This window comes from Micrasema longulum, unplaced genomic scaffold (assembly GCF_059751315.1).
Source record: "Micrasema longulum isolate JH-2025_06_02 unplaced genomic scaffold, ASM5975131v1 h1tg000322l, whole genome shotgun sequence".
Taxonomy (NCBI): Eukaryota; Metazoa; Arthropoda; class Insecta; order Trichoptera; family Brachycentridae; genus Micrasema; species Micrasema longulum.
In genome coordinates this window covers 272390-344478 of record NW_028277526.1, presented here as the reverse complement: position 1 = coordinate 344478, position 72089 = coordinate 272390, and the positions used below count along the sequence as shown (strand labels likewise).

General features: G+C 32.2%; 3 protein-coding genes across 3 annotated transcripts; all 3 read left to right on the top strand.

Annotated features, from left to right (window-relative positions):
* Positions 1 to 23707: 23707 nt before the first annotated feature.
* On the top strand, positions 23708 to 25328 carry LOC148282497 (larval cuticle protein 16/17-like). The gene is made up of 3 exons (XM_088224988.1): positions 23708 to 23811; positions 24195 to 24319; positions 24893 to 25328. The coding sequence occupies exons 1-3, from the start codon at positions 23803 to 23805 to the stop codon at positions 25101 to 25103; spliced, it is 345 nt and encodes a 114-aa protein (XP_088081114.1). The 5' UTR covers positions 23708 to 23802; the 3' UTR covers positions 25104 to 25328.
* Positions 25329 to 40605: 15277 nt separating this feature from the next.
* Positions 40606 to 42467, top strand: LOC148282496 (larval cuticle protein 1-like). The gene is made up of 3 exons (XM_088224987.1): positions 40606 to 40688; positions 41097 to 41221; positions 41968 to 42467. The coding sequence occupies exons 1-3, from the start codon at positions 40680 to 40682 to the stop codon at positions 42170 to 42172; spliced, it is 339 nt and encodes a 112-aa protein (XP_088081113.1). The 5' UTR covers positions 40606 to 40679; the 3' UTR covers positions 42173 to 42467.
* A 16520-nt stretch (positions 42468 to 58987) lies between these two features.
* LOC148282495 (larval cuticle protein 1-like) lies at positions 58988 to 60587 on the top strand. Its single transcript, XM_088224986.1, has 3 exons — positions 58988 to 59062; positions 59917 to 60032; positions 60215 to 60587. The coding sequence occupies exons 1-3, from the start codon at positions 59054 to 59056 to the stop codon at positions 60411 to 60413; spliced, it is 324 nt and encodes a 107-aa protein (XP_088081112.1). The 5' UTR covers positions 58988 to 59053; the 3' UTR covers positions 60414 to 60587.
* The last annotated feature ends 11502 nt before the right edge of the window (positions 60588 to 72089 follow it).

Sequence of the window (72089 nt, the reverse complement as noted above, 5' to 3'; positions counted from 1 at the left end):
CGATTTGTTTTCTTATTAAAATTATTACTTTAGTTTTATCGAAAGATTTTCCACAATAACTTTTTTGTAATTTAGTCACAACACGTTTCACAATTACTCAACGCAAAAGATGTAAGGATGTGGTACCCATATCTGTAGAAAAAAAAATCCCTACTTCAGCTGATACCACCCAGATTTTCAAGAACAACTTCCAGCAAGTTATAATGTTCCTCAGATCGATCCAGGTTTAAAAGTTGACTTACATTGATAATAATTGAAAGTAATAGATCTTATTCTCACATTTCATGTACCTACCCCGAAAATGTAAAATTTATTGCAAAACGACAGTGAAATAAAACGGCTTCCAATTAAAAAAATATCCTTCTGCTGATTATCTTGTATTTGATTTTCTTTTTAAAACAATGAGACATTTTTTATTGTGGCTAAAGAAAACACGACATATAAGAAGGTAATTCGATTATTTGTTTAAAACAAATATTGGAAAGGGAGAGAGGATGAGTACCTTTCAAAGGCAATTAGAGACCTCTTCAGCCAGAAAAAAAAATCTATATGATTTTGGGGAATCAGGGCCCTGGTTACAATGGAAAATTAATATTTATCTTTAATATTATCTACAACGTAAAATTTGGTTTTCTGTATGAAAAGCAGAATATGAATACATTTGTTTCTTTTAAACATATTCAATTATAGGTTACCGATGAAGATAATTTAAATGTTCATGCAAATATATACTTATTTTCGTACACAAATATTGTTTTTTTTTATAGACAGTCAAAGATAACTCTCTTAACTTCCCATTGTAATCGGGGCCCAGGGCCCCTTGCTGCCCTCTTCCTGGACGCACGTCTAAAGTTTATCCACAATTTAGTACAAAAAATCACCCGAGATCAGAAAAAATCATAAAACACCTGATAAAATTAGATTTTTAAAATTTTTTGGATCTCCTCCTTTTTTCCCAAAAGAGTACTTGCCCGTCCTTATATGATCGTGGTGGGCTATTGAAGTTCAAAATTTATGAATATTCATAAATTATTATTAGATTACAAGTCAATGTTATCCATAGTGTTGAAGTGCTTTATCTGTTTAGTTTTTTATTGTTTAATTTTTAGCACGAACACTTTACAAATTTACTATTATGCTCAATGTTTGTTTTTGTAAATTTATTGATAATTTTATAGCTGCAAGACGATTTGTAATCGTAATTTAGTTTCAATAGGTAAATGTTATCAACTATCAAATATCCAAATTTAGTAAATGAGGTCTAGAATTTCAACCGTCCGCGCTCAGTAGCTGCAAGACTTGTTGTTATCTAACTTCTATTTTTATAAATTTGTTTTTTATTAAATTTTTTAAAATCTCTAAATTTTATTGTCAAATAAAAAATGTAAATAGGGGCTAGATTTTTTATTGTCTATGTGCTCTGTAGCTGCAAGACGTGCTGTAATCTAGCTCCTGTATATCATATTTGGAGACGAGGAACAAGAATCCCAACCGTCTATGCGCTCTGTAGCTGCAAGACGTGGTGGGATATTTATTTATTGTACAGCGCCCTTGAGATGATTTTCACAAAAACGGTGCTATATAAATTATCCAAATATACATATATAATATAAAATATATATATAAGTCAAAATGTCTTAAGCCATATTTATTAACATTTTTTTTTATTGTGTGATCCAAAAGACCTTAATTGTGCTAAAAAAAATTTGGCGAATGACAATAAAAAAAAAGAAAAATAGCGAAATGAAGGGAATAAATTTGTTGTCCCTTCAAAAAAATATTACTTGAAACGGTTGGATCTTAATAACACGACAAATGTTTTCTTGGTTTTCAGAGAAATGCAAATCTTAATTTTGGTCTCTTGAGCGATTAACATTATAGACTTTTGAACATCCTGTGTAACATAATACGTCATAATTAATAGGCAAGACGGTATAAATTTACGACATTTACCTGCGTATGTATGTGCGCGTAGTAGGTGTCAATGTGTTGGTATATCTAATGGTGTAAATGTCAGGAGGTTAGTCTGACCTCCGAGTGATGTACCCCGTTAGCGGGTACCTTCGAATCTACTAAACACTTGCACAATTCTGTCCAAGTAGAGGAAATCTATTTTACGTACAAATACATTCATTGATCCTACATACAAGATATGGCAACCCAATAATACCAAGTACACGGTGTCACATTAATCTCGTATGATGCGATACTTCGTATGATTGATAAGCATGAATACAAAATTGCAATAAACTATACGTTCATAGATTGTAACGAAGTTCATGATTTTAAAACGATTCATGCTGTGTTCATTGACATAATGTATAATAGAGGGCACAAATCCTACGTCCGGAATAATAGAGACAAAACTTAAAAAAAAAACAGATTTATACAGGAGAGCAGTATTACGGTTTACCCACATCTGCGTTATCAGTATCAAAACAGTTCATTCGCAAAAATCGCACACATTGTAAAGTTTACTCGCTTGTGTTATCTAGTTTTAAACGTTTTCAGAAATGAAATAACAAAATTATCAAAATTAATTGAATTATTAAATTATTTCAAATTATTCTTAAACTTTTTTAATTATAATAATTTAGTTTCTAGTATTTACATTTGTTTTATATATTACATGACTGGAACCGAACCCGCCATAGCAAATTCACTCTATAATATTTGTTCAACTGTAAAATGTTCAAATCTATAATATTTGTTTTTTTTCCAAATTGATTTATTTATTAACGCACAAAGAGCTTTTATATATGTAGAGTTCATAAACAATTTACACATATAAAAATACAATTTAAAATAAAAAATATATACATATCCAGGGTGACTGGAACTGAACCAGCCATAGCAAATTCGCATAAAGAGGAGATCATTTGCTTATTATTTGACCTCACTTTCCTTAGTTGAAGTTTTATAGTTTGGGAGATATGTCATTTTTTATACTTAATTGAGATTTTTTCAAATTTTATCTTTAAGCATTCAGAACTTTATTTTTAATCATTATTTTAGTATTTTTTAATATTTGTTGGTAGTCATAAACTTTTGTGATTAAAATACGTCAAAAATTCCCTCAAACTAGGGTTGAAAAATACGATGTTACGCTTTAAAAAAAGTGATGGACTAGAGAACTAACTTAGAGTAGAATAAATTATAAAAACACCTTAGTTTTTTTAAATATTTTAGGTTGAATTTGATGGTAAGGTTTTCTTTAACGTTTTTTTAAGCGTAATATCTTATTTTTTAACAGTAGTTTGAGGGAAGTTTTGACGGATTTTAATCACAAATTTTTATGACTAACAACAAATAATAAAAAATACTAAAATATTTTTTTAAAAATAAAGTTCTGAATGCTTGAAAGTCAAATTTCGGAAAAATCTCAATAAAGCATAAAAATTACATATCCCCCAAACTATAAAACTTTAGCTAAAGAAAGTAAGATCCAATAATTAGCAAATGATCTCCTCTATATGCAAATTTGCTATGGCGGGTTCAGTTCCAGTCACCTGTATATGCATATATTTTAAATTGTATTTTTGTATTTATAATTTGTTTATGACCTCTGCATATTTAAAAGCTTTTTGGGAGTTAAAAAATAAATGAATTTGGAAAAAAAAACAAATATTATAGAGCTGAACATTTCCGCATTTTTAACCCTTAACCGGTGACGTACGGTCTCACAGGCCGCGCGGCACTAATGAGACGTCGTTTCACCCCGTTCCTGTGCATCTTTGGCTTCTGCATCAGAGTAGCTTCGAGTTTTGTTGCATCCGTGCTAGGAGAGAAAATATCGTCAGGTGGAGTCAATTCGGTAAGTTACGACAGTGTAAAGTTCTATAGCGACCTCATAGACCGCACGTCACCAGTTACGCTACAGTTTTGACATTTTAACGGCTTTGATTTGTTTATGTTTATACAGTAGTTATATACGCATTGAATCATAAAAAATAAAACATTGACAGTTTGAAAAGATACATGCATTACTCAATATGAGTTACTAAACACTTTCAACCACATTTACAAACAGGGAGAGATAAATTGAAGAATGGCTGGAGAACAAAAATTCTAGTGGTTTTGAGGCCGGAGATTTAGAAGAAAATAACATTCCCGAGTAAAATAATCACGACTCAATTATATCAAGAACAAAGCAAGGGAAATAAAATTTTAAGCTCGAAGATTATCTGTGGTGAATTTTTTATCGAATGTTGGATATAAGTCAACTGTCATGCGTCGTCTTGTAGACTTAATATGAATCGACAGCTATTAATACTCGGAAAAAGATAACCTGTTGCCTTTTAAAGTAGGCAAGTGAGGTGAGGGCACTCGGAGGGTAGATATCGGCAGTTTAGTACCTAGGAACCTACTTTTCGAATAAAGGCAGACTAAAAAATTCTACATCACTGTTTAAAAAAAAAAAACATCTTGCAATCATGGTAAAATAAAAATAAAACGCACACAATTTGTAAATCGTTAACTTTTTGTAAAACAATCCAAAATCTCTGGTAATAATATTTATTTATACTTTTACATTGTTTGTATTCTTTTTTTATACAGAATAATGTTCCCTCCCTGGGGTGTCCCGTGCTGAGGGAAACATTTTACAAAATGTGAAACATGCCTTAAATTAGCTATTTAACAAAGTTAACATAGTAATAACAAAAAAAAACGTAATTTATCCAATTAACCTAATTATTAATAACATAATAAACAATAAAAACTAAAATAATCATAAAAAATATAACCAATTTATATAGACCAATAAAACAAATTTTATAAACAGTACAGACATTTCAACTATTTGGCTTGATCCACTTATCGATCCGTGTGCAACCCACCTCCACTTTCCATTTCTTAATAGCAATTTTATATTGTGAGAACTTACTAATTGTCCTTATGGATAATGGAAGTAGATTGTACACTTTAGCCGAGTAGTGGGCTAATCCTCTTTATGTAAAAATAAAGTTGTTTTATAGATTTTACAATAAGATTTTCAAACATACCGAGGGAGCTAGTTCTGATTGGAACTCTAAAGATGATTTTTATTAAAGCTTTTTGTGCAATTATTATTTGCTTCATCAGTCCTACGCTATTTTGATAAGCATGATAGTGAGATTATAAAAATAGAAAAATTTCAGCCTCCACAAGGTACAGAAGCGACACGGCATGTGCGCACCAATGTATAATAGTATACCCATGACTACATACATGAATGGAAACGGGACGATGTGTAACTAGGTAACTAGTCACTAGCCATGTATAGTAGGTAACCAGATATGTACAGATACCTACCATGCACAGTTATCAAACACCGCTTCATTGTAGGATCTGTGTGTTCGGTGTTTACCGCCGCCCGCGCCCGTGGGTACCCACCGATACCGGTACCGCAGCAACTATTGGAAGGTCACCGATGATTACGCACGCACCGAAAATGGACAGAAGAAGCCTCGAGAAAGCTAATCAATAATACCTATAATCCTCATCATCATCATCATCATCACCCTCATTCATTTATCTACATCCAATGGTGCATAGTTCACTAATTGCAGCGTATCTTTATCATTCATTAAATGAACGCACGCTTCGTGTGCTAGTCCACCGACCATTTCAGTGTGAAAATATCAGTTTTTAAATAATTCATTCATTTATTGGTCCTAAGTGTAGTGTACGCACTTATCGAGAATAGGTGTCTTTACTTCGTCAATGTGTCTTCGTGAAAATGACGATGAGACATTAGATCATCTGTTTTTTTACTATCCCCTCTACGACAGAAGCGAATTCCTTCAAAATATTGGTGAAGAATATAATATGTTCCCTCTTAACGTAAAATTTTTACTCGCCCAGAATGATTTGGGTACTTATTTACATCTGACTAAATTCTTAAGGACAAATAATACAAATATTTTAATTTGTTTACAAATATTTTTAATGTTATTTGCCAAATTTAAATAATAAGTTTAATTGAATGTCCGTCTTTACTTTTGACCCAAAATTTTATGTTATGTTTACGTTTAATTTAGATGGTAATAATATTTTATTGTCACATAACTCTTTCATACTGATTTTAAATACCTCACATTACATTATATTTTTTCATGGGTAAGTTTTTTTTTTGTCGTTCACTGAAGCGTATATTCTTTAAATTTCTTATCTTGTTTCTGAGAGCCAAAATCACTTGCAAACGAGTTGAGGCGTATAAAAAAAGTGCCGTGTAACATAAGTGGATATATACATTAGGTTAAAAGTTAGAATATCATAAGAAAAACTTTAGGAAACAATAATAAGTAAAAATAAGGAAAGGTACCCACATAGTTATAGGGGTAAACAGAAAGATATTTAATGTATTTACATACATAATACAAACACATATACATACATATGTACAAATATATACATATGTATATACATACATACACATATACATAAATACATGTATTATGATAGAGATACATTAAAAAAATAAAGAAACATCTGATTTCTTAAGAGTTGTTACCTAAAAGTGAATAAATAAAATGGAATTATAATAATATGTGGGTTGCCAGATTTTTACCCCTTGGTGTTTGTTTTTTATTATTCCCTATCCGTTCTACTGGTATACAGTATATTATTTCATTGAAAGAATACCCTGTTCAATAAATATTTCATAATAACCATAACGGGAATCAAACCCTGGTAACCTTTTGATAATGACTAATTACTCATATCAAATTCAGTATTATAAACATTGTTTATTTAAATACTTAAACTACGACGTAAGATTTTCACTTTTACTGACTATCTTCAACAAGGAACAAATTATCAATATATCGATGGTTTGGTTTGCCCAAAATTGCCGAAACCGGTGAAGGTGTGGTTTATTCAACGATATGCATAAATGAATTAAAATAAAAAATATAATTGGCAACTCACTATTCGAAAGACAATACTTATGCAAAACAGTTTTTCAGGTTTTCTCTTTCCCTTGCGTTGATGTTGTTTACTTTTATTGGAGATTAAGTACATAATATTATAAACTTACAATATTAGAAATCAAACACTGATTTGAGTCTACTGTACACTTAATTTTATTTTTAAAAAATAATAAAAAAAATACAGAAAAACAAAATAAATTGGTGTTTGATTTCCAATATTATAAGTTGAAATATGGAGTTCTACAAAATAAACACCAAATCAATCAATACATTAACATATTACAACAGAGATGAAGAACATTTAAGAGAAGGTAATTTAGAAGTCTAGGCATCTACAGGGCTTATGACCTGTCAATGGCTGGTTTAAGTGGCCACTTTACACACTGTGTAACATTCACCATTCTGCCTATATTTGAACATCGATATTCATTCAATTCTTTCATCTGTTGTTCAAATATAGGCAGAATGGTGAATGTTACACGGTGTGTAAAGTGGCCACTTAAACCAGCCATTGACAGGTCATAAGCCCTGTATATGCCTAGACTTCTAAATTACCTTCTCTTAAATGTTCTTCATCTCTGTTTATGTTAATATAAACAGCTCCCCAGGGAGTTGAATCCAGTCCTAGTCTACAAAAATTTGGACAAACTCAAAATATTGTCAATCAATACATAATATTATTCTTTTATAGTAATATATTTGCCTGTATATTTATAAGCATATACGCAGGTTACAATTAACCGCAGCGATCAAACGCTCGATAGCCTCACCTCACAGGGAATTAAATATCAATTAGATTTATTTGAATTTATCGTCGTTTAATAAATACCTCAATATTTTAGTATTTAATATATAATCATCATAATTGCATTTTAATCAAGCAAATGTTTAATAATTATAGTCATAACATTCATATCCAACTTTACTGTTCTTGTTTAAGATAATTTGATTATAATATAATATTTAATATATTTGTCCGATTTATCGTAAACGTAATAAATATAAAAATTATCATTAGGACAGTTCGCTTTCATTCACATAAAGTTTCGAGTACAATTGACTATATATTGAGTGATATCTTATTCGTATAAAATATAACGCAGACAAAAAATCCTTGTGAGATTTTGTCGACATGGATTGAATAATTAATATATTTTAGCCTTTGTGAAGATCCTCGCGAATGGGCTCATTTTTGTTTTTATTTTCTTATTCAAATATTGTTTAATGTACCTATTTGTTTTTATATTCCCGACAAGATTTAAAGCCAGGGTTATGTACCACTGACATTATTTTCAATAATTACGGTCACCATTTTTTTTATTGAACTCTTGAGATGACTTATTACTGTAAAAACTTAAGTGAGCATATTTCGTGCAAATTCATGTGTATTATAAAATATCCACCATTTGAAAGGTTTATACCCAATCATACAAAAACTAGAAAACGAAAATAACATCGAGGCATCTTCTCAGGTGGACATGTTAAGTAGAAAAGTTCAAGGTCCCGAAGCTTCACCTTTCAAAATGTTGTAACATTTATTTTTGGTTAGTTGTAAGATTTAATATGTCGCTAAGAATAATTAATAGTTACCTTTTATGCTAATTAATTCCCGAAACAAATTTTATTTAGTTTTATGGAACAATGGAACGAATGCCACGAAAAGACAAAAATGTGAACTAAATGCCAAAGGTCTAATCTCACATTTCATCTATTTTTTTATTTGAACTAAGGTTAACTCTTTAGGTTTTTTGATTTATTTTTCAAACGAAAATAATCCCAAATTAATTCGTTCGTCTCGAGATACGCGAACTTGTAAGTAGAAAATTATTTGGTAAAGGATTACATTGAAAGCCTCCTTCACATACCCGGTTACGTTCCAGAGGTTTTGTGGATTAAAAACCAAATTTTAAGCTTTAATGAACAGTTTATCACATTTTTTTCTTTAAAAAAAAACGATTCTTTGTTTATAAATGATTCGCGTTCGAAGATTAGAATAATTTACATTTGCTACTTTCAATGCCCCTATCACTTTCAATGCACCTCAGTAAATACTGCATGGTCGATTGTCTGTCCCGATCAATCCAATTATTCCAATTTTGTCTGTGATGTGGTATGTAAGTTCGTTAACTTGTGGGTGGACTAGAAGAATCAAGTCCGATTGGAAATCCAGAGCCGTCGCTACTCCTCCACCGGTTCTATAACACTTCATAAAGATCAATATTTCTACGACATTTTGGACACCCTGATTCAGACATATATCAACAATTAAATCATAACGGAAAAATGTTACGCCTCCTTAAAATTTCTATCTAAGACGCTGCTGTAGCCGTTGGCGCCGGCGGCGGCGTGCCGTGACGGCGTGCGTAATTGCATGGCGCGTGGTGCACCCTCGCCACCGACCCCGATCTGAACTCCACGGGTTGGTTTAATAGGGGCCCCTTTAATAGGTTCGTAATCAAATGCGTTTTATTGTTAAGTAAGATATTTTGTTAAATAATGACGATAAGTGGAATAAAATCATTGTAAAAAAATATAAATGAGGTCATTAGAATCAAGTATAAAAATAATATTTTTAGGAAGGCTGTCATCTTCTATAATCTACAAAGTAAAGTGTAGTGTTTAAGTACTTGACAGTAATGTTTAAATCATAGTACTCAATTAAACTAACCCCATTAAGAGGTTTAAAAAAAGTATATATTGACAACAGAGGTGGAGAACATTTTAGAGTAGGGATATGAATGTCTAGGCATTTACAGGGCTTGTGAGCAAAGTGTCCAAATATGTACATATCTGCTACTACTACTCTTACTACCATCACTTATATTGTATTAAATTAATAAAGGTATTTAAAAATAAATATGTAATAATGTTTTCGTTAGTTATTATAAAATTAAAAGTTTTGTTTATAGTTGATCAATAGTACTCAAAAAAATATTTTGATATAATTACTTTTTGTTACTTATTTTTGGCGTTATCGTTATTATAAATATTTGTTTGTATTTTTCTCATATTAATTGTAAAATTTATATCAAGAATTTATTTAAATAAAAATGTTTGTTTTTTTATATATATGCATGTTTTATAAATTAAGCTATACTTTAAAAATAATATTAATTGTACTGTAATTCAAAGTGTCTGGTCAAATTAAGTATTGTGTAAATATTTAAATTTTGTAAAACATTTAAGCTCAACACATGTTTTTACTTAAAGAACTGAAATATATATAACCAAATGTAGCTTAATTCGTATTTGAAAATAAATAAATACATGTTTTTTCGAATATTTAAATTTATTATTTACACTATCAAGGTAGGTATTCAACTTGTCTATTTTTAAATCGATCACTGTTTGTGTTTGGAAATACGAGTAACATTTTATATTATAATCATTAAAGTATACACAAAAGTAAATTTAAACATTTCGTCATAAAAATGTGACCTCTAGGAATTTTTTTCAGCATTCGAGCGGAATTTTTAAAAACCGAATGAAATAAAAGTTTTAAGCATTATGTTTATTTAATAAGGTGAACATTAGGATTTTGACCTGGTTGCCAATTCAAACTTAAATTAAGAGCCTGGTTTACAAACTCGCTCTGTGACGTCAACTCATCACCAAAAATTTTCAAGAAAAGGAAACATTAAAAGATCAATAGTTATAAATTTTTCGTCCACGTTGAGAATATTTTTCATACTTTTATGGTTTAAAACTCGTCTAAAAACGCTTTTTTGCCAAACTTTTTACTACAACAGGATAACTTGAAGGGTGTAGATATTATCCTTGGCTCTTTCCAACCGACTATGCTAGGCTATCAGTCATTATGGAGGAGGAGGGACGTTCATTTGGGTGTTCACTTTTTCCAGGTGATCGGTGGTCGCATACATAACTCAGAAATTCTGATGGATGTAGGTCTGTTCGTACCTGATAACTATCTTCGACAAAGACAGCATCGATTGTTTTACCTACCGCGATGCAGAACCAACCTGTCAATGGTTATGCCGGTTGGTAGAGCAATCTTGCTACTTTATCGCATCGCCTCGGATGTCGACATATTTCACGACAGTGGGCCTTCCCTTAGGAAAGCACTTTCTAACTTTTAATTTTTCTTTTTACATTTTGCTATATTATTTTAATAACATAACTATCTACTGTAATTTGTGATCTATTATTGTATTTAGAATGAATTGGGTCTTTTTTCTGTAATGTTCTAAATATCTGAATAAATAAATGAAATGAAATTATACTCGTAAGTATAATACACAAACACGAAATGAAATCTTTGAGTCAAATTAATATTTCTGTACGTAATTTTTACATCCATTTGCGTAAAATTAAAGAAATCATATTTATGTACAGAAGAATCTATCAAAATAAACTATTTAAGCATTATTTAACAAAGCTTGACAACAAACTGATGAGAATGCAAATTTGACGTAGGTACCTGTACATTTGAAAGGTACAGGGTACAAAGGATGAATGACAAAAAAGTTAATTTTGAGATAGATTATTTTGAAGTTTTCAAACCTCTTGGATTACAAATAAATAAAAAAATACAAATACGCTATCACCAACTCAAACTGATTTTATCCACATCTACACTGATGGCAGCAAACTGAATGGACACGTTGGAGCAGACTTCGTTGTCTACAAATAACACAGAGATAGACCAGCGAAAACTAAAACTTGGAAATAAGTGTTCAGTTTTCCAGGCAGAGCTGGTTAGTATTGAGAGTGCAATTTTATGGATAAAAAGAAAAATAACTAGTCCCGCAGTTGTCACAATCCACAGCGATAGCATGTCTGGACTGCTCGCGCTAAAGTCTGTTTACTCCATGAATGCTATCATAAGCAACATTCAAAATCTTTGCTATGCTCTCAGTACACGAGGCATATATGTTCGATTTTGCTGGGTTGGAGCTCATGTTGGGGAAATCGGAAATGAGAGAGCAGATGAGCTAGCCAAGGCTGCTACGGTCAAAAAAGTAAGGCCGAACTTTCATGAAGTCCCAATAAGTCATGTAAGGTGGTCCCTTTCAAACGACAAATCAAATGAGTGGAGGAAAATATATGAAGAAGAAACTGCCAATAAGTAGATCAAGCAACTTTTGAGAAACACAGACAAGGCCATAATATTTTGGAAGCATGAAACTCCTACATATGAACTAACTCAGGCTCTCTCGGGGCATGGATGCATGAGGGAATATCTGCATCGCTTTAGGCTGCGAGACGATAGTTACTGCCCATGTGATGGCATCACTCAGAACAGAGTAAAACATCAGTAGAATATATTTCAACATACTGTCCAATGTTCGATAGGCCGAGATGGGAGCTTGAATGCAAACTAAACACGGAGCTTGAATGCAAACTAAACACTGAGACAAATAACCTAGCTGAGATTCTGAACTGCAATGATACACGAAGAGAGACTGTTCGATTCATTACAGGGACGATTAAGCAGGCTAAGTTATTGAATTGTGGTATTTAGCTGCTTTCGTTTTTTTGTGTCCAACTTTTATGACTATTTTTTTATTTTATTATTTGTTAATGTAATATTTAAAGTGTTATTTTATTTATTCTAATTTTGCTTTTATTTTAAGTATTATTATCTACAATAAAAATAATTTAAAAAGTTGAAGTCAACTGAATATAACTTCAAGATAAATATATTCGATAAGACCTTGCATATAACAAAAGCAAGGTACAAATAAATTAAAACTTTTTAAAGTAACCTCTTGGAATTTTTAAATAAACGAATAAATAAAACGGGACGTGTAAAATGTAAATATCCTATGCTATTTTATTTTATCTAAAATAGTTTTCATTAATACTAAATTATAGCTTTATTTCCAGTGTTTAACTGACATCGGAAAGTAAAGGCTTTGTTCCAAATTTTATTAAACAGAAATTATTTAGTTATTAGTTTGAAACACACAAAAATTGACAACCATCCTTTATATCCTGTATTCTTTATTTGGAATAATTTCTTGTAAGCCTTGACCTTTCAACCGACGACAGAGGTATTTTAATGTCTAGACTTTCAATTTTAATTAATATATTTCTATTTAATTATGTTTTTGATCATTATTAGGGCAACACGTCAAAAAGAAATGCTAATTAAGGAAATACTTTTAAAATTAAATATTTTTTTTGCGTATTATTTTTAACTACACATACGCGTAGTTTTTCTTGCAAAAATATATTGTTACTGAAAATTAAAAATAATTATCCGATACAAAAATAACTAATTGTATGGAGAACATAGTTATATAAAATATAACAAACAATACCATGCATATTATGAAACCAAAGATAGAAAAAAGATAAGACTACTAATGAAATAAGGTGAAAAATAGTCACAAAATTTATTGGATAATAAGTTTTTTTTATTATTATTATTTTTTTTTTATTAATAAATTTCGTTAAAAGTACATTTTTTTGTAAAATTCTAAACATATCTACTTTTACACATCTAGTAAAAGTTATAATTGTAACTCTCTAAAAAAAAGAGACTAACTCTTGTGCTTGGAGAGTGACTTACACTGTTTTAGTTGTTTATTTATAAGAGTTTATATAATTTTAAATACGAGTATATGAGAAAGAAAAATAAAAACATAAGATATAAAAAGAAAAAACATAAAACAATAATACATTCATACTAATTAAAAGTAAAACAATATTTTACATCATAGGGCGCGTCTTTGTGTATTGATCAGTCGATGATTGGTAGTGTATGTAATGGAAAATGGCACTTTCAAAAAGATCTGGGAGTGCGACTGTCGCCGACCGTTACATGTTTTTTAAAAATATAAATGGGAGTTGCTTTATTATTTATCTTGCTTATGATATACAAGGTATATATTTAATCCTATGCAAATGTTACTGTTATCCCTATGCAAAAAATCACATCTATCGGTCGCTCGGTTGCGATATGAAAGACACACAAACAAACATACAAACACACCTTCGCATTTAAAATCAATAGATGATTTTAAAAATATTCTTTAGATATAAAAATAATTGATTAAACTCAACATGTAATAAAATATATATGCTCCTCGGCACGGGTTTTCCCAGTGAGGATTATTTTGTTAATTCAAACATATAATGTTTTCTAAGGAAATATTAAATAAATTAAATAAAATAGCACCCATTCTCGTGAACGCGCATCAGCAAAGTATTGAAATTGTTTCAATTTATTTCAACAGAGAGGGAAAACATTCTTGAGAAGGGAATATGGTCTAGGCATTTACAGGGCTTATGACCTGTCATTAGCTGGTTTAACTGGTCAGTTTACACACTGTGTAACATTTACCATTTTGGCCATGTTTGAATATCCACATTTCCTCAACTCTTCCATCATCAATGGTCATGAAGTGGAGGCGATTAAGCTGGTTTTATATTACTGATGCCTTCTGAGAGCCTTATCTACGCTTACCTACTTTACAAGGCATCAGGTTCTCGCGGTCGGGTCGTGGGCGGCCACGGCTGACAGTTTGTTGGCAGCTCGCGTCTAAACTTCCGGACGCGTACCTGTCCTGGGATGACACACGGGAGTTGGCTGAAGACCGAGAGGTCTGAAACGATTTTGTGGATACCAAATGGACTAAACAAGTTTTTTTTGTTTAGTTAAGATATTTATTTTGATTTATTTATTGTATTTGTATAGATTATGTTTGTAAATACGTAACAAACAAATTACACGTAGATACACAAATATCCACCTAATTAAGTAGTGGTTAGTACTTTTGTTACGATGCATAAGTTCCTTTATCGATTCCCGAAAAGTTTTTGTGACACATTAATGTTTTCAATAAGATGTTTTTATACAATAAAGCTGCGTTTTTCGTGACTGCGACCACCCCAAACAAGGCAAAAGATGGTCCTTGGGAGGGGGGGTTGCCAGCTATTTTTCTACTCATAAGGAGGTCACGTATATAAGAGGTTTAAAAACACTGCAACCCCTCTTGTTGCGTTGGTACTAATTCAGTACTCTATGTTGCTTATTTATGACGAATATTTGCGTTCTTATTATTTAGTCAAATATTTAAATTTTATTTCCATATTCAAAAACTAACAAAGTTACTTGAAAATCGAAATAAAGATGTGGTAGAGCGGGGTTCGAACCTTAGACTTTTGATATTTTAATCCATGACACAACCATTATATTTATAATAGCTAATTATCCGAATAATAAATAATCCAAGAAGAAATTTAAATAAACCGTTTTCCAATTTCGAAGGTTAACATGTTAAGTACTAATAGATCAACAAACATTTATAACACTGTTTCAAAGTCTTATATTTATATTTTAATTGCTTGATTTAATGTCTCGATTGTTAGGAAATTACCAAGCAAGTGTTTGTGTATGTAGGATTCCGAAAAAAAATAATGTTTTACCATTTATTTATTTATTTATTTATATACGGCATTTCTGCCATTTAAATATATGTGGTATAAAGAGTGCTTAAAAATAAAAATATTTAAAAAAAATCGAGTATGAAATATTAATATACTCGAACTGTACACATTATTAATGACTTGAAATACATATATATTTTAAAGAAATTATATAATAACAAAATACATTAATCAATCAAATTATAACTATTCCAACCCAATCTTCTGAAGATGATTTGCTCTTTTTGATAAAAATATGTTGGTCACTTTATTTTTTTAAGTTAGGCAGAGATAAACTAAATATATCAAAATGTGATGCATATTCATTCCCGGTATTCTGCAATCTAACAATAGGTGAGTTATATTGAGCTACCGTTCGAGAATTTCGACAGTAAAATATTGTAGATGTTCTGCTTAATCTAGGTGGTACATAGAATGAAATCAATTTCAGTAGATCAGGGGTATCAAACATTGGTTTTATTATTTTATATAAAGTCGTAAGGTCGATGTTCTTCGTTCTTGCAATTTAGTTAATTTAAGAGAGTCTAAAATTTTGTTTTAATTTAATTGATTAGTAGAAAAACCCATCTTAAAATTAATATATCTAAGAAATTTATTCTGAATTCTCTCAATAGAATCTGAGAAAGTGATTTGATAAGGTGACCATATTGGAGAATTATAATCTAGTTGGCTTCTAACTAGAGATGTGTAAAGATATTTTAATGTGTTTATATTATTAAAATCTTTTCCGGTTCCAAGTACAAATCCTAATAATTTTACAGCTTTGTTAGATATTTTAATAATGTGCTCTTTAAATAATAATTTTGAATCAAACAAAACACCCAGATCGCTCACGGTAGAAACATCAGTTATTTTAATTTGATTTAACATGTAATTAAATAGAATCGTATATTTTATTTTATAGAATCTCAGTAATACTAGTGGAAATTAATTACCCTTTAAATATTATTTTTTAACTAATGAATCAAATTCAGGTTAGGTTAATTCAATAACTGTAATTGATAAACAGAAGTGTATTAATAACAGGTCGATTGACAATTGCTGGCGCGTTCACAAAATTCTAACAGACGCATTTGAAATGTACAGGCTGTTGATTTGAAAAGGTAACATTAAATTTGAACCAAATCTGCCATCTTCAATTAAATCTCTTTTGGATTAGAGGGTTGTGTTTATAAAAAAGTCAGCTTGTGGTGTAATGGTCAGCGCGTTTGCTTACCATGCAAGAGGTTTCGGGTTCAGTTCTAAATATTTATTTAAAAGGGTGTTTTCACACTAGGATATTCCATAGTCCCTAGACTGGTACCTGAAACGTAAGACTGATCATCTTACCTTAATGTAACAAAAAAATATCAAGAAACGCTACGATTGGTGTAACAATGCAATGCCCAATGCATCATTAAATGCGGAAAGGGAATGATGATGATGATGTTTAATACGAAAACAATGGGTTAGGAAAACGTAAAATATTTGTTTATTTTTATGTTTTGTGTTTATTATAATAAAAGGTAAAAAAGTATAATTAAAATCTTTAGTAAAATACTGTTTATGTTCAAAGAATTAACTTAGTGCTCAAACATTTTAAATAATCTTAGTAAATGTAACATTTAACCTCCTAGTCCCCCCCCTTCCTTACCCCACACACATTCTGCAACCTATCCCGAAATATCAATAATCTAATTTTAGTGCATGTTTGGACATGGTGGTGTTTGCATTCCCTTTAACTCTACGCGTAATTGATGTATTTTTCGTAAAAGTGTTTTTTAGTATTATTAATATTTCAAGCATTAATCATTCAACTATTTCTCCCGCGACATATTTTTTTTTCATAGCCTAATCAATTCACGTTAGGGTTGCTTATTAGAATGCATATCGTGCTGGTTTACCTTTTTGTGCAACAACTATGGAGAAGGTGTACAGTGGGTTTTGCATGTTGGATCAATTGGTGTCCTGACTAAAAGACGGGTACGTTTCAAAACCGGTAGACATAGAAAAATTTGTAAGTAGTTATTTACAAATATTTACTATCATTAGTGCGTAATAAAATTTAATTGTAAAAAAATAAGAAAACAAAAATATCCAGTATTTGTATACATCATTTCATTAATAAACATCATTTCGCATTCCAGGATGATCATTTAAAAACAATGTTTCTGATAACAAAAATTGTGAAGTTATGCGGTAAAAGGGAGTTTTGATAAATAGGTATTTGAATATTGTTTTTCCTGACCAAACGATCAGTCATGTCCAATGCGTATTTAGTCGTTCTTTAACCGCCAGCCTGGTTTTGACGAGAGCTTGGCATTTAATTTGAAACCGTTATGCCTGATTTTGTCTTAGAAGTACGCAAAAAACTGTTTGGATGAACGTAAAAAAAATGGTGTAACTTTTCATTTTTAAATAGGTATCTAGGTACTTGTTCATAATTGAATTCCATAACTTAAAATAGTAAATATTTGAATTTGGAATAATTTTTGTAAATGTCAAACTCTCCTCTTCTTTTATTTTTTTTTTTATCTTAAAATAGGACATTCATTCTTTTGTGTGCTCTTATGATAACAATGTACACATATTTAATTTATAAGTTATTTAACACATATTTCTTAACCTCCTGTTAACCTTTTTTTTCTTTATAAATGTTTATTCAAATTTCAAAATATTTTTTTGCCAACAGGAGTGCACTTAATAAAAGAACCTAATTTTCAAAAATATATTAAATGACAGTTGATATTATTTTAATATTGCAAAAAATCCAGCAGAAAGAAATAAATAGGTGGAAATTATAAGGAATTAAAGGCTAGAATCTGATTGGGATCCATATAAAACGAATATTGTTTGTAAACGTTCAAATACGTACAAAATAAAATATCTTCCCAATTTTTTAGTAAATGCATCTTTGTCGAATTCAGCCCTTTTTATTTGATGAATAATACATTTTCGTTTCTAACTTTTTTTTCTACTGAACAGGTTAAAGATTTTAAGAGCTATAAATATATAAGCTCATCATTTTGCTTATCATTTTTACTCTTTGTTGCAACAAATGTGGATCTGAGTGATCACCTAGCGAGAAAATCCAACCTGTATACAAACATTTGTTTCAAAACATTGTTGCTTTTCAGTATACTTGAAATAAACAATATATTATATTGTTGATTTATTTTTCACTGTCCTAATTTGTCTATTTTCTATAGCTATCTACTACCCATTATGTTTTGTAAGAAGCTTCCGGGCGTATAATGACATAGAAATATGCTCATCCATACATTCATATCCATACTTTTTTTTTAAAGGAATAACCCGCTAAGCCTCTATTTTGAGGCTTGTCAGCAGGTGGGATAGAGGGGATATGGAAGAAGGTAATGAAAAATACACCACAACACCCAGACCAATTGAGAAAAAAATCTTTCTTGGATTTTTTTCTTGCAACTGGCGGGAATCGAACCCGCGACGCCAGTTTCACAGATAGCCTTCTAACCAACTGCGCCACGGCGCCTGACTAATATTATTAATGCGAAAGTGTGTTTGTTTGTGTTACCTTCGCGTCTCAACGGAGCTGGGATTTTTTCACGTTGAGATAGCCAGAAAGGTAAGAATTAAAATAAGATACTCAGTTTTCATCTTGAATAAAAAAGAAGTATCATAACAAAATATATTAAATTTGTTCATTCATTTAAAATTAAACCTGTTTAAATATTAATTAACTTATTAAGGCTTTTTAGACTGTGCCCGTGTTAAGCCATAATAATTCACAATAAAAAATACATAGTAAAATTGATTAGATCAAATTATAATGACATGTGATGCAATATAATAATAATCCATAAAAACAAGGTATAATTAAAAAATAATAAAATTCCGAAGAATAAAATGTAAAATAGATAATCAGATATAAATATTCAAATATAAATTATACAAATTTAGATTCATACATAATCAAATATACAAAATAAAGGTATCATTGAAATTAATAGAAAAATAATAAATACATATCTTCATATATATAATTCCTCTGTACGTGTGATGTCACCGAACTCCTCCTAAGAGGTTTAACCGATTTACGTGCGGTTTTCAGATAAATATAGATCTTTGCGCTGTGCGTGTTCGTAGATATTAAAATCTTCAACCTTATATGTAAAAAAGAACTAAGTATTTATTACTCATATTTCTTACTATATAGTAAGAAATAGGAGTAATAAATAATATGCCAAATAAGAGTGAATAACAAATTAAATACTACAAAAATACATAATGAAAAAACATAAAAATATTTAATATAAATGTCAGTTTTTGCTAATTGCTAATCTCGAACTATGATTGTGAAATTAACAACGACCAACATTATTTGAAAATGAATAGGCGGTAAGGTGGGATGTCAAAAATAATAAATTCGAAATATATAATTGACTTACTTTATCTACGCTTAGTTTGGTTTACTTTTCGTTTTGGTTTTGTAGTAGGAAGACTGGCAATCGATGCAAGCTACTTTCTGTCCCAAAAAAAATATTGTTTCGTCGGGATGATATTTATTGATAAACGACAAAACTAATTGATTATCTAACTAATTTGGATTTGTGAACATATTGACGATTCTATGTCACTATAGAATAACGGAGCGTAGTAGTTTTTTTTCATAGCAATAGTTAGAAAACCAAGCTACTTTCGATCCCGATAAAATATAAAATATTCCGTCGGGAAAATTCTCATTGATGAACAAAAAGTCTTATTGACAAACGACACAACTAATTAATTACCAAAATTATTTCTTCCTAATACCAGGTGAGCGAAGTCGCGGGTAAAAGCTAGTTCTTATTCTTTTTTTTAGAGGTGGGGGTCAGTGCTATACAAGCTCCTGACGTCACTGCAACCTGTGAAGATCTTTTGTGGCTAGTTCCCGTGAAGAGTTCTCGCCCTCCGAGTCCAGATCTATAAAAAGCCTGACTGTAATGTGGAAGGCGAGAGTTTACATTTTGCTAAACATTCCCCTCCAAACCCAGATCCATAAAGTATCCGGCTATTAAGTGGAGGCGAGCTCATTAACATCTTCAAGATAAACCAGTGGTTCAAATTCATGTATAATGTGTTTAGGTGTTTTCTTGTCTGCGCTGCAGAACCAACATCTAAAAGTTTCTGAAAGGTTTATTCAAGCAAGGTGTTTGTTCAATCTGCAGTGCCCTGTAAGGACTCTTGTAATAACCGTTACTTGATTTCGGCTGCACTTTATTGGGTCAAAAGCAAAACTTTGCAAGCACTCTTTTATCAGTTCCTCCACATGGTGCTGACCAGGTAAAGAATGCAAATTCTTTTATTTTTTTATTATCTGCCCAAATGTTTATATGCGCAGGCATAGATGGTCAAGAGTTTAGTTAGCCCTAGGCTAATGGAGAACCTTTTCCCGGGTCTAATTCCGTGTTTCCCAGCACCTGCTTGTCCATATTTCTTAGAGCCACCGGTGCACCACCCAATCTCTCCTTCCTTTTAAGGTAGAGGGCTATCGGGCAGTCATTGTTCCCTTTCAGGTATAAGCACCATAAAATACTTTTGGAGGTTGAATTCCATTGCCGTTACATCCGATGGTATAGCTCACATCGGATTATCGATGAGGTATTGGTGCAAATTCCTCATACTTCTAGATTTAGAGTTGGCATTTCCCGACTCGATCGCACGTTGCATGGTCATGCCTGCATCCATTTGCACATGAATGTGTAGAGGATAAAGACATAACATCGCTTCCGTTGCTATAATTGAAGTAGCGCACATAACCCCGGTGGCAATGTTACAGGTCATTCTTTGTAGGCTGGATAATGCACCGCTGCATACTTTTTGTTGGTATTTTTAGTGCCAAGCTATATATCCATAAGTGACTACAGGTCTTGCCATGGCTGTATATATCCGAAGTGCAGCTTTTGGTTTTAGGCCCCATTTTTGACCTACCATGCGGCAGCCAGGCAGCCAGGGCCCAGTATGATTTTTGCCTTTTTGATCATATTGTGTGTGTAAATTCTAAGTTATTCTTTGATCCAAGATTATTTCCAGATATTAAACATCCTTGGAAAAGTTTATAGTCTTATCAAAAAGAGTAGGAGACTTAAGAGCAGCTAATTTTCTCCTCTTGGTGAAAGGAACAATAATTGTTTTGGAAAAGTTTATAGTCTTTTCAAAAATAGTAGAAGTTTTAAGAGCAGCTAATATCCTGCCCTTGGTGAAAGGGACCATAATTGTTTTGCTGGCATTGATAGAAAGTTTGGTCCTTTTACACCAGCTCTCAATCTTTTTCAAGGCCATCTGCATGAAACTCGATATGTTACTCGGGCATTTACTCACAATTGGACCACCAAGTCATCTGCATATCCCTGACTTAAATCCCCCAGTAAAAGCTAGTACATTAATAAATGAAAAATATTTTTTTTATTGGAACCGCAAAATTAGTGGTATCACTTTCCCAGTTTTCCTTCTCACTATATCAGCATCAGCAAATAAAAATAAATAAATAAATTTAAAAACTACTACGGTGATGGTAAAGGTGAAAGTGAATGTTAGTATTAGCATGTTGGTGTAGTGAGTGTCCCGAAGAAGAGACGGGCACGTCTCGAAACCGCCAGACATAAAATTGCCAAATATAAAAGACTCAAAATGTAAAACGAATTTTAGAATAAAAATCGGTAGTCAGATGGCAGAAGGGACCATCTGTAATTTTCAAAAATGTTCAGGAGAGCTGAAATACGACTCAATTTCAAGCCTTCAATCCCCAAACTAAAATATTTTAGTGTTGCTTTTCAATAATAAATTACAATTCTAAATTATGGTGTTTTTTTTTCTGTGTATTTACTGAAATATTGATTAAAATTTTTGAAAACTAAAAAACAGAAAAAAATACAGATGGTCCCTTCTGCCATCTGACTACCGAAATAGTGTAGGAAAAGATTTTTTGAAAAATATATGTAAATCAAAAAACGTAGTACTTCATATAATTGGTACACGTATTATTTATATTTTTATGTATTTCATTGCTTTATATTTGTTTTATTATATATTATACTGTATTATTTACGTTTAAGTAACATGTATTCTTGGCACTTATATATACTTTATATTTGTATAATAACAATTATTAATTTCTTACATTTGATTAGCTTGGCATTTATAATTAAGTAGTTTTAGTTTTTCTTTTTTATGTTATTGTTTTATTAGTATAGGACTACTTATGCTCTAAAGATAGAAAATCTCCATCTTAGAACAGGCTGTGCCATGTTAGATGGACACTATTATAAACAGAGAACACTCCGTTTTCATTTTACATTAATTGGTTTTATACAGATTCCCTGTTATTAAGTATGTATATTATTTTTTTCAATAAATTTATAAATAAATAAAAAGTCGGTATGTGCTTAAACACTAATATTTACTCGCATTAATTTTTTAACTTCAATTGTAATGTAGGCCCATGATTCGCACCTATATATGATTTAAAGCATTTTACAAGAGTTGAATAATTTTTAATTTTTAAAAAAAAAAATTTTTTTTATTTATAAAATATATAACACAAAGTAAAATACATTGAATATTGAAATACATTCCCAGGAGTTACAATAACTTAATTCGGGATATAAATAATATTAACATTTTAAAAATAACACATATTGAGAACAACAAAGAAACAAAGCAAGTTTAGCACCTTTATAACTAAATATACAACAACAATATATACGCCTAAAACCTTTTCCTACACAAGCAGAATAAATATGTATAAAAAAAGGCTTTTAAGAATATAAAAAAAAGGAGTAAATCCACTAAGGGAGATAAAGTCATTAACATCACATGCCATGCAGATAATCGGATGAAGAAGAAAAAAAGAATTATTATTTTTAAAAATATGGTTAGGTACAACATTTACAACGGAAAACCCGCCAAAACATGAGTACATAAGAAATAAAAATATATTTTTTTATCAAGAAACTTTGGAAGGCTCTCGGAGGCGTATTTGCCCAGGTCTGTACTATACTCAAAAGCATTATTCGTAAAAATGAAAGGTTTATGATTCCGTCACATTAATTTTATAATAGCGTCCTTCAGGTGACATTTCCTTATTCGAATTTAAAATAATATGTATATATTTAGAAAACTTGAAAAAATTGAGTTTGTAATTCGATAAAAGCGGAAAAAGCTTCCGAAACTGGTTCATTAAAAATGCAAGGATTATTTTGTCAGACTGTTACCTGGTTGCTGTTGATAACCAAAAAGTATGTTTGTCTTTACCAATAACGCAATAAAAATTTCGAGGAGAACAGATGAAGATAAAGTTGCCCAATATTCCGCCCGAAGAGCAATTATTGTAAAATAAAAGGTGACAAATCTAATAAAAATGAGCTGATCGTCAGCTAATAGGACTTGTTTACTTAGTAAGACGGGATGAGTATAAAAGAGGTTTCGTGAATTCCTTCAAATCAGTATCAGTTGTACCTCTGAACCACACACAATCAACATGAAATTGGTAAGAACATATCAATATTGACACTAACCCAACAATTATGTCAATATACGCTATTGCCTACTCAGAAGTACATATTATGATGTAATTATACACACAAACGTAATACGTTGCGATATAATTTTATGCCTGAAAAAGTTCGTACGTTATTTTCATTACATGTCTCAAGTCTTTCATCTATTTGCAATAACACACATTTCTATTCAAAACACCAGCACACCATTTAACATTTATTTGTTCAAAAATTTATATGAAGAAATTGGTTTATACAAATTGAATAACAAAAAGGGTATAATAGTTTTAACTTATTGAGTGTAGTTAAAAACAAAGAATGATACAAAAAAGAAGACTTAAAAACATAAATTAATCAACTCGTTTGTTTTCAGGCATTGTTCTTCTTCTTCCTGGTGGCGGTTGCCTTCGTGTCCGCTTCTCCAGTGCCAGATGCACCAGTCCTTAAGATCCTGAAGTCTACCTTCGATATCGACCCCGCCGGCGGATACAGTTTCGGGTGGGTTTCTCTTGTCTAAATGTTTATTTGTAGACACGTAAAAGATGAATAGAATAAATTAATATCATCGCGCATTGACGGAGAAATGAAATGCAATTATTATTATTACGAATAATTTAAAAATCACCTTTAAGGCGCTGTACAGTAAGTCTCCTAACAAGTTTTTCAGCTACACATGGCATGGGCGTTTGAGATTCTAGTTTCTCAACTCCAATGATAATTAAATTTAATAACTGATAGGAGCTAAATTACTGCGCGTCACAACACACCACCGCATTTTTCCGTGTGCGTTATCGTGCACTGCAATATTTAACTGTCCTTGGACCATCATCTGAATCTGAAGACTCACCTTCATGTGACAGATGATCAAAATCCGATGCATTTACTTTACCAATGCAGTGCACCATCAGGTGCAGATATGTATGTGATGATGATGATTTACAAAAAATATAATTGGACTAACTATATACTAGTATGCCATGTATTGTGGATAGTATTTTCAGTTTCGGCTTAGGTATTTTTAACATACCCGGCGCGGCATCTCATATGTAATTGAATATGATTTTTCCTCAGCTATGAAACCGAAGACAAGATCAGCCGTGACGAGGTGGGAGAACTGAAGGTTGTCAAGGACGAGGAAGGCAAGGACACCCAGGCTCTGGTGATGAGGGGAACGTACTCCTACCCAGACCCTGATGGTAACCTCATCACCCTGAAGTTCTACGCTGACGAGACCGGCTTCCACCCCGAAGGCGCCCACATCCCCGTGGCTCCCCTGGCGTGAGCCCGACGCTCTCCGCCGCGCCCCTGACCAGCCGACTGAGGAACTGCCGTAACCATTGTGATACGAGTAATAATTATTATAATTAGACTGACGGATTCGCGAGCACTATATTTTCTTAGTCGCTCGCTACTTCCCGAGATTATACGCACCGCAAGGGGTTGTCGCTTATTTTCTTATGTTAATACGATGTAAAAGAAATCGAAATAAAATAATGTTTCTATCCCATCCATGATTTTGTAATTTACTACATAACATTATAAAGAAATACATTGAAACAAGTTTATACATCTTTCCACGGAGGTAGCACCGAATATTCCGAGGGCAGTTAAGAGAATATGCGAGAGGAAGCGATGGGATGATGCTTCCCCAAATACCGTGCAAAAAAGACAACTGCATATTGGACTGATTATACATAGCTTAAATCGACAAAACTGAAGTCTCGCTTTCCAGTTTCCGCACTCCAAAAGTGAACCGACTTAGATTTATTTATTTAAAAAGAATATGGGATAGACATTTTCTGTTCCGGCAAGTTTTGATTTTTCCGAAATACATAGTTATCATATTTGTATACCATGCGTCAGAAGATGGCAGGTAAAATTAGGCACTTTTAAGAATTTTTGGATGATTGTAGTTCCCATAAAAGACAATTTATCAATAATAAAAAAAACAAAGGATAAGACCACACCAGTGGCGGATATCTAAACATCGCTCTAGTTATATAATCCAGGGTAAAAATACGGGAATACGTTTGTATGATTAAAAGTCAGATCGCTCATTCTTTTACGATTATTTAGGGTCCTCCGACACTGGAAGAAATAAAAGTGGCCGTGTCAAAGCAGAAAAATGGTTTCCGAACAGGAAAGTGATGCATTTTTTTGTTTGTTCATTTATTCAGTTATGTATACATTTTACAAAAAAAAAAAAACGTATCCCTAACTCTGAAACATACATATTATTGAACAATACTAAAATTAAAAATTATTACATAAATATATATTTCGATAAACATCTGGACAACACGCTTAACGGTTAGACAAATTCCAAACTTGAACATTTCTCCCAAAAATGGCTTTTGTTTTGGAAAACTTTATATGTGTTTTCGGGGCCAATAAAGAGAAATTTTTCAAAACGAAAGTTGTACGTGTTTTTGGTGTTAAATAATTAAAATTACAGGAAAACCTCGTGCGAGCATTCTGCTGAGATTTTTTCTTGAAACCACGTAATCAGAAATGTATAAATGACTCTTTTTTTTAAATTATCTAATGTCCAGTACCTTCGTACATTAAAACAATGCCTCAGAGGGGGAAATACATCCGGAATGTCTTAAAAACAGCAACACTGGCATTGTTAGCTTTTCCAATCAACTAATGAAGAAATATTTTTTCCTCAATTGATAGGGTGTTGTGGTGAACTTTTCATTACCTCCTTCCATATTCCCTCTATCTCACCTGCTGACAAACCTCTAAAAAGAGGCTTAGGGGGTTATTCCTTTAAAAAAAAATTACAATTAGTGTAGTGGAGAAGGTGCTTGCCTATCTTATATTACAAAGAGTTCGAGCCACTATTAGGTACGCGAGAATACGAGTATTAAGAGAGAACCAAACAACATATTTTAACAACCTTTTACTTTATAAAATTCAAATAAGCTATTTGAAGAAATGTCGACGTCCTACCTTTTAAAGAATGGTGATTTCTTTCCTGCAAATACACATAAAATAGTACAACTATTTCCATACAACCCATTAAAACGTGTTTTTGGTCTCTGTTGAAAATCTGAAAACATTTATTTTAAAATTAAATACAATTTTACCCATAAGAACAATGTGATGCGTAAACGAAATATTAAAAAATAAATTCCAAAAATGAGAAAGGCTTACCCTATGAGGCAGGTAGTAAGAAAACCTTTAAAAAATAGTTAATTCCTTTACAAAATAGTCAATAACTACTTAGATTGCCCCCACCTGCTTGAGAAAATTAAAATTCGTATCCCTTAAGGTACAACTCAGCAGCAACAATTGTTTCGTGTTGGTATTTTGAGTACAAATAACAATAAGAATGCACCCTTTCTTCTGTAATCGATATATATTTACTCACTCTAAACAACTATAAAGAAAATGCTAAAACCTTAATTGCAAATAAAATTATATTTTGATCTAACTGTACCTATTTAAAAAGGTTTTACATGCTTTATCTTTTTGCATACTTTCATATTACATTTATTTTTTCTTGTTTGAAAGAAGAAATGAAGAAAGGCTAATCTGGGGTTACTCCGCGTGCATCCGCTGACGAAAGGATTTTTTGAAGACAGTCAACAAAGAAAATACATGTTTTATACTTTCTTTTTCATTATTATTGTGATATTTTATTTTTTTACAAGTGGGATTATTCATATATAGAAAACTATAATATGCCAATAATTTTGGTTAATTTGTGATTGCTGTTTTTTTGTTAAATTGAATAAAAATTAAAAAATCAAATAAAAATAAATTTTTGACAAAAAAACAAAAGTTGTTACTACTAGCTACTCAATTCACATTCATATATGTAGCCTTTGAGGTCAAACCCCACTAGACTGCGCGGTACGTTGCGGCAACTAGAAATATATTTTTTACTGTTTTGGAAGAAAAAAACAGCACTACAGCTGCGCTACACTGCACACTACACTACTCTATACAACATTTTTTCGCGCAGAATCATGCGGTGCGGTTCAAACTTTAGGTACCTAGTTCTAGTTGAACATTGCTTAATGAACTTGTTAACATATCACTCAATAGTATTACTACAACAAAAAAATATTATTAATAATATTTTTATATTTTTATGATTATTTTCTTTTATTTATTAAGGAAAAATAACAGTTGTTAAATAAGAATAAAAAATCCAGTTAAAGTTTTTCACAAATATAACGAGAGAACATGTTACACAGTAAAGAGAATAATAATATATTATAAAAGACATGAGAAAAAAAAGAGCTCGTAAGAAGGTTAAGGGATGAGGAAATAGAGTGGAGGAGTAGAGGAGAGGGATTTCATAATATTTGATGTTTTTAAAAATAAATAATTAAATAAAGATAAAAAAATACTAAAACCCAGTACATATAAAACAAACCACACATTTTACACACATCGCTCCCGAAGCCACACTCCTTATTCACAACAATGGTGATACCAACACAAAAAAGACTTGATTTACTTGTATTTGATTTTTTTAAATTTTTATTTTATTTATATATTTAAGATTTTTTTATATTTTATGTAAACATTATTATATTGTGTTACCAAAATGTTTAAAGAGAGAAACCCCTGCAAAAAACTGCTTTTGCAGTTTGGCGGGAATTAAAAAAATTGTTAAGAAGAATGCTTATGTGAAAAAAATTTCAATAAAAAAAAAAATAGACTCACGTGCTATTCATATTCTCGTCATTGTGTCGCGTACATAATTGGTGTTGTGTTAGGTTTATGTTTTTTTTAAATATCACTGTATTATACCAACGTAGCACTGATTGCACAACAATTAACATAAATAAATAAAAATCTATATTATTACTCCATTTTCCAGTAGGGCTGGGCAAAAAGGATGGACCGCCACAAACGTCTTTCCTAGCATACATTTCTATCTTCTTTCACATCCACATATCTTGTCATACATACCCCTCGGTTCTTTCTAATATGACCAGATTTAAGATTTTGGTTTATCTGATCATGCCACGTGTTCTTTGTCGTCCAGGCGCCCTCATCCGACGTGACCTACCGTTTATTCTTGCTTTATTACTATAAATGTAACTGTATATAAATATAAAAAAAGTTTTGTCACTCACAATGCTATATCTCACTTCTTTTAAAGGTTGGTACTAATTAAAAATCTTTTATGTATGGCGTTACTAGAGATTTAACTCTAGTAACGCCATATATGTGTCAGCCTACGATCTTTTCAGCCCACCAAATATATCTGTTTTTATCATTCTTTAGTCATCCATTCGTTCTACATGGCCAAACTGTGCAAGCAACCAAAATATAACTTCAACTTTGACGCCAAAATGAAGGTATGTAATTTTTTTTTAAATATTTATTTTAAATAAAAAAAATATATATGTAGTTATGTGTACCGTAGTGAATGCGTTTTCTTGGAATATTTCGATGTACCTACCCAAAACATGAAGGCAGGGGGTCGGTAGTGTATCTTCGTAATCACTCGGAAAAATTATCTCAACTAGTTATGACTTCTTGGTGTAGGTATGATGTCCTTAACTTCCGATTGTAATCGCAGGGCTTGCTATGCAGCTGGCTGTTGGACACACAGATGTGAGTTGCAATATTTCAGGTGAATTATTTTAAGCAGACAAAGGCAACCTCTCCTGGCTCTTGCCATGCTCGATGGATGCACTTTCGGTTCTAACGGACTTGATGCCTTTGAATCTGGAGGTCCAGCGACGATCTGCAAAATTCCACTTAAAAAGAAAGCATTTCTCCGTTATTGATGGCGTCCGTCTATTCCCAACTGAAGGAATGTCTTAATCGAATATAAAAAAAATGTCTTTAAATGCTCTTCTTAATGTTTGTCAATCGCGATGGAAATCCTCCCCTTCAGGGAGGGTTGGGTTACCTTTAATTATTTTTCTTCAATCCGTCAGCGCTTAAAATCTTTTTGAGTTATCCCCGATCACTGGACTTCGCAGTTTTTAACAGGTCATGGTAAATTTAATAAAAAATATTTGTTTTTAATTGATTTCCCTTCGTGCTGCTGCGGATATCCTAATCAGTCTTCTGAACACATCCGGTGGTCTTGTCCCTTTCCTCCTACTCCTTTTCTCGCTACTATTCATGGCCCTGTTATAGGTCCTGTCGGATATACAGATCTGGTGGCTTTTAAAAAGTATTTCAAGTCTTTTAAAAAATTTTGTAATCATTTCTGCGAATTGATCATATCCAATCAAATTAATCTCAGTCGGTGGAGAATTCACTTCCCTTTTTTCAGAATCCAATGAAGTATATATTATGTACTTCTTGATTACTTTCTTTCAGCACAAATATGCTAAAGCTACCAGATTACAGAGAGCTCTTTCGGGCAGCTATTCTCGTTCGGCAACGAGCAAACTTTCCGTGTATGTGGGCACCGACAAAGAGACTTGGCCAAGCTGTAATCGCGAGCCATCAAAGTTTATTGCTTTGACAAAGAAACGCGCCGGCAGCCAGCGTCCTTTTTCATTTGTTATTTGATATTTGGCAGTCCGGATGACTGGAGTTTGGATACAATGAGTTTTATTGTACTTTACTTATAAGTACCATCCGCCATGGCTAATCCCTACCATTGCCCATAGTCAGGTTCAAGAGATCGCTGATCGGTATCTGTTCTAAAATGTAAATTATGTAATTTTCTCATAACTCGGGGTAAAGGTCGTGCGTTGCTTCAAATGATATAATATTATAATAACAGGTATAAAAATAAATGTCAAATATTTTAAAATTTCAAAGGTCATTGTGGTTTAGCGGGGGTCTCAGTAATACACGATGCTACAAAAATACTATTTGAAAATTTAAAATACAATTTATAAATACTGCTTACCCTTTTAAAGTATTTTTTTTATTTTACAAAGAAGCATTAGTATACTGAAAGGTTGGATTATGGTACACCAATGCAAGTAAATTAGGGTAAAATTTCTATTGGTAAATAAAGAAAGTAACGTATTTTTTATGAAAAAAAAGCGTTGCATTAATTCATTTAAATATATTTTTTCAGAGTTTTCAATTAAAGCATTTAGAAAAAATATTTATTACCTGACGCCTTTCGTCTTATGAAGACGTTGTTATATGTTTAATATTTTTTTTTATGTTTTGTAAGTTTTTTTTCTCATTATTAAACTACATAGTCGTAGGATTCTTGGAAGAATTAGAAAAAATACTCTGTCTCAATTCAAGTAAATTAGTATTCCAATATTTTGTAATGCTAAAGTATTGCTTTACTGTCCTGTTTCTTGGAAATGGTACAGAGTTACGAAAGAAAGAGAGTGAGATCCGAAACACACGCACTCAGACTGTTGCTCCAACCATCGGTAATTACTATGTTTATTCTTCGTATCAAACTAAAAGCGCAAAAGCCGCAAAAAATACAAAATAAAGAAAATAGCCGATCAAGAGAAATTCGATCAGAAAATCCAAAGTAAATGGGAAAATTGGTTACATGTAAATAAAAAGAATCTAACAGTAGTTAAACGTAGGTACCATCAACAAATATTTTTTAGAATCTCAAAACAATGCTCGGAGAAAAAACAGCAAAGAATGACGTCAAATACCCTGGATTCGGTAGAGAAACGAAGATTGATTAAAGTCTCTTATGTTAACAACGCCGATCTATAAACTATTAACCGCGATGTTCAAAGAGAATGCAGAAAATATAAAAAAAAAATTTAGAAACATGTGCTCAGAAGTAGAAAGACATGCCAAAAATTCATATTACAAAATAAGATTCATAACTCGTCAATTTAAACCAAAAACATGGGCAATTCAAGATAAAATGGAAGTAAAAAAAAATAAAAACATTACAGAAGTCTGTAAAAAATGTTGCCTTTCACTTTTACTGGAAACCGTCCAACCACAATCAATTTAAGAAATATAAGTGAATGCGAACCAGCCTTACTAAAATCAGAGATAAAAACAGCAATCCATTACTTTAAACCAGGAAAGACTCTCGGTGTGGATGAAATCCCCAAAGAGATAATTGAAAAAATGGGAGATTATGGTATGGATATGTTTTACATAATATGTAGCCAAATCTATAAGACAGAAAAATGGCCAAAGTATTGGTGTCATTCTGTTTTTTATACCACTACATAAAAAAGGTCCCACAAAGAAATGTTCAAATTCAAGACTAATATTGACTATATTTCTCATGGAATCAAAATAATTCTTCATATTTTAAACGAACGATAATTAATAAGTTCCTCTCAGAATAGATAGGTGAAAACCAGGCCGGATTTGTCAAATGTTGTGTAGACTTCAGAAAGGCTTTTGATTCGGTGAAATGGGAAAAAATACATATTTATTTATTTTATTTATTTATTTATTCACACTTATTATCAAAATACAATTCCATATTCACTTTGCCCAGATAACAAGGGTACATACCCCGTTCCAAGCTAGGCAATTACATTTTAATATATTATAATACTTAACAAATTAATATACAGCACAGACAAACACAATATATACTTATTCGGATACACATTTTGATTCATATACATACATACATACACATATATACACACATGTATATATAAATATACACATATATACATATGTACATACACACACACGTACATACACGCATGCGCATACACATACATACATTCATAAAAACATAGACAACTTATTTATGCGAAACTTCATGGTTGTCATCTATAAATATATATTTTTAAAATTATTCTTTATTTTTTATATTTTATTTTTGACATCCAGTAAGGTTCTCCAATCCGTGGCATGCATCAACTTTTCTGACTCCCTACGACCAATATGCTATTTAAGATTAAATGGGAGCACTTTATCATCTTGTTTTGCTATTAAAATGTCTTTATGGAGGTAAATCTGCTATGGTGTGACAGGATAGCGCCAACTGAGATGTATTTAAAACTCGTACATGAGTTTGTTAGGGAAGTATCTTGTCACCGATCAATTTACAGTAATACCCTTCAATATATTCAATATACAGAATATATTATGCGAAAAGAATTAGAGATCTGGAACTGAAGAACCTCTATTAATGGAAGACGAATATTGATTTTGAGATACGTCAATGACACTACTCTTCTAACCAATAATGAAGATGACATAAGCAAACTTTTCTCTTAACTAAAAAATACTAGCAAATAATTTTGGGTTGAAATCAACAGGAAAAAGACCAAAATGATGATGAGAGAAAGGTAGCGAAGAAAGATAGAAGCATTTAAAATGTGATGCTGGCATAGAATGCTGCCCAAAGGGCTAATGTTTCTATAATTCGAGAACTGGGTATTGAATAGTGTCTTTCTTTGATTGTGCAAAACCGCGTTCCCAGGTACTACCCACGTACAAGGCGAAGATACAATATAGAAAAAGGTGGTACAAAGATGAGTAGAGCAAACTCGATCTCGCGGAAGGATTCTTACCAGATGAACAGACTTGGTGATAGATGCGATGCGACTGGCGTCTCTCTTCAGGAGGCCTCCAGAATCGCTGGATACAGAAGCGGTTGGAGGCGAACCCTAACGATGTGCTTTCTTCCTGCTAATGTGACCACGATGCTCTATCAAGAGCAAACGACTAAGAAAAATATATTTGAATAATTTTAGTGTTACACAAGTAAGTAAATTTATTTAAGCTGTAAATTTACAAAATAAACTAATAAATACAAATAAATATCTACAAATAAGTAAATAAATAAAACCTTCATAAATATCCAGTACCTACATACTTGTAAAGAACCTAATTAGACATGGTGCCCACTAAAAACTTTGATGAATGGTATATATTTGCGTGGCATCGTGTTGTATTACGCAATACGTATTTAAACAACGCAGTACTCTGAAACAAAATTAATGAAAATTGAAAAATATATCCGCTTCCATAGCGCAGTGATTAGGACTGTGCTATTATGGTGTACGATGTTGATTCGATTTTCGACAGGGCCAAGGAGTATTTTTATGTCTATTAGAATACGATTTCTTTCTACCTTATGTTTACTCGTACAAGTATTATTCCTACTTGTTTTAGATTATGCTGCTGTTTTATTGTAATCAATCAATTAATAAATAAGAGGATTTACGGCGAGAGAGCGGTTTCAGGAAAAAGTATTTCAATTTTTTTTCTGTCCCTTTTGCAGATGCCTCCCCAAATACTATGCGCAAATGACAACTGCATGTCGGACTGATTACACTTAACTTAAATCGATGTCTCGCATTCCTATTTCCCCTACCCCAAAACTGAACCGATTTTGTTTATTTCCTTAAAAAAAAGTTTCAGAAAGAAATTTTCAGAGTTGGCAAGTTTTGCTTTTCAAAATTAGTTATATTCGTATACCGTATGTCCGAAAACGGCAAATAAAACTAGGCGCTTTTAAGGGTGTTCGGATGTCTCTAAGTTTTGGCTCTTATAAAAGATATCACACGAAAAGGGCACGCCAATGGTGGATATCTATAGTTTTTTTTAAAAACATGGCTTTAGTACCATAATGAAGGGAGAAAATACGAGAATACGTGTGATTTCAGAAAAGTCAGACAACGCATCCTTTTAGGCTGCAAACTTCTTGATAAACCCAAGTGATTTCAGAATATCCGCATCAGGTAAATATCGTCAAAGGCAATCCATCGCCGTGTTACTCAAATTTGATCACTTTAGAAGAGAGATCAAAACATTTTCTTTTTAAAAAATTAACTTTCAGGTAAATCAAAGTAAAATTTATCTCAATGCTAAAAAAAACAGTAATTTTACTGAAGACACATAAAAAAAGGTTATTTCTCTCTCCTATAAAGTGGATAAATTTGAGTTACGCGGTGATAGATTGCCGTCAACTATATTTTTATCTTCAGGGAACATGGCCACATACCTATTTGATTATCGCAAGTAACACTGAAAGGGCTCAAAATGAGACTTCCTTCACACAGTCCACACGGCTCGACCGTGGAATCATCTCCCATCCACTATCAAAGATTTGTCAACAGTAACATTCTTTGAATCATAAAAAATAAAAGAAATTATAATCACCGCAAAAAATGTTAGTTATTAATTTATATCATGAATGTAGAACAGCGACGCGTCTGATTTTTTTCACCTTTACATGGGAGCTGTTTAATTTTTTGTTTTTACACTTTGTCACAACTTGATGTGATTTAATACTTGCGTTAATATGTATTTTTTTTTAAATCTGGAAAACAACCCTTCATAAAACCATTTGAGATCGTTGTTCTACGATCACGACGATTTGTTCAGTGGTTTCTTTATGACTTTCAAATACAGATAGAAGTGTTTAAATCCTACACTTCTTGTTTTAGTCGATGATGCATGCTGCGGATTGGAGATTCTTACTGAATGTTGCAAAAAATAAATAAAAATAAAGAGTAAGAAACAAAAAATACAAAAGGCAATCATGAAGTTTCGTATTTTTTAATTAAATTATGTACCTTTTATTTATCTAAGTGTATGCGCATGGGTATATGTATGTATGTATGTGTGCATGTATGTATATTTGTGTGTATCTATATAAATATACAGGGTGTTCATTAAACCCTGTCACACCCGAAACCACGATGATCATCATAAGCAAGAAGAAATATAAGCATATTTAAAACAATATTTAGGAAGCAGTTTTTTTTTTAAAATAAAATATTTAAAAAAACAAACGGTTCCTTACTTATGCAGGGAAGAAGCGAGGGGGAGTGGCCATGTGGTTGATGGTGTATCAGACTCCCCCCTCCCCTTTCCTTGCTTCTCCTTTGCAGAAGTAAGCAACCATTTGTTTTTTTTAAATATTTTATTTTTGTAAATTTTATTCGTTCTAAAAATTCATTTTAATGTGCCAATATGTCTTCTTGGTCATACTGATCATCATGGTTTTGGATGTGACAGGGTTTAAAGAACACCTGTATATATATGGATGGTGGATATGTATATTTATTTGTTTATTTATAACATATTTATTTTAGCAATTTTCAATGAATTATTTATATAACAAATTAATTAAGTAGTAAAAGTAAACAAACATATTTTTTATTTTGCTGGTGATTCATCTAAACTGCCTAACTAGGAATAGTTTCTCCGTTGTAAGGCAGTAAATTATGTATTTTATAATAATATATAAGTAATTACATTTTTCTTTGTGTGTGCTTTTTCAGTCTTGAAAGTAAATAATAAATATACAATAAAAACATAAATAATACCAAAATCTCTACATCCTAAGTCCTAAGTCATTACTAGTAAAACAAGAAATCAGCTTACGCCCTTCTATATCGGACAACAATTTCTCTGACATATATATGTGTATGTATCAATATGTTTATATTATTATGTAAGTATATGTTTTATTTGTCTGTTCTTTCTATTAACTTGTAAATAATTATTATCTATAAAAATGAAATTGCCTATCTTGGAATGGGGTATGTACCCCTATGTAAATGTACACAATCTGATAAAATGTATAAATACCAAAGAATTTTTCTTTTAAAGTCAACAGTACGTCTAAATTATTGTTGACAAGTACTGGATTTAATCCTTTAACATGGACGGAATGGCGAATGTTATATAGTATGTTATGTTATCACTTAAAACAGCTGGAGTTACCTATTTTTGCCTTGCTTATTATGTAAAATATATGTTTCTTCAAACCACTCTTAACTGTAGTGTGGGGATTGGCCTTGTTGAGAAACTTCTCTGCATTCCAGAAAACTCATTCAGGGGAAGCCGGACTATTAACAGCAGTGGCGAACCGTGGTTTATTTTTTAGGTAATATACAAAAAGGGTTGTACATTAATTTGTATCTACATATAAGTACATAATATGTAGGTAATATAATTATGAATAACTATTTTTCTGTGGTTCTGTGAAAATCAACTCAAATAACAATTATTATTCACCACGCGATATACGTAGCTTTATTCTACACTATTTCGATATAATACTTGTAAAAAACAAATACCATAATGACATTCAGCAGTAACTGTCAACACCGAGCGCTGGCCGATTTCTTTTTAAATGAATAATGCCAAAAACGGCCACTGCGAATGCCACACGTTTTTTTTTTTTTTTTTGCACCACAACAGGCCAGAAGGCCTAATTACAGTGGTGAATTACATCACAGAGCACCCAGGCTTGAGAAAAATCGCATATTTTTTTGTGTTCTCACCGGGAATCGAACCCGGAACCTTCCGTGCGTGAGTCAAGCGTCTTGACCACTACACCACGGAGGCCGCCTCCTGTCCTTTGTGATACATTATATGTCAACTGTATCCTTTCAAAGAAAAATATTCGTTTGGAAAAAATGATCGAAATACTAGTTTCCAAATAGAGAATGTTCAAATACTATTTGTAATCTGCAAGCTTGTTTTAGTAGTAAAAAAACTGACTTCAGTTATAGATGTAAAATATTTGTATGGAGAAATAAGTCGAGGTAACCGGTTAGTTTCATCGTTCACTGAAAACGGGCTGGGCGCTGCGCGCTGGGCGCACTTCATAGATATTTTTTTGTGGGAAGATATAAGCGGTGGTGGTGCTTTAAAATAAATAACAATTATTTTCCCACAAACATATTTACTATAAAACATTACTCGTTTTATCGAAAGTCAAATATAATACGTAGTACGTAAGCTGTGCATAATAGCTTATTTTGACGATTCGCACTTGATTAACAACATCAACTTTCCGTTCACATTGAGTGTTGGAAATTATTATATAGATTACCTTCACTATTTCTACCTTTTCGATATCTTCCAGGTGCTCATCTGGACTTCTACGTCGCGCTTATAGCTGCATTCAATTCATTCATAGAAAAATGGAAAATGCATCAACAAATGAGGGACATCTCGTGCAAATTATTGCTCTCATCCGCTATGATTTGGCATCCCGGGGATCGAGGAAGCACAGTAAAATCAGCCATAGAAATAAAATTTATAAAATATTTTGAGAATGTCCTAGAAAAGTCTACTTGTAGATATTTTTAGGAAATAAAAAAAAACATGTTTTGCTACAACATAAGTACGTGTAAATAATAATTGGAATTTAATTTTAACCACTGCGACCCAACCATTCATCCATTTACTATCCATTTGTACACTTACTCACCTAACAATAAAAAGCTTTCTCAGTTACAAATAATGCAATGAAATGAAATCCTCGATATTATTCCCACATATTATATTGAAGTCATCAATGATTTTCAATTGTATATTCATTTCGAACCCGTTGACGTTGTTGAAACACACAAAGTAATGTCACTTGCACACAAGCATATCTCTTCACATACAAAAAAACATGGACTCCTCATAATTATTATTATGGATAACTTATAAAGCGCCATTTTCGTAATAAAAAACCTCAAGGGCGCTTTACGTGGTGATTCTATTGTCAAGTTAATTTAATTGAAGCTTTTAAATTTGTAATTTAATTAAAATAATTTATTTTGTTGTCACGTGCTACGGATTTATTCAAATGATTTAGAGAAAAAGTGGGTTTTAAGTTTTTTCCGAAACATCACTTCACTTTCACAGCCTCGCACCTCTGCTGGGAGAGCATTCCATGCCATAGGGCCTGCGACCGCAAATGCGCGTTCACTAAATTTAGTGCGCTGTTTGCGTAGAGGTATAATAACTTTTCCTCTCGCCGTAGACGTAGCTGATCTAAGCGTGAGACGCCTGTCAGCTAGTGCATAAATCCAACAAAAACACAAATTTTACTTGTTGGTAGTAAAAAAAAGTGAATTCCACACTTCCTCTTTTCAAAATAGATGGTACAGAAATTCCATTCATGACTTCTGTCAAAAACTTAGGTATTATCATTCATAAGCATTTAGGGTGGCACGATCAAGTTAACGAAGTTAGTCGTAAACTTTAAAGCAGCTTGCGCTCACTTAAAAGATTACAGAATTTCTTATCAAAACATGTTAAGCAAATATTGGTCAAGAGCTTACTTCTCCCACTTCTTGACCATGCGGACGAATGTTATCCAGATGTTAACTCTGAATTACTTGATAAGTTGGAACGATTGCAGAATGTTTGTATACGTTATATCTTTGATTTTCACAAATTCAACCACATAACCGAATATCGCAAGCAACTACCCTGGCTCAGTATCAGGCATAAAAGAAACATTCACATTCAATCACTTCTACCCAATATTTTAAATAATCCCACTTCGCCTGTTTATCTGAGAGAGCTCTTCCAACCTTTATCACAACATGGGCTATCTCTTCGTTCAAGTAAAGAGAGAACCCATTTAATACCCTTTCATCGCTCTAATTTTCTTGCCCCCTCTTTCACAGTAGTAGCTGCTCGATTGTGGAATAATCTACCCACTAATTCTTTATATACATTTAAGTAAATATTGAAATGTAACTGTCTAAATAATTAAGTTGTTCCTTTGTCCTTCTTCTTTCCTTTTCATTCCCTCTCCTTTCTTTATAGTTTAGTGTTAATTCTTTTTTATTTTGTTAATCTTTGTTTTTAATTTTGTATAAAATCGTGAGATTCAATATGTACATGTACTAAATTTCAAAATTCTAAATGTCACAAATTGAACGGTTTGGGTAGTTAGGAAGAAATTGCCTTAAGGCAATATGCCCGCCCTTATATGTATATAAATTGTATATGTACATAAAATGTTAAATGAATAAGTAAATAAATAAGCTTTCTTTACAGGCGCATTACATTTATCCATGAATATTATGACATAAAACTTTTTATAAACATTGGCAATTATTGTGGATCTGATAAAGAATGTAGGCAATCCCTAAAAGTAGGCAATGTGCGATGTCTGGTCAAGTCTTATATGTTTAAATCACGTCTGAAGAAACATCTCCTTTCTCTTCCGTAATCTCTCCTCCTTTCCTTTTTCCTCTTTCCTCCTTTTTACTTTTTCCCTTTGAGTAATAGTTTTGATTTAAGGTAATTTATAAACAAATACGTTTATTTCTATTTTTATACATTTTTAACTTTTTAATTATTTTTTTCTTCTATTGAATATGTTCTGTAACTTGAATTATAAAAATAAAACTTTTATTTTATTGGTTGGTTGGAAGAAATTGCCATTTGGCAATAAGCCCGCCAATGTACAAATAACATTATGTACAAAAAGTTAAATAAATAAATAAAAATATATAAAATTAAATCATCGTATACTACCATACAAAAATGCACAGGGATAGGTCGTAAGAATAATGTGCGATGGTTGGTGTGTTGTCCAGTGTTTATTGTTTTGCATGAATCATCACAGATCTTCTGGTTCTCACCAAAATTTTAGTTTTTTATTTAATCTTTTTTGTTATCGTATAAGTGTTTTAATGAATTAGCATATGGTTTAATGATATTTAGAATTTAGTTAGTATTACGATTTTCATATGTTTTGTTTCTACTATTTTAAGATCAAATAAATAAAAAAAATAGAATATGAGCTCACTAATAGATATTGATCAACAATCATCGATTTGAGATGGTCTAGTGGAGGATTGGGTGATTTTCCTGTAAATAATTTCAAATCTATAATCCGTACTTGAATAATTTATGTACGAGAATAACTATAGGTCAGAACTAAGAACTCGAATACAATTGTCTTAATTTATTTATCTAAAAGTATACTCGCAAGGTGTTACGTGCTCATCATAAATACCAACCAGTATGTATGGTACCGAGTGTGATTAATAGTTTATCGATTAGGATTTAAATAAAATAATATTCGAAGATGACCCCGAAAAAGCAAAAAAAGGTCTGATAAAAATGTACATTCTTACAAGGACTGGTTTTTTATATAACCCGTGATAGATTGTATATAAGTAGATGTCAAATTGTTATTTTATCAGTACACGATTATCTTCCGTATAGTGTTGAACAAACTTAACTCTTCACTATGAAACTGGTAAGGATAAGAGATGGATCGATATTTAGTGAAGTGAAAGGACGTACATAGGTATTGGATTCAACGCGCAGTTTCTGGGTGAACTACCATAATAAACATCGCAATTGAAATCAGAGGTTTAATTACGAATGTGTTGTGTACAATGAGTTTGTACCTACATAGATTTTAAAGAAAGCTTTTAGTGTGTTTCATAATTAGTGTACATGTCTTTTCAAATTAATAATTAACGTAGAAAAGTAAACAAGCATATTGTTGTTACAATATACATGTGAAATCGTTATTGTGTATGTGTCATCTACGGTTTTATAAACATCTACAGAAATATCCATATTTCATAATGGAGATTCAGAATACTATTTTAAAGGATAAATATCCACAAGCAATATATATTTTGTATATTTCTTGCAGGCAATCTTCTGTGTCGTGGTAGCAGTGGCCGTCGCTATGGCATCAGCTGGTCCCGTTCCCGGAGAACCCATTAAGATCTTAAAGTCGTCCTTCGACATGGATCCCGCTGGTTCCTACAAGTTTGGGTAAATATAAACTGGCTCATCTTCCATGTACTGCAACGCCACCTAACTTACAAATATGCAACCTACAAAATGCAGTAAAAACAATTACGATTTCAAGCAATTCATGCTCGAGGAACATAAATCATTTTAAGGGCGGTATTAAGAAAATAAGATCCCTATCTAAGAAAATTATTATTTTTATCGATATACCTAGTCAACTCGAATATTATTCTAGTAAAAATTGGAATACTTTCATAAAATGTAACTACCATGAACGTAATTAAAATTGTTTTTTAAAAAATTCAAATTTTGTTTACAAAATTTAAGTTCACTATATCAAAGAACCTCGATAAATCTGATCCATTATTTGGATTCAAAGCTATGAAATCAAATTAAAATGTTCATTTTAAATTTTCCATACTTAGAAAACGGTACAATAATAGGATTGAACTAACATCTAAAAGGGCATCAAAATAAAATTCTATTACAATAATTAGTGTTTTACGGACCTTCAAATATTATTACGTTTAAAATAATTATTAATTAATAATGAATGTGTGCATATAATACATGTAATAATACATATAATACGTTGTTTTTTGTTATGTTGGGCTAATTATTAATTTTTGTAATCAAATATTTTTTTTTTTTATATGTTTTGATATTTCAAATATTATAAAATCTCGTAAAAACATTTCAACACATCTAGAAGACCTCAACAGGAGAAGCAGAATTTTTAATTTTAATTATAATTTTTATTTTGAAAGGTTCGAAACTGAGAACAACATTATCCGCGACGAAGTCGGTGAGCTGAAGGTCGTGAAGAACGAGGAAGGTAAGGACGAGCAGGTGATCGTCATGAAGGGCTCCTACTCCTACTTGGATCCCGAAGGCAAGACCATCACCGTCGTGTTCTACGCTGACGAGACCGGCTTCCACGCCGAGGGAGCACACATCCCCAAGGTCCAATAGGCAATCGGCAACCGCACACCCTTCTTTTCCTCGCCCCTTCCCTAAACTGCCCTATGAAAATGCATATATTATACATTCTCGGGCGCTTTTCTAAATTTTATTAGGAAAACACTCGGCTCTATGATGTACATAAATATTTCCTCTACACTTCCTTTTGTGAAATTTATTTACAAATATTTCATTATTAAGAAAATTTCAAATACTTTGTTTTATGTTATATTATTATTTATTTAAATTTCTTTCTCCTTATTTCTATAATGTTATGTGTACGTAAATAAAAAATATTTAAACGTAATACAAAGATCGCATTTTTTTTAAACAGCTTCAGGTTGAAATTTTGTTACAACGGAGAGCAAAAACATTTTTGAGAAGAAAATATGGATGCCTTGGTATTTACAGGGTTTATGACCTGTCACTGGCCCTTTTAATGGCAACTTTACACCCTGTGTAACATTCACCATTCCGCCTATGTTTAAACACCTACATTTACTCAACTCTTCCATGTGTTTACGTTTTTAAAATAAAAGAACTGAAATCTTTATTGAAGTGAGTGAGATTCATCTTGCTGAATCATTTCACCCACTAGGCAATGCCTGAAATCAATTTCGTTGAAACATATTTTCCTTCTTCGTTGCAACAACTTTAGATTTTAAAAGCTCTTTAGGGAGGAAGTCCAGCTTGGATGCAAATATTTTTATATACTCAAATCATTGTTGAGTTTTAGGTCTACTTAAAAAAGCTCAATAGAGGTAAAGTAATTTATTCATAACAGCAGTACAATAGTTCCTTATACGAGTGTGTATATGATTTATACATAAAATAGGAACGTACTCTTAACTTCGTGATACCAAAAGCCCCGTGTTGTTGGGAGTTAGGACACAACACAATAAAACGTGGAAGCATACATAGTATTTAAAAATACAAAAATAAAAATTATAACAAAAAAAAAAATCCATGTCACTATCTGAAAACAGGTAGCACACGTAAAAATTATGATTAAAAATAAATAGAACTTTCTTGCAACAGTCTCTTCCACTAGACAACATTTTTTTTAAATATAATGTAAAAATAACGTGTAATGTAATAATAACAATAAAAGTACGTTTATAGTTTTATTAACATAATAGAACAGAGATGAAGAACATTTTAGAAAGGGGAATATGTGCAAGCCTTATCTCTCAATTAAAAAACAACGGTTATTTTTAATTAATGAGGTTTTTTTAAGATTATGCATGTACATATCTTATGGTACATATTGATGTTTTTTTTAGTACAAAATTTTGACCAATCTCTTCTTTTTAACCAATCTGTTTTTCGGTTGGCTGCAAGATATTGCTTTTAGCAATAAGTCCACCAAAGTACTTATTCTTTGTACTTTAAGTTTTAAATTAATATAGAAGTCTAGGCATCCACAGGGCTTATGACCTGTCATTGGCTGGTTTAAGTAGCCACTTTACTCACTGTGTAACATTTATCGTTCTGCCTTTATTTAGACATCTATATTCCTTCGATTCTTCAATCTGTTGACGTTTGTAAATTTAAAGAGCTGAATTGATTGATATTTTTTTATTTAATTTTTTTTTTATTTATTCACATTTTTTGCTTACAAACTATTATTAATAATAAAAATAATGTGACCTCACTGGGGTTTCCCGTGCCGTATTATGATTGAACTATTTCACCTACATACCAGGCAACGCAAATGACAGATAATAAGCCCTGTGGATGCCTAGACTTCTATGTTCCTTTTTTAAAAATATTCTTCATCTCTGTTGTATTATGTTATGTTATATTGACAGCTCCCTAGTGGGTTGAATCCAATCCTTGTCTACAAAAGTTTGGACAAACTCAAAATTTTGTAAATAGTTTTATACCACCTTTATTTGTAATTTTTATCAGTGACCGGGTTTCGTCGTGACCGACCTCGTCAGACTGGTGGGAGACTAAACAAATTTCTATGTCATACAGGGTGTTCATTTAACCCTGTCACATCCGAAACCACGATGATCAGTATGAGCAAGAAACATGTTGGTAGATAAAAGTATTTTTTTAGAACTAATAAAATAAAATAAAAAAAAATATCAAAAAAAAAGCAAATGGTTGCTTACTTCTGCAGGGGAGAAACGAGGAGGGGAGAGGGGGAGTCTGATGCGCCGAAATATTTTTTTACATATGCTAATATGTCTTCTTGCCCGTACTGATCATCGTCGTTTCGGATGTGACAGGGTTTAAAGAACACCTGTATACAAGTGCAAGCAGGGGTTGTAAATCATGATCACTGAAAAATAATAATTTTAGATTTTTTTTCCTAAATCTTTACATTGTAGTTTACGTAATTAGTCATGAAGAGTTTGTATTACAATATTGGTAATACAAGACACCGTATGTATTATTATTTTCTCCCGGATATGTTCTTCATTAGTGAGTCGGGGTAAGTTCACAAGCATGGGTCGATATAGGTCGTTCATGACTGCGTCATCCGACGCGCTTTCTGTTTCCGTGCTCAGAGGGCCGGCCATACAAAAATAGCGCGCAAAGACGCGTGCCTTTGTACGCACTTTACGCGTCGAGGTCAAGTATTCCGAAAGATTTAGACTTCGTACACATTCGGAAACATCTGTTTGAAGCTTGAAGAAACACTAGGACAAGAGGAGTTTTAAATTATCGACAGGACAGCGCAGCGGTTCAAATAAGAGTTTATAAAAATTTCTTAAAGTTTCGCGACCTGCTGGGAACTGCCATAGAAATACCCAGCGCCACTGAAAAGGTTAAGAGGATATGCGGTGCCAGATAATTTCGATGAATAGATATTTTAACATTGTTTTCCTGTCACTTTCTCGAAAATGCCTCCCCGATGCTGTGCGAAAAAGACAACTTCATTTCGAACTGATTGTGCCTAACTAAAATCTACAAAATCGACGATTCGTTGTTCCGTTTCCCGCACCCTTAAACTGAACCGACTTTTTTTTTGTTTTTTTTTGGGGAAAGAAAATCAGAATTAAAAAAAATGTTTCGGTATCTTTCCCGTTTTTCAAAATTATTTATCAAATTTGTATTCCGTGTTGCCGAAGACTGCAGATATAACATGGCGCTTTTATGGGGTTTGGATGGCTCTAGCTCCCATAAAAAACTATTTATCACAACACCAAAACGAAAAATCCCGTCGCCAATCGTAAATATCTATAGCGTATAAAAAAAATCATTGCTGTAGTTCTATAATCCAGGGAGAAAATACGGAATACATTTGCATAAAGAAAGGTCAGACCGCGTTTCCTCTCAATAAGCGTAAACGTATAAATAAATGTATATATGTTAACGTAAATGTCAATTGTCTCTATTGACATATAAAATAATATTTTGAATAAAAAATACGACAACGTATAATCAAAAGTGGTTGACAATGTGATAGGCGGACGCCCGGTATTTTAATGACTCTTCAAGAAAATATTTTTTGCTTCTGGTAGGTTATTTTGAGAATTAATTAGCAGAAATCATAAACGGTGCTACTCGTAGGAAGGTGAGCATCTTACGTACCTACCGTTTAATTTTTGGAAAAGAAAATGTTATTAATCGTTTTACAAAGGTGTGATGGAGATAATAGTGAACTTAATTCAATCTACGTATATTAATTTGTAAAGCTGCTTGAAAACTAGGTAGTTTATTTATAATAATAACCTTATAGCGTCGCCCATACGGAGAAAAATCGTTCTATTCTATTACGAATTTAGCTACACATATCAGCAATAAAACGAACCGTTGGTACTTAGGTTGAGAATTGCAAGCGCGAATCGAAACCGTTCATTACACGCTTGTTGTTAAACTAAAATCCAAACCAAAAATTTTGAACTCTTTTGTTCTACACAATAGAGCTTAAAGGCTTTTTTAGAGAATTATTACTCTAAGGGTAGTTTGAATGCTACCACTAGTTGTAGAATGGTAGATACCAGATTATTTAATATAAATTAAGTAAGTAGGCACAGGATTTCCGCTAAAGCACCTCTTCTTGTTAAAAATCATCTCAAGGGCACTTTATCATAAACTTTATTCTTTAACTAAATATATTTGTTATTTTATAGAATTTTTTATTTCAGTAAAATATCAAGAATTGAACAGATTTTTTTTTTTGAAATGATTAAATACAATAATCGAGTGTTAAGGGTTTTACTCATTGTGAGAAAAGTCTAAGGTGATCGTTTTTATTTTATTTTATTATAAAAACCCATGCCTGTAAACGTGTAGAGAATAACAAGGATTGATAATCAATCAATTTAATTAACAAAATTATTACTGTTTAAAGAACAGTAAGGTTTGATTTTTTTTTCGAAACGTCACTTCTCTCTTACAGTTTCGCACTTCTCCTGAGCTGGTATTCTATGCCACAGGGCCTGCGACTGTAAATGAGCGTTCACCGAATTAATTGCGATGGTTATGTAGGTGTACCTTTATCGACTTTTCCTATTTTTTTTATTTTGTTCATTTATGCCCAAAGGGCATTTATAAAAAAACGTACATACTTACGTACTTTAAAATAAAACACGAATAATCATTTGATTTTGATTTACTTATTTAAGTAAATGTACAGAAAAAGGAAGGGAAATTATAAAATATTTAATAAAAAAATGATATAAATTAAGAAGAATGAAAGAAAACCCAAAAAAGAGGTTTGTAAAATTACGTATTATTAATTAATTAAAAATTTGTAAATTAAGACTAAGAAGTCCATTTTATTTTGTTTACACCACTCATCCAACGATAAGAAGTTGTTTTGAACCGAAAAGCAATCTTTACAGGTGTTTATCTCTTTACCGATTTTCAAATTTAGCTGGGGTGTTCATATTGATGGAATCTGCGACAGATTAAGGTACTGGCTTAAGGTGATTTATGAAATTAAAAGCATACTACCTTTCAAAACGTTAAGATACATATATACCTTGCTCATTGAATCCATTATATCTTACGGAGTGAGTGTCTAGGGTCTCATCTTCCGGTCTCATTGTATCACCTCACGGATTATGTTATCCGGATTGTACCGGATAACATAATCCGTGAGGCGAAACATATGGACGAAGGTGTATATTTTAAATTCTGTAATGTCCTGCCGGTAAAAGAACTTTGTGACTACAAATTGATTGTAGATCACTTTGTTGATCCGGAATATAAAAAAAGAGTTTCCCACACTCACAACACTAGATTAAAAACTAAGGGCTCCCTGTCTGTTTCCCGAATTACAAATTACTTCGGAGAGCGAACATTAAATTGCGTTGTTTCAAGATTGTTCAATGATCTCCCACAAACCATCATTAACATGAAAAATCTCCAAATGAAAAAAAAGAACTGAAGAAATATCTTCTAGATACTTTATAGTGCCTGTTTATAAATAAATCTGTAAAATATAAATAAAATAAATGTAATATAAACCTGTCATAAAAAAAATGTGTCCCACCGAAAAGTCTTTAGACTTAGTGGGTAACAAATTATTATATGTATTTTTTAATTATAAAATAAACGCTGCTCTGCAGCACTGAAACTGAAAAAAATCATCAGCAAATAGCCTTAAAAAAAATAAGAGAAAAAAGTGTTCACTTAAACAATTAACTGCCTCTCATTAAAATAGCTAGTTAACCAACTGAGAAATTTACTTCCGAAATACATTTAACATTATGTATTTAACAGTAATTTATGATAGACCTTGTCAAAAACGAAACAAAAGCTGGTGTATACAGAGTTAACTTGTAATTTATTACATTGTTTATCTCTTTTATTATTTTTTATAAATAAGGAGTTAAATTAGGGTAGGAATCTATTAAATCCTTCCTTTATCCATTTCTTAATAGCATTTTTTTTAGAGTACTTAATAATTATCCTATGGACAATGAAAGTAGGTTGTACACTTTAATCGAGGTGTAGACAATCAGTTCTCTTTGACCTGACCGACGACCTATAATTTGTTTATTTAGGATAACTTACATACCGCCATTCTTGTGAAAATCACCTTAAGGGCGCTGTACAATAAGCGTCCCAACACGCCTTGCAGCTAGAAAGCGCACGGACGTTTAAAAATCTAGCTCCCATTCACACAGCACAAAAAAATGAGTAAGAAGTGTTTTTAATTTTTAAATATGTGGAATTTTTCGGTTACTCATCTTTAGCTACAGAGCGCATGGACGGTTTAAAATCTAGACTCTATTCACAGTGAAAGTTTAAGTTAGATATAATATGAAAGCTAACATCACAGAAAGTCTTGCAGCTACAAAGCGCATCGACGTGTGGAATTTCAGCAAAATTAAAATGATTTTAAAGGTTTAAAAAATTATTAAATTATAATACATCGAGCAAAGAACTAGTAAGACTCATTTTAATGTTCACTTTGCAGTTTTACACACTGTGTATCATTTACCGTTGTGCTAATGTTTGGTCATTCATATATCTTAAATTTTTTCATCTACTGATTTTTCTGAAGTAAATGCCTAAACTTCCGTATTCCTTTTCATTTATTTGTTGCTTGAGAAATAAGCAAAAAAAAAAATTTGCACTTACAACGTTGATAATTTTTGTTGTTATTTATTTTATAATACACAAACGTTTGCATACTCAATAAGGTCATAATGTTTTTTTATTTTGATGAAACCAAAATAATAATAAATAGGCAGGTTTTGTGCAAGTTCATGGAAGTTTCGCCCATGGCTCTAAATCTTAATACCAAAGTCACATTACACATTAGTATAAGTACAAACGGGGTCCACGTTCATGGTGCGCGCGGAAAGAGGTGTTGGGGGGTAGAAACTTCCCGTTCTCGCGTCTCACACGCGATGGACCCTTGCCGTTAGTGCTATTTATGCAGCTGTGCATGATCGATATTTCGATTATAAAAGCATGCATTTACGAGTACATTATTGTTTACATGTAAGTACTATAAAAAATATGGTTTTTTTTACGTATTGCGCGGCTGAAAAACAATAATTAATTTATCACGCAAAACAACAGACGAAGGTAGCGGGAGCAAAATTAATAAAAAATAAACCATTTTAAAAATAGGTATGTATGTATACCTAGGACTGAAGGTGTAGCAATGCGGCCTCCGTGGTGTAGTGGTCAAGACGCTTGACTTACAGACAGAAGGTTCCGGGTTCGATTCCCGGTGAGAACACCAACAAAATTAAATGTGATTTTTCTCAAGCCTGGGTGTTCTGTGATGTAATTTACCACTGTAATTGGGCCTCCTGGCCTGTTGTCGTGCAAAAAAAATGCATCTTCATAAATAAATTCTAAATGTGATAAATACTCTACTTGTCAGGGTCTTAACATGTACAATTTCTCATACGAAATAAGGCACTGTTTCGGATTCATTTTCTTTTATTCAAGTGTCAAGCCATTCCTTCCTTTGATTCCGGTGGTCCTTGTTTTGAATCCCAATGTACCTACTCCTCCCTGACGGCGAGTCAAGAAAGCAACGCGTGACAACACAACAATAAAACACGACACAACGAAAACCGTACCGCGAGCGTGACAGCGATTTCGAATCACCAACATACAAGAAAACGTGCAAAGTGACCAGTGCAAACGATAACGGTGTCTTTCTGGACCAGTGCCAAAGGGAGGAAACCGTAAGTCCTTACTCCTTTCATTAATTCCAGGATTGACACTCAAAACCATAACGTCAATTAGTTTACCTAAAATCAAACGTTCCCTGTTTTCTCGATCACGCGTATCGCGAGAGGGCAGTCCTTGTTTACAGTCCCGAGGTCGAAGGTATCGAGCATCCAACAGGCACTATTAAAAAAAAATACAACTAAATAAAATTAAAGCCAAGACAAAAAAAAAAATACTACCTCAAGACAAGATCCGGTATATCTTAGTGATTTTTTAAATCTATAAAGACTTACACCAAAAAAATCCAGGTGTTGTCTCGAGTTTAAAATAGGACATAATCGACATTGGTGCATGCAAGCCATAGTTTGTGCTGTGTTGATCGAGGAACAGCACATTATTATTTCGCAATCGGCGGATTGGAACATTGAATGCCACTTGTTCCAGTTACGATGGTACATCATTAAGCCATTCAGTAAATTAAACATAAATATTGAGTCAAATTTATTTCTACGTTTTTGTAGACTTGAGATTTTTAACATTGACTTCATTTCTCCGTAAGTGTAGTCTCCCTCTCGAGGCCAGCCATCCATGCTACTTTTCTTAGCAAACGATGTTGCACCGATTCGATATGATTTATCCGGCCTACATAGAAGGGAGACCAGATCACGGATACATATTCTAAAAGAGCACGAACAAGTGAGCAATATAGTGTTTTGACCGCGAATATATTATGACTATTACAGTGATTATATTATTCATATATATTGTATTCGTGAATATCGACGTTCCGATTTTTATCTACACTTAACCGGACATTGTCACGCTACCGCATTCTTTCCGTGCGCCATGAACGTAAACTTCGTCAATAGGTGGTATCAATGAAGAAGTTCAGCAGTTTTTTTTTATTTGTTAATAGACTTAAATATTTTAATACTTAGCCAAACATTTTTATTATTATTATGTATCGTATAGGCGCCGTGGCGCCGTTGGTACAACGCTGGTAAGACGGCCAACTGTGAAACGGGCGTCGCGGGTTCGATTTCCGCCAGTTGCAAGAAATAAATCCAAGAAAGATTTATTTCTCAGTTGTTCTGAGTGTTGTGGTGTATTTTTAATTACCTTTTTCCATATCCCCTATATCCCACCTACCCTACATAGAGGCTTAGCGGGTTATTGCTTAAAAAAAAATAATTAAAGTTATCCCTGCTATGATTTTTTAAAGTTTTGTATTTCTGAAATTTACTTACTACGCGTGTGACGTCTCAAGTTCTCCTCCGCTTCTTTTCAGTCAGTTGTGCCTATTGGTCCGTTGACAGTAAACAAACCGGAAATTTTCCACAACTCTTTCATCATCGGTTGATTCATATGAACTAGTGACGTCGTTCAAAGAAGTTTGTTTTTATTGAAATAGATTTTTCGCGTATTTTCAAGAAACTTTTCCGTTCGATTTAATGCTCTTGTTTTTACAGAAAACATTTTTTAACTCCAATTTCCCGTAGGGCTGAAGTTCCTCATCTATCGCTTACACCCGTCGTCAGCGTTGTATAGTGCGCAATGCGCGAGCAATGTTTACTCTCGCGCATTGTCAAATTTACTTTGTCTCGATTTCACAATGCCGATGTCGTAAGGCTAAATATTTAGCGGATGAGCAGTGAATAGCTGGCGGTTAGCAGCGGATAGCGGACAGGCAGTGTCTCTCAGCTCCCGGAGAGCGGGGTCATGCGCTTTATTAGAATATTTAAAGTTTGCCTTGAGATCCAGTTGTAAATCACCGCAGGCGCCTCCAGTATCCATCTGACACTAACTTGACGCCTGATGCACGGTGCGGAACGTTTGGACCGAGTTGTGGTCACAAGACCGCAAGCACCGCGCCGGCGCTGAGGGGTTCAAACGCCCCGTCACTCACTGAAAAGGAACGGGATATACACGCTTGTAAATTGAGTTGATAAATCCCAAATGCCAGACAGTATGTCCACCCAATAAAAAAAAAACTGTTCTATTTATATACTTCTTCATGGAACAGGTGGATTTATCAACTATTCATTCAAAGTAAGAAAAATACGAGAATTTGTTGCGGTAAGATTTTTAAATCTAAAAACCGACAATGTAAAACGAAATATGTCAATTTTTCCATACTCTTTTTCGAACTGGTGTTGTTCAACGATTGGAGAATTTACAAAATAATTGTTCACAAGATGCCGCAACGAAGACGACAATCCATATCATAAAGGACTCACGATTAAGGCTGCTGGGTCGCATCGTTTCGTGTGATGGCGATGAGTTTGTTAAAACCAAACATCAAGTAGACAGAGTGTCATCGGAAAGCGACTGGATTTTATAACAATGTTTCGTTTTTGAAATTATTTTTATCTGTGTATTGTTCATCGTTTCAGGCAAAACTAGGCGGTCAAATTTCATTCGTACAGTTATTTAAAATAAATACATTACATTACAAAGGTAAACTGCAATCTTGTACATCAATTTGGTACTTTGATACTTATCATTCACGTTAAAGTGGGACGTCCAGTGTGTCATTCGCCATTTTATAATAACTGATGGAATCATTGAGAGTTCTTCGCTTAGAAAGTGATGACAAGTTTAAAAGGTTAAGTGAAAAGTTATAGTCAATCTGTTCAGCTGGAAAATGAGGTTAAAGTTGACAAATCTAAGAAATTTATTTTGAATTTTTTCCAACTTCATTACGTGAACATTGTAAAAAGGTGCCCATATTGTTGAATTATATTCTAAGTTACTCCTTACTAAGGCAGTAAACAATGTTTTAAGGGAGTGGATGGAATTAAAATAATTAACAGTTCGAAGCAAATATCCAAAGCATTTCATCGTCCGTTAGTAATCGCATTAATGTGACGAGAAAGTATTATTTTAGCATCGAACAGTATTCCCAAGTCTTTTATTTGTGTAACTCTTACAAGATCAATAAAATTAAAGTTATAGGAAAGAAATATTGCTTTTTTCGTTTCAAGCAAACGTTATGATACTTCACTTGTAAGCATTAAGAAAGTGTCGTTTATCCGATTATGCGAATTTTATTGACAGGCGATGCGATGCGCGATGTTTAGATGCTAGCGTGATGCGTTAGGTTAGATTGTTTAGCTGCAGTTCTAGTAGAGGAGAACAGATCATTTTAAAATACTAATAACATTTTTGTGAATTGTTTAGTTCAAACAATTAATTTATTTTTACAACGAGTAATTAATTGATATTGGAACGAGTAGAACATTGGTTGTTGAAAATGTACAATCGTTTGTGCAGATATCATTTCAACTAGATTATTATCTGATCAGTTAAGTGTCCTCGGATGTATGGATCACATCCTGATTGGTGCTAACTACTGACTGCTGTCTAAAATAATTAATATATTATAGTGCTTCTGCCGATGGGTGAGGGTGGATGACGACTGGCTTTTGGCCGAAACAGAAATTAGCATACTTGTTAATGCATTTTCTGTTAACGACTACTTTACTATCTTGATACTTGTCATTCAATACTTTACTTCGATAGTAAAACTGCTACACATCATGGACATAAATAGTAAAGTGTATAAATAAATACTCCTGACGCTTTTATTGTACAAAAAACTGACATTAATTTTAATAAAACGGGTTAAAAATAAATGCTTCACATTTATTCCAAGGTTTCAAAAACTAATGTAACTACTTCATTTTATTGCATTTTTAGTGGTTTAGTCGTTTAAAAATGAAATGCATTTCGATTGAATGAAGATTTCGTATGAAGTACCTGGCGACTTTATTACCATTATATGGCATTTTTAAAAATTAAAAAATATTAACTAACAGAAATAACAATAAAAATGAAAACGTACAAGTCAATATGTACAGTCAATAATAAAAAATTAAAAAAAACTTTTTTTTTTACATACAAGTTTAGATATGAAATTCGGGATCAGAAGGGGGGTTGTAGGGAGAGCAGTTATGTATCTTTCGGGAGCAGAATCAATTGAAACATAATGAGTATCCTGAAATAAGTTTAAGGAGGAAATATATATACAGAAAAAGGAAGTAATCACTAAGAATTCACGAAAAAAATACGTAAAATATTACAGGCATTTCATTGAAAATAGCAAAGCGGGTTGATCTAATAATAATAAAAAATAATAATTTATTATAGAAATAAAAACCGAGGTATTTTTTTATATTTTTTTAAAATAAATTTATTGCATAAAATTAGAATACACATTTAATAGCAGGGAATCTATATAAAACTAATGAATAGAAAATGAAAACGGAGTGTTCTCTGTTTATGATAGTCTTCATCTAACATGCCTCAGCCAAGCAATCCACAAGTATGTCTTTTATTTCTATAATAAATTATAATGAACTTCCATCAAGAGTTTTCACTTACAAAGTTACATATTTTGGAAAACATTAACGTAATATTGAGTTGCAAAACTAAAACATGACCAAAAGAAGTGTTAAAATTGTAATAAAACAAAGTTTTCATAAATATTGAATATATGTTATGATAAATAAAAATATCAAGTATCATCTATAATCTTGTTAACCTTAATAATAATAAGTTAAGGAATGCTTTCTTTGTTTAGTTTGTTATCGTTTACTTTTTGTGCTGTTACATGTTCACTAATTTGCCATACTTACGATTACTAGTGCTTTGCTCTAAGTATTATTATTGTATTTTCTTTATTTTTATTGTAAACTTTTTAAAATCATTCTTATGTTACTGAAAGTCCACTCGTCGATGCGCTTTGTAGCTGCAAGACTTTTTGTGATGTTAGCTATTATATTATATAAGTCATGTTATGTTAATGTTATCAACTATCAAATATCTAAATTTAGTAAATGAGGTCTAGAACTTCAACCGTCCATGCGCTCAGTAGCTGCAAGACTTGTTGTAACCTTACTTCTATTTTTATAAATTTGTTTTTTATTTCGTTTTTTTTAATCACTTAAACACTTAACTTCATTGTAAAATAAAATAAAATAAAAAAAACGTAAATAGGGGCTAGATTTCTTACTGTCCATGCGTTCTGTAGCTGCAAGATGTGATGTAATATAGCTTCTATATATCATAATTGGAAACGAGGAACTAGAATCCCAAACGTCCATGTGCTTTGTAGCTGCAAGACGTGCTGGGATATATATTTATTGTACAGCGCCCTTGAGGTGATTTTCGCAAAAATAGCGCCATATAAATTATCCAAACATGTATAAATATATATATATCTGGAGCAAAAGAGATAGGGAGGTGGGGATGATTGAAAAATTGTTAAAGTTGTACCACAAAGACGTTTCTTAAAGACACATAATGCGGGTGCATTTTTCACGTTTCCTGTTAAATCATTACATGGTCTTGTAGCCTGAACAGTGAATGAGTTATAATATATATCTCCTTATATTAGCGAAGTGATAGCGCGTGTTCGCATGGCTAACCCAAATTTTCAGACAAATATCTCGACACATTGGGATAGTGAAAAATGCGATTATAAATGTGCGCCGTGGAAATAAACTGACTAAACAATAATTATAACCCACAGACCTATTACAAATAAACACGTTTTAGCATAACCGACCGCACCTCATATTTATATTATAATAATTTTGATTCGTGATGTGCATCGGTGATTAAGTTGTCTTTGATTTGGTGATTATAAGTTTAAATATAATATTTTTAATCCCACCCATTTTAACCCACACACAAACCCACCTCTCTCCTCCCTTAGCCACACCCACTCAACCCTCACTGTGTACATTTTACATAATACATTTTGATAGCTTGTAATTAACCCTGAAGGTGGCAACGTGTTGCCGAAATAAGTTGGTTATTAAATTTATATATATCGTACATAAAAAAAGTAATTTTATTTTAATCAATTGATTAAATGTTTTAATTTTAATCTTCTTTTTCATTTATATTATGCCCTTTTTTACATTTTTTAAATGCTAGTATATCGTTTTGTTTAATACTCTTGGACTATTTACTTAAAGTGTACGCTCCGGTATGGTTCAACAACAAAGAAAAAAAACATCGTGTAAGAATACAGCAAATCATGTTTTTAAATGTTTTTTTTTTCTAGAAAAAAATATTTTCTCTGGACGCTTTTGCAAAGAACGAATATCAAAATATGATCCTGTCACTCATGAAAATATTTTTTTTTGGGCATACTGAAAATTTACTTTTAGCAATGCTTTCGGGTACCAGAAAACACATACGGGAGCTTGGCTCGAGAAGAATCATCGAGAATCGAAAAAAGTGCTATTAATACTACTCTCACTGCCTTCACCTTCCATGGAATCATTTCTCTACAATACCGCAGAGTGTGTGCGGACCAACTACTGCTTTACAAAATTATGACAGGAATGGTTGACTGTACAGAGCTGCTTGGTTTAATATCAATACATGTGCCAGCCAGGATTTGTAGACGGTACCACCTGTTTCATGTACCAATGAGTAAAACATCGTATGTTAAAAATGCTTTTTTTCGTAGGACTTTTTCAATGTACAATACAAAATTTAAAAATATGGATTACACAAACATCACTCTGTCAGATTTAAAATTTACACTAAAAATGTATTATGTAACTTAGTTGACATTATAATAATAAATATGTACATCTCCCCTCCCCTCCTTATCCTCTCTTCAAGCATTTTTGTCCTTATCCCGTCCAATTTACAGTAACTTAATGTTCTTAAAATTAATATTTAAAAAATCTTTGATTATTGAGTACATGAAAATAACATTTTGATATGTATAAATTGTATGTATTTATTTGATATGCAATATATTTTCTTTACTAACTTTGTATACTATGTGGAAATCTGTTATTAGTTCTGAGTTTATACACTTTATCTGTTTGTTTACTAAAAATATGTATGTAGAACTGTTGATTTCCCTAATAAAATAAAAAAATAAAATACAGTTAGAATATTTTGATAACCGAAGCCTAATTTTCAAACTACATACCATATCGTTATATTTATTTGGGTCAAATCCCAAGTAACATCATATTTATCGAAAGTAAAATATCACGTGGCGTTTTGGAAAAAACTTGAATAAATCAAACACCTTTTCAAACTCTTACCTACATCCCTTGTCACTCACCCGGCGCGGCGTAGAACGCTATGTAAATATGGTGACAGGAGTTTCGATAACAGTAACTTATCATTCTTGGAAAAGAGCAAAATATGGTGTTACACGGACCAAAATAACGTCATGAACCATTGCCGTTATTTGCGTGTAAGAAACAGGAAAATCTTATTATGTAGGAAAATCTGAAAATTTCATGGTTTTTATAATTATAAAAAAAAATATATGATTGTATGTTTCAAAAATTTTAATAAATTTTTTTTCTGAGACAATTGTTGTTTTTTTATTTGTATAGTTAGTTTTATTTTTATATAAGAGCGAAATTTGATATTTTATGACTGAAAATTTTATTGAAAACTAAAACTTAAGTTAAACTAAGTTTAAACTTCAAACCTCGGTTGACGGCCAAAAGTAGTACGGAATATTATTAAAAATATATTTTACGTTCTATGTGATCCAAAATGCAACTTTTTGTACCCCCTTCTCTTTGATTACAAAAAAAATATTTAATACATCAATCCATCCATTCTAATGTACATCCTAATCTCAATATAAGTCTAATTGAATGTCCTCCTTTACGTTTAGGCCATAATTTCATGTTTTGTTTACGTCTAATTTAGACGGTAATAATATTATATTGTCACATAACTTTGCACTTTCTTTTTTTTTCTCTTTTTTTTCTTCTCTTTCTCTTTTTTAAAACTGCTATTTTCTGTAATTTACCTTTCTTTTATATACGTAAAAAATTATATTTGTTACAGATGTAAGATTTGCTTGAGGTCCTGGGTTTCGATTCCTGGCAGAGTGATTTGAAATATTGGTTTTATATGTGATTGTGAACAACTGATGTTTCGATTTCGGTCGGTTTCTGACGAATTTAATTTCGGCCGCGGTTTAGGTTTCGGTTTAAAATTGGCCGATACTAGAACAGAAGCTGAAATTCGGTTTTGGCTGAAAATCTAGATTCGGTCACTTATACGTGGTATTACAGTGAAATATTTCAATCTTCTGGCGTCTGAAGTTTAAAACTGATCACATGCAACTAAAATTATCAAGATACCAGTAGCGAACGGTGATTTTATTTACAGGTAAGCAACAAAAAATATCATTTATTTGTAACTACATAGTAGGTACATAATACATATATACCATAAATTGTATATGCCATAAATTGCAATTTTTTTCTGTGGTTCTGTGTGATACAACAACTCTCATCTATGAACTCAAACGACTTAACTATATGATAAATTATATTGTGTAGCTATATTATCTATTAATTTAACACATAACTTTAAAAAAGCTTGTAATTCAGTTATTATGAGGTATTCCCATTACGATTGAAATGTCAACTGACTGATTTGTTCTAGAAATGAATAATGCCAAAAACGGCCGCGTCGAGCGCCACATGTGTTGCGAGTCATATGTCAAAAGTATCATCTTAAAAGAAAATAGTGCTTATGAAAAAAAATATGGAAATACTGTTTTCCAAATCGAGAATCTTTAAAGAATTTGTGTAATCTGCATGTTTACTCTAGGAGAAAAATCCCGCTACAAGGTTTAATATGTTAAAAATACAGTACACTTATTTGTATAAAGGCTTGGCTTATTGCTGTCCTGAACCCGCTTTATCAATAGTTTTATTTATATTTGGAAAATGTACAAACGGTGGCAATGATTTATAAGAAATAGTTTGTTTTTCTGTAAATAAAGTCACAGTAAAACATTATTATGAATAGTCAAATAAAATGGTAAGCTGCGCATAATCGCTTCTATACACGATTCGCCTCTGCAAGATACGTAGCAGTTGCAATGTTAATGTGCCCTATGTACCACTGAGTGTGGATAGGGAAATTTCGATGAAGCATTATTTAAGTAAAAAATAAAATAAATGTTCAATAAAATTTTTCGCTAAATGAAAACTGTATTTTTATTTTTATTTAGCATTTCTCATATATATCAAATGTCGATTTAACAAACAATGCCACAGTTGATGGTCCAGTCGCCTAGGTAAGCGATGAATATTGAATTTTGTGCAAATGTCAAAGCAGGTGAGAAAGAAACAAAAAAATACGCAGGATGAGTCGAGAAGGCGGAATACTTGTTTTCAGACGATTTTAGATTTGTATAAAAGAGGAGTTTACCGCCATTGCAGCATCAGTATCTACTTTGGCGTCTGTACAGAACAGCAGAACACAAGCACCATCAACATGAGAGTGGTAAGTCATCGTAATCGGGAGTCGGGGACCGAGTCCTCTGCTCTAGGCCTCGGGCCCCTGGCCCCTGGCCCCACCGACTCGACGCGCGACGTCGCCGTCGTTTTCTAATATCGCCTATGGACATTGCGTACCTATACTCGTATTAACATTCTTATCAACCGATAAATAATTTGTTTTTCTTTCTTTCTAAATTTACTATTTGATTTTTTAAGCCGATTCGTTTCATTAACATTTAAAAAAAAAAATATTTTTTGCATCACAGGTTATGGTAATATTAGTAACCCAAGTAAATAATACTTAAAACATACGAATTGTCGGAATATTTTTATTTTATTTTTTATTTTACATTTTAGCTATTAGCTTTTTTTTAAAGTAAAGTAAATGTAATTTATGAACAAATATTAATCAAGACTTTCGATTTGTCGATGATAAGACAATAATTAATACAACCTAGCTGCAACGGCATTAGTGGTTGCAATATGTGAGATTATCGGAAGATTTTAATCTAAACTTTTTAAATTATTTATTTTCGCGAAGTGGACTTTCAATTTGTCGATTAGACAAGAATGCAATTTACACCGCCTAGCAGCAATGGCGTTAGTGGTTGCGAAATGTAAGATTATCAGAATTATCTCAATCTAAGGCTAGTTAATTATAATTTTAAAAATCATATACGCATTTTTTTCCTTAATATATCAGATAAACCAAATAAATTATAAATCTGTAATTTCCTTCATTTTGCAACAACGTGTTCGATGAAAAGCACGTACAAAAGCATAAAACTGAATGAAAATGCATTTCTTCCAATACAAACAATGTTAAATTGAATATTAATGATGTGAAAATTCTTCCAGGCATTTTTCTTCCTTATCGCTGTGGGCGTAGCCCTCGCTGCCCCCGCTGAAAAGGAGCCCATTAAAATCCTCCGTTCCTCATTCGACCAGGACCCCGCGGGACCCTACCAGTTTGGGTGAGTTGCAATATAACCCATTAAGGAAAATTAGTTCATTTTCCAATTGCTAGACAGTTACACATCTTATTAAAAACAGAATTTTCCGTAATATTGATCCCAGAAATATTTTAAAATAAAATAAAACGATTAAAGGTAAAATTGCAAAATAAATAATAACGTTTTTCTTTGTTTCTGTTTAGATTCGAAACTGAGAACGAGATCGTCCGCGATGAGACCGGAGAGTTAAAGGAGATCAAGAACGAGGAAGGCAAACCGGAGCAGGTCATCGTAGTCAAGGGCTCGTACTCCTACAAGGACCCTCTGGGCACCCCTATCACCGTGACTTTCTACGCCGACGAGACAGGCTTCCACGCTTCCGGCGCCCACATTCCCCAGTAAACCGTCTGCGCCCCGGCCCTACTTGTGAAGTGGGGCCCCTCACACACTGCCATAATCCATTTGATTATGAAGCTTTGCCTTCATTTCGAACAGCGCCTGTTTGTTTCAGATGGATTCAGAGATTTTGTATATTACCGATAGATATTATTTAATAAATAAATAGTCAATTATAAACCCCGATTTTTTAGTTATTCTGGTATTCAACAGAAACCTATTTCCTATAATTGCGTGAAAAATGAAATTCAATTTATGGCGCTGTCTCTCCATTGAATAGAGGTATTTGAATTGAAAAGTTGTTGACCATCACTCTTATGTATGTAAAATAATTCCAATTAGTATTATGACACACAAAAATATCAGAAACACACGATATAACTTGAAATCAAATGATTCACCTGCAGTGTAAAAAAATCTCACAAATATCGCTAAAACATATTATTTACTTAACTATTGATTTTAGAAATAATGAATGAAATCACCATTTACATTATTGGTGAAAACCAATACTTACCCGTGTTACACAGTGCTGGAGTGTGAATAAATCTTATTCTAAAATATACAACATTACGTTTTTTGAAATTGGATCACTTTCTCAACTATTATATTAAGTATTCAAGAATACCTAGATTGATTTTCAACATTAAACGTACGCATTTCTCCTTTTCATAAAAAAATTGCGCTATTTCATTTAATATACTAAACCGGTTGTGGTCCTGTGGTAGTGTTGCGGATTTACGAACCAAAGATTCCAGGTTCAAACTCCACCATACTGCTCGTTTCCCATTTTTCCAGCTCAAGTTATTTACGGCTTCAAAGAAATGGCAAAAAAACAATTTTGGCTAAATAATAACTCAAGTATTTTTCTTTTAATATAAGAAAAATTAATGACAATACTCACTACAGACAGGTTGACGCCAATATTAAACCTATTATAAAACTCTCTCTTTATATTTAATTAATACATAATAACATGGACTGGAGAAACGATTACATAGCGTTATCTAGAACGCTATTTAGTACATAAGAAAAGTCCATTAAATTCATTATAATCTTTGCTTGTGTGTGTGACAGAACGTTTTCAAATAAAATATTCTAGTGTGCCTACTATCGAAATAGTCACACGATTAACAAAGGTTAATTAAACATTCAAACCCACTGAATGTAGAGGTGAGATGAACCATGTTTCAAATATAAAATAAATCAATTATCATCATCATCATTCTGTGTCCGCTCCCTAGTCGGATCATATGGTGTCTACGAAGATTCTCCAAGCATCTCTATCGGCTGCCAGCTCCTGTGCGTCATCCCAAGTCAGGTTCGCGTCCCGTTGTTCTGACATGAACAGCCGAGGAAGTGTTTTATTTATTTTACATTTATTGGAAGTTCGCTCACCTTTAGCTCAATCACAATAATTATCGACGTGCTTAAAAACATGCTAAGCATTTGAGCGATCACAATGAACAATAATGAACATGCTTAAGTTATCGCAGTCATAAGTCAACGCGTGTGTAATCTCTAAGTCAACGCTCGTGTCGGTTTATTTTTTGTTTTCCTCGTAAGTAATTACAGTTCATTGGCAAAAGCATTATGAATAAAGAGAGGGAGTTACTGACCACTGTCAAAAGATGAAAAGCTTCATACTTTGATCACATATTCCGCAGTAAGAAATATGCCCTTTTTCAACTTATGAAAGGAAAGATGAAGGGCAGGCGGGGTATGGGACGCAAAAGAGCATCATGTATTAGAAATCTCAGACAGTGGTTTGGTGTGCCGGACGCAGCAGCGCTTGTTAGACTGGCCCAGTAGCTCAATCACAAATACCTATCTACGTGCTTAAAACATGCTAAGCGATCACAATGAACGATAATGAACATGCTTGAGTTATCACAGTCATAAGTCAACGCGTGTGCAATCTCTAAGTCAAAGCTCGTGTCGGTTTATTTTTTTTTTCCTCGTAAGTAATTACAGTTCATTGGCAAAAAATCGGCATTTACTATAAAAAATAATACACTATATTGCATTTGCAAAAAAGTAAGGAGTATCTGATAAAAAAGTGAAAATTAAATTACAGTTACTATGGCGACTGCTTTTCTTGACACTTGGCTTGCCAACCGCAGTATAAATTCAATAAATACCTTGATAAATAATAAATAAATAAAAATAGCGGTTTTGGAATAATTTCAAATTCAAATATGTTATTGCTCAACAGGATTATACATCGCGAAACGTAAATATTTTGGCATTTAATATTAGGGTTTCACGGATGTTCTATTGTGATCGCGATTACGTTAAACACTCATGGTTAGAAATTGTTATCACGTCGCTTATTATCACCTCGATAGTTATTTGTGATTGAGATTAACAGATGTTTTTTAACGTGCGGTAAACATTAGAGCATTCAATTTTACGACAGTGTTTTTTAAAAATTTATGAAAAAAAGTTGTAAAAATGATTGTAATAAATCGAACTGCTTTATACAACGTCACTGGTTCGTACGAACCAACCAATGATAGAGTGTTGTAATATATTTCCGGTTTAAGGGAAGCCAATTCACCAACTGGCAGAACTCATCATCATCATCATTCCCTTTCTGCTCCTAATAATGCATAGGGCACCGCGTTGGTAAATCAATCGCAGTGTATCTTGATCATTTTTGTAACATGAAGGTAAAATGATGAGTCATATGCTTCAGATGCCAGTCCAGGGAATATGAAATATTCTAGGGTAAAAACATATTTTTTGAATATATATTTCATTTCAACCATGTCGGGAATCGAACCCGAGACCTATTGCATGGTAAGCAAATGCGCTGATCACTACCCCACGAAGCCGACAATCATCGCGGAGTAATTTAAAAATTACAAAAATCAAAACGCTGACAAAGCTATATATAAGATACGGTAGTGTCTAACAGAAGGTTAAGAAATATATGTAAAAAAACTTATAAATGTAATATAACTATGTACGTTGTTATTATAAGAGCATACATAAGAATATGTTTATATGTGCCCAATTTGAAGATTTAAAATGAAAATAATAAATCTATACATATAAAAGGCAATGTTCGAATGGTTGTCCTCGATGGACTCAATAACTACCGGACCGATTTACGTGTGGTTTTCAGATAAATGTACATCTTTGCCGCGAGAAGATTTAAAGCTCATCAAATCTTCAATTTATTAAGAACAAAAAAGTTAGGAGCGTAAATGTTTTTTTTATTCATCACCAGGGTTGCATTCGCCGAGAATGCGCGTACAAAAAAATTTGATGGATGTTATTTTTTTCCATATAAAAAAAATTGGTTTTTTAATGTTTACAGACAGTATTCCTTTTTTTATGGATCCCGATCAGATTATTTCATTAAATTCCTTATAATTTCTACCCATTATTTCTTTTTACTGGATTTTTGATTATACTAAAATAATATTTACTGAGATTTAATATATTTTTAATAATCGCATTCCTGACTCAAGTGCATCCCTTAGTAGAGTTTGACATTCGCTAAAAGAATTCTTTATTTGAAAATAATTGATTATTTTATGTTTTGGAATTCAACATAAACAAGTACTTACTTAAATTCAATATTTGAATATCTACATATTACTTTTAGATTCGGAATTCAATCATAAACAAGTACCTACCTACTTACCAATGAAAAGTTACAACATCTTTTTTACGTTTATCCGAACAGTTTTCCCTAAAGTTATTTTAATAAATTTTTATAAGTATACCTAATTATGTTTAATCTTAAGAGGAAACGCGGTCTGACTTTTCTTCATACAAACGTATTCGCGTATTTTCTGTTTGAATTATGGCACAAGAGAAATGTTTTTTTAGAATAACAACAACAACAACAAACTATCACACCGCTTTCCCGTAAGGGTAGGCAGAGAGGATGAAACGTTACATCACTCTATAATTGCATTCAGATCTCGCTTCCTCTACATTCGTAGATCTTCTCATGCACGCGCGTCGATTATTCCGACTTTTGCCATATCCATCATCAAGTATTTGTTGGATTTGGTCATGCCATGTCTTTTTCGGTCTTCCTCTATTTCTGCATCTATGAAAATTCGCATTATAAATATTTTTAGCCGTTCTTTCGTTGTCCATTCGCTCTACATGTCCAAACTAGCGCAGAGCTCTTTTTTACCATAGATATTTACATGCGTGTCCCTATATTGTTTCGTTTAAAAAACACGGTTTAATTTGGGAACTAGAACCTTTCAAACCTGTAGAAAAACACAGTTTTATCTGTTGTCTTCGGGCGCACGGTATACAACTATAACTATTTTTGAAAAACGCGAAACATTCTGATACAGAAAACTTTATTCTGATACTCAGTCTAAAAAAATAACAAAATCGGTTCAGTTTTGAGGTGCGGAAAACGGTACAGCGAATCGTCAATTTTGCCTATTCTAACAAAAGGTCTGACATGCAGTTGGGTAGCCGGAGAGGTAAGAAGTAAAATAGGATTCTTATTTTACATCCTAATTTTAAAAAAATGTAAAGCTAAAAAAAAGATATATCATATGAGTATGCGGTAAGATGGTACGTCAAAAAGAGTCTATTTGAAATTAATTCTTGAAATTTCGGTAATTAACTTGCTTTGTCTATGGTTGGTTTGGTATGTTTTTGTTTTAGTTTTGCAGTAGGATTTTGGATTTGTGAACATAATAACGATGCTACGTCACCACAGACTAACGGATCATTGTATTTCTTTCATACCAATAGTTGGAGGACCAAGCTTCTTTTAATCCATTCTTATTGAAAAACAAAAATATTTTCGCACAGTATTGGAGAGGCATCTGCAAGACAGTGACAGGAAAACAATGTTCGAACACCTATTTATCAAAATTCTCTGTCCTCACAATTTATCTAAACTGAAACTCAAAAATAATAATGTATACGTACATATCTAATTTGGATTAAATAAAGTAATTGATATCAAACTTTCAAATGTGAATCTATTTGGCAAGAACTTAAATCTAGCAATAGTAAAGCATTGCCGGGTTCAGCTCGTAAATAATAAAATGTATATTTAAAAAAAAGTTTAATTTGATATTCAATTAACAAGTTAATAACACAAAAAAACACTGAACTTCCTTATTGAGGTAGGTACTACCGAACAAATAATATTTAACGGAATCCGAATAAAACAACTCCCACTAAAATATTTACAGTTTGCATCAGAAGCGGCCGTGGTCGGAATGTATAATTACATAATTAGTAAACAGTCTATTTGCATGACATAATAGGCGATGAGCAGGTACAGACTATTCAGGCAGAGTGATCGTCTTTATCATACATTCTCCACGATCTCTAGTCAAGGACACAAATCATTTCTTTAAAGGGCAAATTGTACAAAACGGCACGCGGGCACATCTAATCATCTTTATTATAACATCTCCGATATGTTTACTGAATTAAAAACACCAAAACTAGTATCAATCTGCCAAATTATTATGTTAATTCCAATGATTATACATATCTCTCATACCTACAGTGTCAAATTATATTACCTGCATTTTTGTATTCATTTAACGGCTTTAAAGGAATAAAAAAATAATAACCACGAAACAAGATACAAAACACTTTTGTTAAGAAACAAAACGTTCAAAAATAGTGGCAAATACGGATGAGACAAAAGAAACCGTAAACATTTAAATCTGAAACTTAAGCATACACTTAAAATAACAGAAAACCTTGCTGTAAATTATTACTTTACAAAAAACATTGAATGACAATGATTCATATTGTGTCTTTTAAAATAAAGTAATTAGCGCCAAAAACAGTTCAACACATAGTTAACTATTCTTTTTTGGAAAAGTGATGCTTAAAAAGTATAGGTTTCAATTTGTACAAGGATAAATGAAATAAACCAACGTTTCCATATAATTAATATTTAAAGCATTTACTTTGTAGACAAACACTATACTTAATGTTATTAAATATTTGTAAATAACCACTTTACGATTTTTCTATGTCTACCGGTTCCGAGACGTATTCGTCTCTTCGTCAGGACACAGATCAAACCAACATGCAAAACTCACTTTCATCATCATCATCATCAGCCGTCTCTTGTCCAATGCTGAACATAGGCCTCCCCCTTTAGTCTCCATATTTCCCTAGCCAACCGCATACAACCACTTCCTGCAACTCTTATGTCATCAGACCACCTTGTCTGAGGCCTGCCGACACTTCTTCTACCCGTTCTGGGTCACTTTACAACTATGATAAAGGTGTATGGTGGGTTTTGCATGTTGGTTTAATTAGTGTCCCGACGAAGAGACGGGTACGTCTCGAAACCGGTAGACATGAAAAAACCCGGTAAGTGGTTATAAACAAATGTTTAATAACAATTATCAACATTTCCATGTCTGTTTGCTAACGTGCGCGGTGGATCGAACTGCGCGAATCGACAGAGCATTCAATTTTTATTATAGTTCTACGCTGTCTCACGTAAAAAACATAACTTTCAGGGCCCCAATTACAAACGCTATCTTCATCGGCATAAAGTAAAATCGAATTTATGAACGAATAGTATGAACATTCAAAGTGTCTTCGTCGGTGACCAGTAGCTAAATATTTAAAAAAAGTTTATACATGTTCCATTTTTCATACAGAAAACTTAATTTTACTTTGTAGATAAAATTGATGATAAATTGAGTTCGGAAAGATAATCTATTATAATTCACTGATCAAGTTCTATTTAACATAATATTTAGGCAAAGTCACAAAATTCTATTTTATTAAAAGCATTAAAAAATATTATGAAATAGGAAAAAACATTTATGAAGAAAAAGAAATCTAAATTCAAACAGACGGTAAAGAAATATGTTTAAATAACTTCTAAATGAAATATATGTACATTGTTATTATTAAGGCACACATATTAATATGTTTATGTGTGCCCTATTATAAGATTCAAAATAAAAAAAAACTAAAGTAAATATATTTTTAAAAGACCCTCAAAATTAACATTTGTAATGCGTGTTCGGTAGGGGCCAGTTTTTAAATCCAGATTATTAATAACTTTTGATCTCTTTTTTAAAAACTTTTACATTGAGTGTTTTCCAATATAAACAATGTAAAAAAAGCAAGAATATTGAATTACTTATTGATTTAAATGAGTTGGTAGGTACACGTACAATTCAACATGGTTTAGATATTTAAATACACTTGACCAAAACAGAGATTTGATATATCCTTATGGGTAAATTAATGATGAAGTGATATTAGTGAGCATGAAGTGTCCGGGCGGGTCAAAACTACAGTTTTCTATGTAAAATGAAACCAGATTTTTAGACTTGGATTATTATATTTTTCATTACGCTTTACATTTAAACATACATATTGGTCGTTCACCGGTTATTCCACATGCTATCACAGTGATATATTCCAATTTGAGCAAACCAATTAAGCGGGATTCTGTTATATTTTTTCTGAAAACGTCAAAGATGCCACGTTCTACGTTAAATCAGGCAAATGAAAAAACTGGTGGTTATAAATGTCAACTGTATTCTATCAAGAAAAACAGTCCTTTTTTGAAAAAAATATTATTTTTAAATAATATTCAAATGGTTAAGATATAAAATAAAGTGACTGATGTGCGGAGAAACGAGTTGTTTTAATCAGCTAGTTTCTTATCTTACTGGGAACGGGCTAGCCACGCTTTATTGATATTTGTATTTATTTTTTGAGTGAAGTTCAATCACTGGCAGTAATAGTTTTTTTTTTACATAAATACTATTAAAATAAAACATTAATGTCGATAATAAAAAAATATGGGAAGCTGTACATAATCGCTTACATGGATCGTTTGCTATTAGATAGAAGCTCCGGGTTGAATTTCTGGGATGGTCAACATGAAACAAATGTTTAGTGGGTCGTATCACACTGTTATATTTTATAACTATAAAACTCGCACCTGAAGCGTGAGATCGATCGCCTTACTTTATAGTAAATAATTGCGAAAAGCTGCACTTATTTTATCTTACAGCACTTTATGTTCCATCAAGTAAAGATAAGGCTTTGAATGTGATAACTTTTTTTAAATACGTTCGAAATCAACAGTTTGTCACTGATTATTAATTTCAAATAGATATGTAGAAAATATGCATTAATCGCCATTTTTTTCTTTTGCCTACTCTTTTGTAAAAACATTATGATGGCAATATACTTAATTAGTTGTTAGAGCCTTATTGTTAATAGTATATATTCGTAGGTATTATTTAATATTGTGCTTTTTTTTTAATGTAGGTATGCAGTTATTGCAAACATAAAAAATGGGAAAAATACTGTTAACTAATTATTTGAAAATTATAGTTTTAATAATTTAATTTTTCCAGTCTTTAAAATATTTTTTATTTCGATATTACACACTTAGCTAAATCTGTTAAACGGACCCTTGAATGTCTAGATGGACCATATACGTGATATCTCACGCATTGAGCTCGTGGCGAGCACGTGTAACAAGGGCCAGGTCTCGTTGAACAGTGTGTTCAAAACAAAAAAAACATTTAGAGTACGCCCAAATTTTTTGCGTTTATTTATTTGACAGCTTGTGCAATATCACCGTAACCGTGTAGTCTACAAAGCTTTAAATGTAAAAAATATAATTTTAAACCTCGATACTCGTATACCTTTTATTGTTATGTAAAACTGACCATTCCTTGGTGGTATCAAGAGTAATATTATTTCAAGGATGGTGGTCCAAGATTTTAACAAAACAGTCGCTTTCTAGAGTCAAAGTTGGAAAACTTAAAAATAATTGCATAAAATATAATTTTAAAATAGCTGTAGATAAAAAATTGGTAAAGGAATGTGTATGTGTTACTTACATCCATGTACGAGAAAAGAATCCTGCAGCTTTTGGACATCTTTCCAGTGAGAACTCTGATAGTTTGGAAAAAAATATCCTCCTGGGAAAAGTAGAAGGGACAAGATCGTATGGACGTCAACCGAAAACATGGAGCGGCTTAGTCACTAAATTATCAGAATTATCACTGACGATTTCCTACAGAAAAGCGCAAGACATTTTTAGATGGATGGAGACTATCCACAGATGAGCCATGCCTGGAGTCAAAAGTGATCACCAACATCAGACATGATGCACGGATTGAAGAGAGAGAAAGATAAGGAATGTATAGAATGTAAGATCATTGATAATATTTGGGAGTGTTTTAAAATAGCATGTGTGTATCAACAGCGGAGGTACGCGGTGGTTTGCCACACCGCACATAATAATAAAAATTGATTTGCATTATCTATGCCAGTTTAGGTGGTGCCTTTTTGCTGCACGTGTTCCGAAATTTGTGTTGAATGTAAAACAAGACGTGTAGTTAGTGCTGCATTTAGTGAATGCATATATATCAATGGTCAAAACACGCCGAATTCAGTCTCAAAAAAATATCAGTCCGATCGTTGCTTAAAAACACGATATTTTATCCCAAAGTCACTCAATAGAAATTGCACAGAAAAATATGATTAAGATAGTTTACAAAAAACATAGAATATTTCCTAGTAATGAATTATACGTAAAGAGTGGACTCCTTTGTTTTAGAAAATGAAATTTATTTCAGTGCCTGAAATATATTGACTTAAATAGGGAATTGTTTAGTAATAATTTAAATCGTATTAGCAATAGATCCGATAGTGTACTGTCAGTTCCAGGATGCAGAACTAAGTTTGCACAGAGGTACTCCTTACATGTAGATCCAAGATCCTTCAATCTTCTAACTAATTAATTACAAAACATTAAATCACTTGTACAGTTTAAAGTACGTTTGACGTCTTGGATTAGCATGGAAGGAACAGATAGACACCTTCTTTAAAAAAATAAAAAATAAATAAAAATAAAATGCGTACAGCAAATAAATCATGTTTTCGTAATATCAGCATATGTTAATATTGTTTTTCTTTTCTTTTCATGGTCATACTATATTTATATGATATAAACTTATTAATAATTAAATAAGGGATTACCTACGCTCAGACGCTGAAGTCTTCGTGGGCAGTTTTTCAAATTTATGGTATGGCTTAATTTTAAGGTGTATTTTTCCAAAGTGTATTTTTGTCATCATATTTCTATGTAAATATATGTATTGAAAAATAAACAAATTGAAAAAATATTTTAAAAAATTGCCAATTTAAAGAATTTCTAGTTGCAATGGAAAGTGAATACGCATATTTTCGGCTTCTTTTACACGTACTTTATTATTAAGGTACGTTGCTATTACAGAAGAAAGGAATTTGGCTCTCAAATGAAATTTTAACTGTTTGGCTGCTGATTCTTGGCTTTTTTACCACTGCTCAAGTATATCTAAAAATTAAAAAAGTGATAGCTGTTAAGCTCAAACTACTTATAATGTCAGCGAATAACATTTACGGCAAATATCAGAGTAAAATATTTTAATTATTTTTTTAAAAATAGATAAAAATACGGTTTACAGTACAGTTGACACGAGAGCATGTAAGTTAAAAGTTATAAAAAACAAATTCTAGAAGACAAAATAAGGTTTGTACTGTAAAACGATAGTTGTGATTTTTTAAACAATCAGGAACATCAGCCCTACGGGAAATTGGATACAAAAAATGTTGTCTTACGCGCGGTAAATATTCGAGCATTAAATTACGCGCAATTTTTTTTTGAAAAAGTACGAAAAAAAATATTTAAATAAAAAAGCACTACTTTGAATGACGTCACTGGTTCATATGAACCAACCAATGATATGAGAGCTGCAAAGGATATCAGGTTTTTTTACCGCAAACGAATCAATCGGGAGAACTGACAGAGAATAACAAGAACCTCTTACGTCACACGCGGAGTTATTTCAGAAATACAAAAAAAAATCGTAGCGCTGATAATACCATATAAAAAAAAATTAGCTTGGTTTTATAGTCTATTTGCAAATAAAAAGACATATAAAAAAACATTGAACTTCCTCATTGCACCAGTTTAACGTTTAGGGAAGCATAAAATTTTATAAAAGAAAAATATATATATTGAAAAATCACTTGTTGAATAAATATTTCACGTCAGCCTTGCCGGGAATCGAATCTGAGACGTTGGGCATGACAGGCAAACGAATTAACCACTAGATCACGTTGTGGACTAGTCTCCACTCGATCTCCTTTTTCAGTTTATTTGCCTGAGAGTAGCCATTGTCAAAAACACTTCTACAGTATTCTTGCCCTACTATAAATAAACAAAGAACTGTGTTTTTCATTCCACTCGGACTTGACTAAATAAAATAAAGATCAATAATATTTTGAGTGGTACGTCCACGCTTAAGTTTTTCAAACAAGTTAGTAAAAACCATAAAGATTTTAACATATTACAACAGAGATGAAGAACATTTAAGAGAAGGTAATATAGAAGTCCAGGCATCTACAGGGCTTATGACCTGTCAATGGCTGGTTCAAGTGGCCACTTTACACACTGTGTAACATTCACCATTCTGCCTATATTTGAACATGTATATTCCTTCAATTCTTTCATCTGTTGATGTTTGTGAAGTTAAAGAGCTGAAACCTTTATTCATGCGGGTGAGATTCATCTAATTGAATTATTTCACCTACATACTAGGCAACGCCTGAAATTGTTTTTTTTACCAGCCATTGACAGGTTATAAGCCCTGTAGATGCCAGGACTTCTATATTACCTTCTCTTAA

Bases quoted from the DNA above. Each gene is read 5' to 3' on its own strand.
- LOC148282496 (XM_088224987.1), top strand. The intron at 41,222-41,967 runs GTAAATATAAAC...TTATTTTGAAAG, and splicing joins GCTGGTTCCTACAAGTTTGG to GTTCGAAACTGAGAACAACA.
- LOC148282497 (XM_088224988.1), top strand. The intron at 24,320-24,892 runs GTGGGTTTCTCT...ATTTTTCCTCAG, and splicing joins GCCGGCGGATACAGTTTCGG to CTATGAAACCGAAGACAAGA.
- LOC148282495 (XM_088224986.1), top strand. The intron at 60,033-60,214 runs GTGAGTTGCAAT...GTTTCTGTTTAG, and splicing joins GCGGGACCCTACCAGTTTGG to ATTCGAAACTGAGAACGAGA.